Below are 72,089 nucleotides of genomic sequence, written 5' to 3' on the forward strand. Positions count from 1 at the left end.
CTGAAAGTGAACTTTCGCCGCCTAATTTTCCCATCAGATTGTCTTCGTTCGGCGGGTTTTCAATGTATTTCCATTTATGGACTAAGTTTTGACAGCTCAAACTTAGCAGACCACGCAGTTCATTTTGTTTCTCAAGAATGGATTCGACGGCAATCTCTGATTTTTCGTCTGCGTCATCTAACTCGCTCAATAAATTCTTTTGCGTTTTTTCGAAAGCCTTGATTGCTTTTTCCAGTTTTTCGCGATTGGCTTTGGTTGTCTCCAAAACCAGCTCTTTCTGTTTTCTGGCCGGTTTTTCCATATTCTCAAACTTGGTCAGTTGTTCGAAGACGTTCATGCGAATTTCTTTTGCTCTTTCTTCAATTTGAGCCAATTTGTGAGAGTTATGTTCTTCTCTCATGCATTTTAAACACAAAAGAGAATCACAATCGCAGCAATAATCATTCAGCAACATTTTATGTTGGTGGCAGATCAAAACTGGTTGAGAAACGCTGTCCAATATTTTGTGACCTTTTTTGCAATGTGAAAGTATGCAAGTGTCGCAATAACAGTGGTCAGTGCTTGATTGGTTGTCGCTGTTTGTGTCCTGTTCCATCTGACAAGTTTCACACTTGAAAATAGACTCTTCGGGGTAACTTTCCTTGCAGTCACAGCAAGAATACCTTCCAGACTCGCACGACATGCTGATAAATAACAACTTCCTCAATATGAAATTCAGCAAATGCAGGGGCGGTTTGTCCAATTTTTTGTACTTTTAGCTTTTCGATTCTCCGTCTAATGAAGATACTGTTTAATGTAGAAGTCAGACAACGATTTTGTACACAACAACAATAATAATAAAATTAAAGCCGTGAAAATACAAGTGGTCGTAGAATCGAAGCATGCGCAAGATATCTTAGTTCAAAATTTGTTTAGTTTTGTGATTTTAAATAAAAAACGTTTTGGCTGTTGTAAATAATAGTGAATAGAAGAAAACATGCATTAATACCGTTTAATAGTTTTAAACATTTGAACATTAACATCCGAAAAAATTTTATAAACGTATATTAGTAATGTGCTATTGCATTAGCAAATGATCATTTTGTTATCAGTTTATGTACTCTTAGTTCAAATCAGAAGTTGAAAACTAACCGATAAGTACAGATATTTTTTATTTTGTAATGCCACAAGATACACAAGTTGAATTTACTTTTCAGAAAAAATTGATGTATGTAGACTAATGCCTAAACAACTCAGAAGTTGTAGTATCAATAACAAAACTGAATCAATCTTGCATTGAAAAAACAATTGAATTCAAAATCGATTAATTGCCATTCTTAATGAATAAATGTTATCATTGAGGCCAATTTTTTACTGCAAACTGGGACCAATTTAACTATTTAATTTCCTCTCACTTGACTTGGAATTACAGGAAAAATAGAGTAGAATCGTTAAAAAAACTTTTAGAGTGGTTTAAATTATGCTATGAGAAACACACAAAAAGCTATTAAATCAAATTAAATCAAAATTTGTTAAGTTTCTCAACCGGGAATGGTTTTCCTAATAAAAACCAGAAAGAACTGTGCAAGCCGTTAGTCTTTAGATCAAGTTAACATTTAATGCATTTTAAAAATAGCATGTTTTCCATCAGTTTCAGCCCATCCATTCTAAGAAATACCTTCAAAACAGCAATTCTACCAGCTCAAAGTTTGCGCATATGCAGAATAAGAAGAGCTGCATCTAAAGGTTGAAGAGTTGCATGCGATTTTCTTTTTTTCACTGCGCCCGTTCAGATCTAATTCTTAGCTCACACACACACGCACATACACACATACACACAGACACACACAGACACACACACACACACTCTCTCTCTCTCACGCACACACACACGCGCGCGCAAACATACAAACAAAACTCATATCACATAATAATTGCAGAGGTACATGCAAACACATACCCACACAAGCAAGCACATATAAATAGCAACCCATGCAATTTCACACATGCAGCCAGTGAACCGAATTAAACTTGATATGCTTTGATAAGAGCAAAAAAAACATGGGTAATCCTGCCAAGATCTTGACATGTTGTTTACTTAGAATGTTTTGACTCATTGTGCACTTGTTCACTCAGTTTACAAAGTATATTAAGCAGTGCAACAAAAGTTAAGGAAATGGGCCAATGTTCTTATTTTGAGCTCTGTCTAAATTGCAATGAATATTGATGTATAAATAGTTTGATTGCTTCTAAATTATTTTTTATACCAAAGTTCTGATTATTTGACACCGCCCTTTTTATCTATGTTGTTTGATGCATCATTTTGTTCCATGAAAATGAAAACAAGGATTTGTTCAACGAAACATGATTTTGACTACTGTTAACCAATAGCTTTTAAAGAATTACTCGCTGAAATATGGCAGAACTAATTTAGACCAAATAGTTCTCAATAAGCAACGAACAGAAAAACAATGATTGGATTCATTTTTAGTATCCGCTAAAATATTCAACTAAAGTTGCAATTGTCAAAAATGCAATCGAAATTGCAATTTTGTTCTAAAATCTGGTAAAAAATTTTTCAAACATTTGAGGGAAAACAGTCTGAGGAACTTAGAAAAAGCTGTAGAGTGTTTGCAATAAAACTGTTTCTCAAGTACGTGGTACGGTATTGAAATAAACTTCAGTTCCTTTTTAGTCAATCAAAAGTGATCAAAATCTGTTCAGTAGGGATTTGCTTGACGAAACATTCATACATTTGCATTTACATTATAATTCCCCTCAGCTCAAAAAATTCCATCAACCAATTTTCAATGAAAAATTTTAAAGCAAAAAATTCCAGATCTCATTTAAAGGACAGGACATTCTAACTTTCATGTAGCAAAATCAAAATTTCATAAAATATTTTAATAAAAAATCAGAAAAGTTGGCCTGTTACTATTAATCTGCATGGAAAGTTATCAGTTGAGATAGGAAACTTAATTCATTAGGGTGAAATTTTAAAATTGTCCAGCTGTTTTGATCACAATTTTTTTCACTGATCTGGATCACTATCTAAGGAGGTTATTTTGCATAGCTTGCATCAGACTATGAAGTATCGAACAAATTAAATCAAAAAATCGAATGCCAAAACACAAAATATATAGGCTTATCAATTCGTCCATTCGATATCTTAAAAAAACATCTACCAGCAACGCAAAATCCTTTCTATTTATTTACCCAGGGCATTAAATATGTGGCCATCAAATTTCTGTTCAATAATGTAATTTTAACAATCTTTGTGGACACAAAAATTGCATTTGCAGACTAAAAACGTGGTATTAACCCATATACTGTTTTCTTGACGATAGTTTGATTGTCAGCCATGCAAAAATAGAAGATCTCGATACATTTCCGAATGTAACAAAACTTAGACAATGAAAACCTGAACATTATTCTACCATAATGTCTTTCTGCAAAGTCTGAAACAGTATTGCTCAGTTAGAAAAACAAACTCACAAACGGGAGTTTTGTCGGTCCAACAGATAACACCTTCTATTCTACCCAACGCACCACCAAAATTATTTTAAAAGTTACGCTCATTTCTAAGCTTAGTATATCATCTTAGCAAATTTATGCCCAACCTAGCACAATTACGTCACCCAATGAGACCACTACCCAACAAGAACACAATGTTTAAACAGACACGTAAAAATCATATTCATTTTAACGAAATTGAAGATAAAACCGCTACAGCAACTGATAAATAAAGTATTATATCAAGGACAGTATTATGAGCTTTTTAAAAAAAAATTAACGGTTGACAGTTGGAAACAAATTGCATTCAACTCTGGTTTAATTAAGTCTAATCTCGTTCCTCAATGACAACTGAGGAACGATTAGGCATCAATGTATCAAAACGACTCGGTGTTATCAGATCCATTGAGTATTTTAGGTATTAGGTATCAAATATTGAATATTTTGAATTTCTGTCATAAAAGATCACCTTACATTATAATCAAATCTTGAAGAACAACCTTCAAATAAATCTTATAATAGTTGATTAAAACTCAAGAGCTCAACTGTTTTGGTAGATATTTTTCAAGTAAGCCATATAAAATTGTTAAAAGTAACTTTGAAATATGATGATTAACTGGTTGTCGCAGCAATATAAAAAACTTGCACCTCGCCGAACAATATTGATAAACCTGATTCACAATTGCATCACAGTATCGAACTCATTTTTTCCACACATGCAGTCGCTCCGCAAAGCGCAACAAAATACAAATGCACTCGCACAGCAATTACCAGTGTTAACATTGAAAACTACACATGCACCCGAAGTAATGGTTAAATGACTGTGCTTGAAGTCACTGAAAACTTCTGGCATTTATCGAGAACCGCGAAGCGGTTCGAAATATTAAGTCAAAACTTCGAACTGACTTCTGCCGAGTGACTTAACCATGCTTAAAACACGAAACGCGCACGTTTTAAAATGACGAAAGTCAACGAAATTCAACTTCTGGCTAAGTAGCAACTTCGGGCATTTTAACTTCTGGCACTGCATACTTTCGGCATTTTTAAATGTGCACCTGAGTGTTTTGATTAGTAAATACAAAGCGTTTCTATTCTATAGCAACCATTGATCACCAGACATTTGCACCTCAAAGCACAAACAATCTCCAATAACGAGCCAATCACCAGGCGCTAGTGAAAATGGCGGACGTACCAAAATATAGAAAATTTATTGCTGGCCAATCACAATTGAGAAAATGAGAATACTGTTTTCTGATTGGCTGATTGCTCAACAAAAATGTTAACGTAGAATTGATCAGAAATCACGATAAGCTGAAAGAGAAAAATTTTTTTGTTTCGGTGGGAAACTGGTATCACATTTGGTTGTGATAGATTCATAACAAGTCCCACGGGCCGCTATGGCATGGCCAGATGCCGTAAAAATATATTCTAGAATTAGACTATGTCCAATTTAGGCTAATTGAACGCATAACGGTACAGTGTTTTAAATTTCTCAACCAATCGCATTCGTTGAAAATTCTACATTTTGGTACGTCTATTTGTTAAGACGTCACCCAATCACCATATCGAATATGTTAAAAGAGTCGTTCCTCAAAGATATCCAGGGGACTGACCCAGCAGCTGGGACAAGATCTGATGTCGCATTTTGGTCGCATATGTATCGCGGTATACATGTAAGTTCACAAGAAAGTTTCCCTTGATCCGCGATTCACCTGAAATCAGTCATTCCAGCGTTGCAATTAAAACCTTTAAAGTTGTGGTCCCCGTTCCACAAATCGGCAGAGAAATTCCACGTAGCAAACTCTTAACTTCAATCATAGACAGGGAAAACAAATCCTTCATCACGAAACACAAACACGGAAAAAAGGGACCGTGAAAAGAAAGTGAAGCACGACGAAGGCAATATTCGAACAGACCCAGTATAGCTCGCGCAATGCGACGTGCATTCTCAAAGTGATATCTTCCCAGAGTTGATTAGACAAAATGCTCAAATTTGAGAACTGCCAGAAATCGAAGTTTACAACTTTTCTGTTACTCGTCCAGCGAACAGGGACCTGCACTACTAAACCAGTGTTTACCCAGTGAAACGAAACTTGATAGCCATGACAAGAAATATGATAAAACATGGAAAATCTTGCCAAGATCTTGCCATGTTACATGACAAGAAAACATCAAGACATTACTTATCTACAAACTTTTATGATCTTTGCATGGCTATCAAGAAACAAGATCTTGGCAAGATTTCCAAGAAAGACTAACCATGACATGGCAAGATATACCAAGTTGTAAAAATTAAAAAGCACCTTCAAACAAGATTTAGCACGAATTCATAAGATTAAGCACAATTTATCAAGATTTATCAAGAATTATCAAGAATTGTCAGAAAATTCAGCTCCCGTTAGTTTATCCTCACTTCAATCAAAATGGTATCAGGAATAGTCTTTCACTTTTTTTTCTGGTTCTGATGGATTCTCTTTTGATGATTCGGCACCGTCTTGCCTAACCTTCATAGAGGAACTGCTAATACTATGTTTCATTGTTCCTCCAGCCTCGCCGAAAAACCTCCGCATGCAGCATTTGCACGACCCCCCTCCTCTAATAGATTCACCTGGCGAACGCATCATGATGCTTCTGGAAGCTTAAAAAGCGGAACAAGAATTTTATCAATATTTCTGTAACAGTCAAAACTGAAAAAAAATTAATCCATCTCTTATGTTATAAATTTAGTAAGAGTCTATTATTAATTCATTTTCTGTTCACCAAAAGTGACCTATAATTTACATGGGTAAATTTCATTTGCATTATTTTCCTGTGTCTCATAAATGAGTTCTATACTTTGTTCATACATTTTGTTCAACATGAATAATTCTCTTCATTTTACAACCCTTGGTTTAATAAAAGCACAAAAAATATTAAAATAATAATAAAAACAATAATAATACAAATAATAATAATAATAATAATAATAATAAAAATAATATTAATAATAATAATAATAATAATAATAATAATAATAATAATAATAATAATAATAAGATAATAATAATAATAATAATAATAATAATAATAATATTAATAAAAATAATAATAAAATTAATAAAAATAATAATAATAATAATAATAATAATAATAATAATATTAATAATAATAATAATAATAATAACTTTTGAAGCTTAAATATCACAAGTAACCACGCGGAAGTTCGAATGAAATATGAAGCAAACCTTGTGGGCGGGAGTTAAGCTGAGCATGTTATTTTTTATGAAGTAACTTTTACTCAAAGTCAGACTGTCCATTGTAAATTGTGGCATTAACAGAGTACTGGCCATCGCAAGAAAACTGAATTTTTCTGGACTGATTCAGCGCTGATTTTCTCTCTGCCTCCAACCTCTGGAAAAACATTACCAGGATAGAAACAAAGCTTAGTTAGAGGAAAACAAACTAAAATCATTCGAGGGAAATCGCGTAATTCGTGGAGCTGAACGGATCATGAAAAGAAAACAGAGCTCCACAGGAATCCAGGTTTTAACGCACCAAGATGAAGCACTTTTCAACTCTAATCAAACGAAAAATGGTAGAAAATCTGTGCTCCTCTTCGAGTAAAACTTAGCCGCCTTTAATTTCATAGCAAAATCCACCGCAAAATCAGCACAAGAAACTGCTTCGCCACTATAAAACATTAATTTTCCACAATCGTTACCACTTTACATATTAAGTTTAATTTAGAATTGAGTTGGTATTGTTATCAGTCTGATCCAATAGAAAAAATCCATGATTATCATTCGGACGTTGGTGGCAGAGCAAATCAGCGCTGAATCAGTCTAGAGACAGTCTGTTTTTTAGGACGGCCACTGCTCTGTTCATGTCACAATTTACAAAGGCCAGCCTGATTTTTGGGTAAAATTTTCGTCATATGTTCTGCTTAACTCCCGCCAACAAGGTTTGCTTTTTATGCGATTTGAACGTCCGCGTGGTTATTTGTTAACATTTAATTTACGTAGCAAGCCGTAACCCCTAAGCTAAATGGGCTGTGTGGTAATTGTCTAAAAACTAGCTTAAGTATAAATAGTGTGTATCCTACTATAGTAATTACCAGTTATAAGCTACAAAAGTATGACGTTATTCTGCTCAGACTTCATTTTGGGGTTTGAGTAATTTTCAGACTATACAGGATAATTTTAGCCCGTGTGAAGTCTATGACCTCAAGATAATCATAATGAATACTGCACATAAAGATGCTTGAAATATTCTGGAGATACAATGTTTCAGAACTGAATTAAGTTTTTACTATTAAAATGTGCTGATTCAGCGCTGAAAAACTCTGCGACTCAAGTCCGGGTAAATAAAGAAAAAAATTCAGCGGTACAGTAAATTCACTCTCTCAATTACAAAGTTGCTATACAATTTTCAACACCAATTACTACTATCAATCAAATAAATCGATTTTTTTAATAATCTGGAATTTTTCTCAAATTATTAATCTATCCTTTAATTATACAACTTAAAGCAGCATAGTTTGCAAAAAGCTATAGGTTTTGATTAGTAGGAGCATTTTATTAAATATGTTAGTAGAATCAAACTAGACATCAATTTAAAAATTAGTTGTCGATTTTTTTATTTTGTTCGTCTATTTTTATCTCTTCTGTTTGAACTTCTGTTTGAAAGGGCTGCAATGGTTGCATGATTTCTATATTTATGAGTTCAATCAGTTCTTTAAATGAAACTCTAAATTTTATCATTCAACTTCAAGTCTATTTCTCTTTAACTTTATGTTTCTTCCATGACAATTTTTTAAATCAAACTTTTCCTCAAACATCTACCCAAAGTAGTAAAAAGTAAAATTTTTTTATATTTTGAAAGTTTCAGCCAACTTTTCAGTTAAAAATAGACAAACATATTTGATATAATCATTCTATTTGATATATCTCTCAACGTGATAATCAGTTTTTTTCATTCCGTGTCTAGTTCGTGTTCTTTCTTTCAAATTCATTCCATTCATTCCATAAAGCCGGTGTTGTTTACAATGGTTGTAGGTTGTTTACAGTGTTGTTTACAATGGTTGTTGTGGTTCAGGAGGTGGTTTGTAGTCTTGGTTGAGTAACACTCTCTCCATATAACATAAAGTGGGTCTTCCTTCCATGTAAGTTGAGTAGAAATCATCTTGAAACACCTCCACTTTCACTTCTCTCTTTCCACCCTCACACATCAACTGGAATCTATCACACAACACAACACACAACACAACACATAATCAACGTCGGATTTTTTCTGTTTGTGTGAGGAAAACAGAAAAATGTTTGCCCCCCCCCCAAGTCCATGCGTCTGAGGGTTGCAGATAATATGCACCCTTTAAGCTGGAGAGGGGGGTACAAGCAGAAAAGATCCTGAAAGAGAATAGATCAGGAAAGGGAACTGTTCCAAACTGATAAGTTGAACCTCATCAGTTTTATCGCCAGAGACGGCAAACCAAAAAGATGCTGTAGAAAGCATAAGAATAAACTCAATAGAAATTTCATAACCAGATAGCGCTAGTTAAGTCAGATAATTTAGGTCAAGTTAGACAAGTTAATTAGGTGTTTGAAATAAGCGTTCTTTCGTAAAGTGTTATTGTTTTGAAGGCGCCAGAGAGGGTAGGTAGTTGAGTGATATCTCTTAAACAAACAAATTAATGAACAAATGCATATTGAGCTGTCGATATATTTTGATTAATTAGCAAAGTTGTATTTGAGCATCAGGCCAAAGTCGAAATGAGAATTTAAATTTAGATGAAAACTGCAGAGCGATGATTTGAAGTGAACTAGATATTTTGATCAAAATTGGAATTTCAATTTGAACCAAATTAAAGTGTGTTTTGGAATTTGCAAAATTATTGGCAACTCCAAACTTGTTACCCTCGACTTTTTAAGTTATATTCATCATTGGAATCTAAAAATTTTTGGGGATGCTCCCCTGATTGTCCATACATAATAGGGATGCGCGGCAGGTTGCACCTTTTTGATCTGAGTTACTTAAGTAGAGTTTTGTTGATTTAGAGTAAATAAAAAGGCAATTTATCAGTTTTTCGAAATACCACGAAGCTGCGGAACGTAAAATTTGAATTGCTCGTGGAGTATTGGTAGTAACCCTTTGATTTTTGGAGGGTTGGCGTAACTTTACAAGGGTTTTCGATCTTCAGGGCTTTTCATTCCCAAATTCCGACCGGAAGTGCTTCGGGAGGTGCTTCGGGACGACCCGAGTGCCGAAAACCGGAAATTGGCATTTTTGAGCGGCCGAATGACTTTGAAATGGTAATAATATGACAACCTGAGACAGTTAGTGACAAAAAATAACCAACCCGGTCAATTTTGACGAACTCGGTTTTTTCGGGTTTCGGCACCCACGAATCGTCAAAAATTTTCACATTGCAAACGACTCGCAATGGCTGATCCGTTGGTCATGAAACTTGGCACGCAAGTTGGTGGCACCCTATAGTTACTAGAAAACTTTACCCGAAGACGTTTTGACCACTACTTCGCAAGTTATTAAGTTCCAAAATTTGGGGGTAATCCGGGGGGTCGATGAAAAGTGTGCGCGGTCATTGCTCGTGTTCTATTAGGAGTTAGATGATAAAAATTGGTGGGTAGGTGTAACTATGGTAGGACTTTCCACGCCAATGGTTATTTATTTTTTTACCAAAGTGACCCTTCATCCTTGACGAATGACCCCTGATTGACTCCTAGAGGTCAAATTTTGGGCTTTTACGAATATTAGACTTTTCGGCGGTTTTTAACTGGGGAATTGCATGAAATAGTTTCAAAATTGGAAATTACAATTGGTCTTTGGTTTAGGGTTGAGTTTAGTTATTTATTCAACACGCGATTTTTGACAGGGATTGATTGCAGCTAATTAATTTTATAGCGGAAATAGAGGTATAAGAACTTTTCAGAGCAACGTTCAATGTTTACTAGGCAAACACTGATTGACATGTCAAGCACAAATATGCGATAAAGCGGAGTGGGTTTGTTTACATATGAGTCCAAAGGTCGTTTACTTAAGATAATGAGAAAGCTGAACAAGGGTTGGTAGCAGTTGAATGACAGATCATAATTTGATATTGGTTATTTGCATAGCAAACAAAGCCTTCCGACGGAATGTGAGAGATTGCAAGTGTAAGTTGCAATGTTTACTTAAGAGATTAAGGTTTGTTTGCTTAATATAAGAGCGTTTTGGTAGAGTATAAATTGATGTAACACACACACACACACACATACACACAGAGAGAGAGAGAGAGAGAGACAGAGAGAGAGAGAGAGAGAGAGGGTCCAAACGATTTGATGAGACACAGTAGAAGTGGAACACAGAAGAGATTTTGGCACAAGCGAGAGATAGTAGTTGGTTTAGTGGGACTAAATTTTAGTAGCTTAGTGTGAAAAGCAGAGAGGAGACTGAACTGTGGAAGTTTGTAATTGCAAGACCAGTTGGGATACTGTGAGCTGTTTTGATTTAGTTCATTTGGGAAATGAACCACGGAAATTTGTATTATTATTGTAATTAATATTATAAATTATCTTGAATTTGTCTTTTCCATTGATGTGCAAGTAATTCTCTTACTTTTGTTATCCATATAACTAGAATTGATATTAAGAGCCCCATTGTGAATTAAATTATTTCAAGGCAATCTATTTTGCAACAGCATACAAGAGTGGAAGAGGGGAAATTGCAGAGTAACAAAGTAACGCTTGCTTCACCAATTCAAAACCTTTGGTTTATTTTATTTGATCGATCTTCTGGGCGACAGATCCCCCTCACTGTTGGCCTAGTTAGAAATTCAGAAGACGACAGTGGCGCTCCTGGGTGGGTTTCATTTCTTTGTTACTTTTTGCTGTGGATTATTTTCTGATTATTTGAAGAGCGTGCAATATTCGTTGGAGATACTGCTGAGAGCACACCGAAAGTTGACTACATTTGTGATTTGGTTACCAATAGTTTGATTTTGTTTGGTTATCAGTTGGTGAAGCGTTTTCCTTCACCAGGCTACGAAATTTGGGAAGATTGGCGTGAACATTATTTGAGCACTGGCTTGAAGTTGGGATGGACGGAAGAAGAGATGATGAAGTGGTTGCCTACAAAATTGTGCGGATGGGCCTTGAATACAGTAAGTGATTTACCAAGAGGCTATTGGCGGTCGACTCCAGGGAAGCAAGCTTGGACACTGACCGAGACGCTGTATCAGTATGACATACGATTGTATGACAATCCAAATTTTTACGAGCGAAGCTACAATTTGTTTGTTAGAGGAAAAGTGGGAAGTAGGGTGGAATTCAGTGAAACCAGTGATACTGCAGATCAGAGAACGCGACAGCAGTGTTCTCAAAGGCAGGTGGTTGATACAAGAAGTAGCCTTGGCATTTCTTTAATTGATCAATTTCGGCAACCTGGCAGAAGTTTTGAAGGGTATGGCATTGGGTCCAGCTGTGGTTTGTCAAGAAGAGGAGCTTTCGGTAAAGATCTGTCTGGGGAAGTGGAAGATATGAGCATTGCTGAGAGTGGTAGTAGAATAAGAATTCCAGGTGACGGCGATGAAGTGCAAACTGAACCTGAGGTAGAGTTTACGGAGGAAGTTTGTGATCAAACAAATCAGGAAATTTCTAGAGCAGCGGTAAGCGAATATTAAAACAGTAGATTCAGAAATATGTGAATATGTTGAGCGGAGAGTTGGGTCTTATGGACCAGATGAGCATCATGCTATGGAAAAGGAATGTGTGCTGTCACCAGAGTCTGGGGAGCTAAGCGATGAACAATCGGATGATGACAATTTGTTTGAAGACATTTCGGATACAGATTTTTTGGATGTAGAGGAATTTGATGTCAACAGTGCGAGAAGCGAGACAAGTTTTGCCACGAGGTTGAACTCAGTAGCATGTGACTACGTAACTGCAATAGCGAGCGATTTTGGCGGTGGTGTCAAAGCTAGCAGAGACGATATGTTGGGAGCCTGGGCCTTGATGGAGTTAAAGAAAGGAGTTACAAACCTGAAGCTCTGCAATGCAACAAACGAGGCTGATGAGACACAAATGTGTACAACTGAGTGCACCGTGGACACTTTGGAGAATTGGACAAGTTCAGGGGGAACTGATTGGCTGTTGATATCTGAAACACAGAAGGGTCAAAACAAAATTGCAGCAGTTGAGCGAAGTAATTTTGCACAGTTGGGAAAGAAGTTGGAGGAATGGATGCAATCGCAATTGAATGAAAGTCAGCCTAATGGTAGTGTTTTGGTCAAACCAACGGATGGGCATCAAGGGGAAAGAGCTGGAATTGACAGGACAGGGAAATGCGATAAGAAGTCAATGGCTACAGTGTTGCACAGTTGGGTTTATGATGATCAACAGCCTAGGAGGGAGGACTCTGGCGGGTTTTCGATGGCAGTTGAGCAGAAAGTGGATAGAGGGATTGCATCACGATTTCCAGAGATTGCAAAGCTGTTGCTGGAAAACCAATCCTTAAGCCGGAAGGAGAAGTGGAGCCGTTTGGAAGCATTTGAACAGCAGTCATGGCAGGATTACAGGCGAAGTGGTAGCTACAGTGGAAGAAGAGTTGGTCATCCATTCAAGCATCAGAGGAAGAAGGTTTTCGTGTACAGGTGAACGAGTGTATGATGAGAGGGACGTTGACAGCTAAGTTATTAAAGCCTTTTTACCCAATTGTTGTCTACATTGTTTTAATCGATTTTATCAGGACAATTTGATCAAGCACTATAGCCGTAAGGAAATTTTTTTTTCAAAATAAGATGATTTAGGGAAATGTGTTGATTTGGTAGATCTATTTTTAGATTTTATTTTTTAGTGATTTTGGGGTTTACTGGGTAGATGTATGTCAAAGGCAATAGAGTTGGTCAACAATCGATGGATGTTGATGAATCAAGTAGGATATGTTGAAATGTTAAAATGCAGGAGTGTGTTCCAATCTGATTTAATCAGCCGCTATTCAAATTTTGGTGCAGTTAGTTTATGTTAACCCGGAGCTAAATATAAGTGGTTCACTTCACTAGATCGACTATGGTTAAAGTACGTAGAAGTAAGTTAATCGGGTCAAAGCATAAGGCTTTGCAATTATTCGGGAGAATAATAATCTAGGAGGGAAGACTGTAGAAAGCATAAGAATAAACTCAATAGAAATTTCATAACCAGATAGCGCTAGTTAAGTCAGATAATTTAAGTCAAGTTAGACAAGTTAATTAGGTGTTTGAAATAAGCGTTCCTTCATAAAGTGTTATTGTTTTGAAGGCGCCAGAGAGGGTAGTTGAGTGATATCTCTTAAACAAACAAACTAATGAACAAATGCATATTGAGCTGTCGATATATTTTGATTAATTAGCAAAGTTGTATTTGAGCATCAGGCCAAAGTCGAAATGAGGGATTTAAATTTAGATGAAAACTGCAGAGCGATGATTTGAAGTGAACTAGATATTTTGATCAAAATCGGAATTTCAATTTGAACCAAATTAAAGTGTGATTTTGAATTTGCAAAATTATTCGCAACTCCAAACTTGTTACCCTCGACTTTTTAAGTTATATTCATCATTGGAATCTAAAAAATTTTGGGGATGCTCCCCTGATTGTCCATATATAATAGGGATGCGCGGCAGGTTGCACCTTTTTGATCTGAGTTACTTAAGTAGAGTTTTGTTGATTTAGAGTTAATAAAAAAGCAATTTATCAGTTTTTCAAAATACCACCAAGCGGATGTTTCCCCCCCCCATGGAGGTTATATTAACCGGAAGTTTACCAAATTTTTTTGGCATGTACACCCAATAGTCCTCTCAGGCTGGTATACTTTTCGGGCCAATCCGACCACCTAAATCCGAGTTATTAGCACCGGAAGTGGTGTGATTTGATGGTTTTCGATATTTTGAGCGAAAAAAATGACTGTTCGAGTATGATACAAGGTAACTAAGGGTTGCAATGGGTATTAAGTCTAGAGTAATGTAGCAGATGATCATTGGAAGGGTTTAGGAAGTTGTGGGAGAAATTTATTAGCATTTTGAAATAAGAATAGGCAGTTTTCACTAAAAACAGTTAACACTGAAATTGAAATAGTAATTTCTCTAAAAGTTGAAGTCGGATTGACCTGAAATTTGGGGGATAGACTAATTTGGGTACGGGGAATCCAATTTTGAGGTCGGATTTGACCCCACACCAACCTGCACGGAACTAGCGCACGCCCGTGCTGCGGAACGTAAAAATTGAATTGCTCGTGGAGTATTGTTAGTAACCCTATGATTTTTGGAGGTTTAGCGTAACTTTTCAAGGGCTTTCGATTTTCAAGGGCTTTTCATTCCCAAATTCCGACCGGAAGTCGGTTCTTCGGGACGACCCGAGAGCCGAAAACCGGAAATTGGCATTTTTGAGCGGCCGAATGACTTTGAAATGGTAATAATATGACAACCTGAGACAGTTAGTGACAAAAAATAACCAACCCGGTCAATTTTGACGAACTCGGATTTTTCGGGTTTCGGCACCCACGAATCGTTAAAAAATTTCACATTGCAAACGACTCGCAATGGCTGATCCGTTGGTCATGATACTTGGCACGCAAGTTGGTGGCACCCTATAGTTACTAGAAAACTTTACCCGAAGACGTTTTGACCACTACTTCACAAGTTATTAAGTTCCGAAATTTGGGGTCATCCGGGAGGTCGATGAAAAGTGTGCGCGGTCATTGCTCGTGTTCTATTAGGAGTTAGATGATAAAGATGGGAGGGTAGGAGTAACTATGGTAGGACTTTCCACGCCAATGGTTATTTTTTTTACCAAAGTGACCCTTCATCCTTGACGAATGACCCCTGATTGACTCCTAGAGGTCAAATTTTGGGCTTTTACGAATATTAGACTTTTCGGCGGTTTTTAACTGGGGAATTGCATGAAATAGTTTCAAAATTGGAAATTACAATTGGTCTTTGGTTTAGGGTTGAGTTTAGTTATTTAATCAACACGTAATTTTTGACAGGAATTGATTGCAGCTAATTAATATCATAGCGCAAATAGAGGTATAAGAACTTTTCAGGGCAACGTTCAATGTTTACTGAGCAAATACTGATTGACATGTCAAGCACAAATATGCGATAAAGCGGAGTGGGTTTCTTTACATATGAGTCCAAAGGTCGTTTACTTAAGATAAGGAGAAAGTTGAACAATGGTTGGTAGCAGTTGAATGACAGAGCTTAATTTGATATTGGTTATTTGCATAGCAAACAAAGCCTTCCTACGGAAAGTGAGAGATTGCAAGTGTAAGTTGCAATGTTTACTTAAGAGATTAAGGTTTGTTTGCTTAAGATAAGAGCGTTTTGGTAGAGTATAAAATGAAGTAACACACACACACACACACACATACACACACACACACACAGAGAGAGAGAGAGAGAGAGTCCAAACGATTGGCTGAGACACAGTAGAAGTGGAACACCGAAGAGATTTTGGCACAAGCGAGAGATAGTAGTTGGTTTAGTGGGACTAAACTTTAGAAGCTTAGTGTGAAAGGCAGAGAGGAGACTGAACTGTGGAAGTTTGTAATTGCAAGACCAGTTGGGATACTGTGAGCTGTTTTGATTTAGTTCATTTGGGAAATGAACCACGGAAATTTGTATTATTATTGTAATTACTATTATAAATTGTCTTGAATTTGTCTTTTCCTTTGATGTGCAAGTAATTCTCTTACCTTTGTTATCCATATAACTAGAATTGATATTACGAGCCCCATTGTGAATTAACTTTTTTCAAGGCAATCTAATTTGCAACAGCATACAAGAGTGGAAGAGGGGAAATTGCAGAGTAACAAAGTAACGCTTGCTTCACCAATTCAAAACCTTTGGTTTATTTTATTTGATCGATCTCCTGGGCGACAGATCCCCCTCACTGTTGGCCTAGTTAGAAATTCAGAAGACGACAGATGCCACCTGTTAAAAACGTAGTGATTAAGCGGTCAATTTTTAACCAGTGTATATTAGACTAAAAGTAATACTAGCATTCGCTTAATTTACAGATATGTGTGATTTTTGTATCCGTTAATACAGCAGTAGGACGAGAAAAACTGGTCAGTCACTGACACTGAATCCTACGTCATCAATCCAGCAACACTGCTGCCTGTAACGCCAATTGTCCAATAATAGATTGTATTAAAGGTACTATAGTAGACCCAATCTCCAGTATCAATGATCATCTTTGTTCATAGGACAGCTATGCAATCGCATGCAAAAACCGAACACTGTTAAATTAAGCATATTAGACAACTGCTTTCGACGCTGGTTGTGGTTATTATCCACCAACAACTAGATACGTCTAAAAGCAGTTGTTCAAAATACTCTTAAATTTCAAGCGTACGTAATCCTAATATCTGATTTGATTTCCTATCTATTATTGGCTGGTATTATTGAATAGTTGAGTTATTGGCCATCCCCATTGGCCGCATTGTTTTTTAACGGACTAAACAACAAAGTCTGTAAATTATTCATTGTTAATTAACCAAAAAATGGTTAGAGCATTCGAAAAAAACTTGGCTGGATCAACCACCAGAAATTTTTTTTGGCAGAAGCGAAAACCTAAAACTAATTTGATCAATGCTGTCATGGATCATGGCAAAAAATATGGAGGCTTAACACGAAGTAGTTGAAACTTTTCCAATTAAATAAAAATCGCAAAAAGCTGATAAAAGACAACGCTAATAACATGACAAACAAAACAGACTGGTGTCGGACCAATTGCTCTCGAACGACTGACGGCAAAATCGACCTAGAGCTATCCAGAAATACTTTTCTGACGGATGCACAACTAAGCTGTGTTTTTACAACTAAAATTAAAATTCTTTATAGTGGAAAATGATAACAGGAAGAGAAACAAAAACAATTTTTGTACAATTACCTCGATAAAAACCTTTACTATCAAGAAGAAAGTTGAAACGCGCAAACAAAACTGGGTTGGCGAATCCGAGCACAACCTGTTCATTGGTTGCTACACGATTAAAATTCATTACAGCACATACGTCATTTCTTTGATAGTGCTGTCTTGTTAAACCGTACAAAAACCAACAACTTCTAATTCTACTTAAAAACTGTCAAATAGGGCTTGCTAGGAAATCTTGCAGGAGCAAAGTTCGACTCTTCTCATGACTTAAACTATCGATGCCAGTTAATACTATTCGAATATATATAAAAACGGAATAAATATCTCCAGCGATCCGAAGCTTCCTTCCTATTCTACAGTACAAAAGAATACATACAAATTCTCTCATTCCAACTTTATACCCGAACCAGAGTACCTTAGAAATTTTTTTGCCACCGCAGCACCACCCTGAAATCATTTCTGCAAACCTAATGGGAGTGCCTACAAAAAAATTTTTGAAAAATCAAGCAATCGTCTTCCGGCAGCCCTTAGGTTCATTTACGTAATGTGAGCATTCCTTAATACTAAATCTCATGTGACGACACTCATGATGAGTCGGTGCCTCTACTTTTAATTTATATTGCGCTAAGTTGTGGAATGCGGCGACGAAAGACCAAGACATTTTATAATAGCCATTTAGTATAATCATTCCTTTTTCATCATTACCCACTGTACGGCTTTTTTAATAAATGCCCTAGTCGTTGACCATTGAAAATGTTATAAGACCTTTTTAGATTTTTAACAATACTCCATATCTTGTAATTGCTTATAAGATGGAGCATATCTTGTAAAAACTTATTATTTGTATATTAAGATACATTTTGTGGAATCAAAGAGGTAAAATGAACCAATTAGCGTTGGCTCGTAATGCTCAAATTGTGTCCTATTTGTACGGCCATTGTTGTTCCATATCTAACATTGAAAGTGTTTTTTTAAATAAAACTTCAAAGACTAAAAAATTGCTTCCTTGTTTTAATCGGACAGTTGTTTTTCAAAAATTCTGCAATGATAGGTTACTAACTGACCTGTAATACATGAGATAATTCTCAGACTTCATCTCCACTTCCTTGACCTCATCAGCTGTGGGATCCACACATCTCTCATCCAGCTGGTCTTTGTTCCACACTCCAGTCCACAATTTAACAGCGACGTCCTTAGCCTCTCCATCCTATAGGATACATTACATCATACAATTAACGTCATGAAAAAGTAATAATATTATGAAAAAAGTATGAAAATCATGAAAAAAGTCAGAACATCATGAAAAAAGTATGAAAGAGTATCATAGTAAAAAAAGTATTAAAAAAATAAAAGAAAGAGAAAAATTATTAAAAGAATTATAACACATTATATCATACAAAACAGCATGATCATCGTGAAAAAAGTAATACTATTAAGAAAAAAGGGTTCTATTCTGTTTCGCCCCCCCCCCACCAGTTTAGTGAGCATAAATCCTTTATGACCGCCAGGCGCACGTGCTATTTTCTTACATAGTAAAGTGCTTTATAACAACAAACAATTTTTAACTGGGGGTCATAAAAGACACTGGGGGACCGAAACAGAATACAGCCAAAAAGGTATGAAAATCATGGAAAAAGTCCAAACATCATGAAAAAAGTATGAATATTATGAAAAAAAGTAACACCATCATGAAAAAGCATGAGTGAGTAACATAATGAAAAAACGGGAACGAACATGGTTAGCGAAAGAACATAAAAAAGTATTAAAAAAATTATAAAACACTCATTAGAGTAGAAATATGAACGTCCGTCACACGCGATACAACAATCGGTTTAAAGTTTTAATAGCAATCTCATTTATTTAATTAATCACACTCACAATCCTGCGGCAAGAGTCGGCTAATTAGAAAATACTTGATTGTCTGCCTTTGGTCAGATTATATATTTGTTGCGTTCATTTTCCAGAAAAAAACACGACCAATCATGAGGATTTTATTGATATACAAAATGTACATTTTTGCGAAATGGTAATTTCCATTGTTTTAGACATCGGGGTTGAACAGTAACACGTTTTTCGCAAATTTCAATAGTTTCATGGATAAAAATCAGCTTTTTAGCTTAACCAAATTCAGGGCACAATAGAACAAAATAGCTATTCATAGGCAGAGACACTTAAAATGTTAAACTTAGACACTTAGAATCTTAAACCCTATAACGACCGAAATCACTGCGTGTATGTTCTGGGAACCTCTATGGCAACCGAGCCCAATTTTAGGTATGACCGGCAGAAATAAAGTCAACTTCTTTAGACCCAAACTTTGCTGTTTCAAGTGGCAGATTTAGGTATCTTCTTTTTTTTCATTTAACACAAAACGCAAAAACATATAATTAACTCGTCCTATCTCTCTTTGGAAGATAACCCGTACTTGTAATAGCCCAAAATGTGTGACAGTTGCTGATAAAAGGTTCCTATGGCTACAACTCGGCTGTCAAATTCAATATTTTAATCAATCTCTATCACAAACCCAAGTTTAGCATGCATTTGTATGCCAATGAACTTGACACAATAGAGAAAAAAATCTTAATAATTTTTGACACGTGTCGTTCCATTTCGTAGTTAAGGATGGCGTAAATACCAGGTTTTCTAAAAGCCAAAAACTTGAGCTCTAGGAATCACCCATGGTTAATCAAGTGAAATTGGCAAGTCAAAACTGTGAAACATTGTGAAACTCCAAGACCGAAAAAACGTATTCATGACAGTTGACCAGAGAGGAAACCTTTTGTCATCTTATGTTTTGGGTTAATCGTTTTAAAACACTTTTTAAAACACTCAAATATTCGGATTTTTTTGCTGTTTTTGGTACTCAGGTCATTCGGTCACATTCGGAGTTTAAAAAAAACACCATTAAAAAGCCCCTGAAAAGTAACACCTGATTTCCAAATCCCTGGGATTGGAATGGGGTTGTTTTTGATTACATGAACTGACTCAGGAAACCCAAAATAGTCTACAACCAAATATGTCCCATATATGGTGGAAACCATGATAAATTTTGAAAACTTTGCAAGTTCTTTTTACAAAATAAGTTACATTAACAGCCATATTGAACAGCCTTGTATGTATTTTTGTGAAGCAAACCATCATTGATTCACATTAGATTATAGTAAAATTACAAATCCCACTATTTCGGCTCCTGATAACTGCGAGTGTGTTGGGTGTCGGGTCCAGTAACTGTAGCAGTTTCAAAGAACCATAATCAGGGTTACCTAATTTATAAAACCTGATAGAACTTCCGTTAGGATAACAAATTCTAGAGGATAGCAGAACAGCAGAAGTGGCTGCGTTTTCCACAAAACTGTTAGATGCTTTAATTTTGAGAAAAAAAACTCTCCAAACTGTCAAATTTTTTAAAAAATAAATGAACTCTCAGATGGAATTCTAAAATTAAAATGTTAAAATTAAAATTAAAAAGTTCTGATGACTCCTTTGGGCGTGATGCGCATACAATTTTAATAGGTTGAATTATATTTACAACTCAATATCCCTTTGTTCAGTTATTTGTTCCTTTAATATATACCACCAACTCAACTCGGAGGCGCGTTTGAAACAAGAACCTATTTTTTAGAATGCTAAACACAAACAATAGTCCCAAATCAATCTAGCTTCAGATAGATTAACTCAATTTTTCTGTTATCATATGTAAATAATAAATCCATTTAAATTATTACACTGCCGGACTAATATCAAATGTATAGTCGTTGATGTGGCTCGGAATTCAGTGTTTTTTAGATGACTACCAACATTTAAAGTGAAAAAGTCAACCACTTCGGCGCACTTTTCACTGGACTTTTTTAGTAAGCTATCTTCAATAACGTCAAATGAGTTCAGCATCTAAAAATTATTGAATGAGGGAACAATTAAGATTAACACAAACACGAAAAAGAAAAGAACGTAATTGAGCAAATAATTAGAAGTCTATCATAACCTAGAGCGGTCAGGAGTTTCGCCTCTCGGCAACCGGTCAAACTGGGTCAGGTGTTTGCCGCTCGCAGTAGTTTGGGTATGCCAAAATGCGGTTAATGCCGACTTTATAACAAAAAATCTCATAGGCTTATCATTCAAAGTAAAGTGAAGAACAGACAAAATTCGGTCTTTTTGTTATATCATCAAACTCTATCTGGCCGAGCCGTTCCGGCTCGGGTTGATTTTTTGGGGAACTGCACTGTCCTGTCTTTCTGTTTAATGTAGGGACTGTCTTCAGGGGCAAGCCCCTCAGCCAGTCCTGATTTTACCTTATAGTGAAAAAATCATAAGATTGCAAAAATTTCAAAACTTTCAAAAAAGCGTATTCTCTTTGATTTTGGCCAAAAAATAGCAGCCAGTAGTAATTTTTGCCCGGGATGCACGTCTTTGACATCAAAAACCACTTTTTCGAAAGTTTGAATTATTTCGGACTTAAGCGTTTTTTGGTCAAATTTTCTAAAAACTCGGTCAAAAATTGCAAAAAATAATTTCAAATTTTTCAAAAACTTTTAATTTTTTGCTTTTTTCATCACTCGCGTGCTTTACTAACTACTGGGATGACCGACTGCACTTTGCAGAACATCAATAGCTCTATTAGCTTAGCAGTAAACTCTTTTAGAAAAGGGCCCTTGTGCCCCTAACCGTCAAAAAATCGTTGATCGAAAATGACATTTAGAGTGCTCCTATCCCAAAACTACACTTCTGTAACCCCCACTATTTTTTAACTTTTATCATGGAGGTCAAAGGTCAAAAGTCAATCATTTCCGAGAAAATTCAAAAATCACGAAAAAATGGTCAAAAATCACGACTTTTTGAAAAATTTTCACTTCTGTGACTTCCAACTTCTCTCCGCGCTAAGACACTCCTACCTGTGATTGATCGAACTACACAAAAAAGTTGAAACTATTGAAAAAAATTGCGAGCGGGGATGACTTTTCTCAAAAAGTCGTTTTTTGACCCCCCCCCCCCCCCCCCCCCCCCCCACCAACCGGCAATATCTTTTTCTCACAAGCATATTTGTGAGATGTGACCTCATTGACTTATCATTTTCTCACCATTTCAGGACCGCATGCAAAGTCTCATCAAAAGTTACCATCAAGTTTCCGAGATCGTAAAAGTTTTTGCACCCTGGATCCTTCGTTAAAGGAATACTATCTGGCAGGGCCCCTACCCCGCCAATCTGGGGAAAACTTGTTATTTGATTATGTGAACGCGACCACCGAGTCAGTATTTTTGGAAACTGGTTCAGAAACTAGTCCACTAGTTTTCTTTACATAGGTCACTTTTTACAGTACACAAAGTAAGTCTTAATCCAAGCTTTGGCAAGTCTATTGCAGTCTACCGATCTACATGTAATGCCCGCAAAAGTTATTTGAAAAGATAACTTTGGCTAAATAACTTTCTCAGTAAATTTAACGGAAACTGGAATTGAGTCAACTTTTGTGAACTTTCGACAAACTTCGAGATACAAAAAGCGCTCAGAGACATAAAACCGTTGTAATAGTTATACATGTAAAAACAAAAGAAAATAAATAAATCGATAGTAAAGCTAAAATAAATCGATAGAGCCCCCCCCCCCACCCCTCTAATGCACAGACTTTTGCCTTCTGGCACAGACTTTTGCCAAACTGTCAAATTGCTTGAATAAATCCATATAATTTTGTTCGCATAGATTTACCCCCCCCCCCCCCCCCCCCCAAGTTCACAGATTTTAGCCTTCTGGACTCGAATTATTGGGTTCAATTTAATAAATTCCATTATTAAATTTTGCTTTTGATTGACTGTCTTAGCCCTCCTTTCCTTATGTTGTTTGTGAGATGCAAAACATTTACTTAGGTAGATAAAGTAAACAGAATCTCAGACATGGTGGGCGGGCAAAACAAACTCTTAAACCCTTGACAAACACACTTAATAATCTAGGCTAACAACTGGTGAAACGTTTTCCTGTTTCTATATTTGCTTCAAAAGAATTAAAAACTAGTTCAAAATGTCGAACGAGATCCGAGAGCTGATATTTCACGTTCTTTACGCTTTTAAGTTAATAATTGGCACTTTGGTTTTCATTGCCAATATTTTTATTTTTACAATTTTTGCTACCAAAAAGGAGAAATTTCCCTCCGATTTTTTAATTTTACCAAATTTGATGATCGACGCATTGCACGGTTTAGCCATGTGCATACCGTTTTATCTGATAAATTCTAACTTTATGTTGAAAGGACAACTTTGTTTCCAAACATTCATCTTCTTTTCTTTGGTAATGCTGATTTTGATGACATTAAACAGATATGTGGCTGCTATAAGGCCCATGAAATACAAGTTATGGTTTAACAAGGGCAGAATTTTATTCAGTTTTTTGGCGATTACCTTGATTACTGTGGCTTTATTCTCGGCAGTCGCGTATGCTCTATTTGTTGCAAAAGTTGTCGACAAGTCAATCGAGCATTATTGCGAAACTTATTACGAGAAGATTTGTGTTCCGACAGGTTGGAAGCTGAGGTCATGGGAACTTTATTGTAATTATGAATATAAAATACGCCAGAATTGTTATGCCAGGGAAAAATCTACAAAACGAGCCTTTTTAAACGTCAATTACTTTGTTTTTTACCTGTGGCCTCAATTTCAGCTCCTTCTTGTAATCTGCAACACAATTTTCATGTGTTTTGTCTACAAAAGAATCTCTGGCCAATTCGAAATAAGAAGATCAAAAACTCACTTTCGTAAGTTTTTCATGACAGTTATGAAAGTTTTCCGAAATGATGACGTTGCAAAAAGGAAAACAACTAAGCCAAGCAAAGATGCATTAAAGCTGTTTCAAGAAACGACCATCTCAGACAATGGGCAAACAACTTCAGAACATACAGGTACTTTACAAATTAAAATTGAACAAGGCAGCAATCTTATCGCTGACAGATAAAATATTGCAAGCATTATGACACCTTGTCTTGAAACAAACTAATGATTTTGATAGTCTTGAAAATTTTTTCAAGAATCAAAATTATTAATATTATGAAAATTTGGAATAATAAAATCCAAAGGCTTTAACTGAAGATTCTAACTAATTATTTCAGGATGACGAAAACAAAATGGTTACATGTAAATTGAGGGCCAATGACCAGAAAATATTACTCAAGCCCAGCCGTCAAACTTTTTTGATTTCAACAGCAACAAATATTTGTTGAATCGCTTCTTTGTGAACGGACCCCACTTAGAGAAATCAATTGTTTACTGCTACCTTAAATCTTTACAGGCTAGAGCCTGAATGGGTGATAAGGCAGCAAGGCACAACGAGGGCAAACGCGGGGAGCGGATATAAAAATTACTTAATTTGTCATTTGCATCTTAACTTACACCTACATAAATTATCAGTGGCTTTGTGTGTGTGTGTGCGTGTGTGTGTGTGTGTGTGTGTGTGTGTGTGTGTGTGTGTGCTGGTGGGGGGGATCAAAAATACAAGAATTGTAAAACATAAAACGAACAATGTCGGAAAAATTGCTCTCGAACGACAGGCGGGTAGAAAAAATTGCCCACGCCTGGATTCGAACCATAGACCGCCCAATCTATCACCAGATGCAATGCCCACTGCTCTAGCAGGCCCTTAATGTAGATATGCTATAACGATGTTATATTTGCAACAAGCATTACTTCAGAGTGAGAGCAAAAGAGATCAATCAAAAATAAAGAGCGAAAGCGAGAAAAAATCACTTGAGAAGTCCAAGAATGTTCTAGAAGAAAAGCGCAAAATGCTCAAGAGAATAAATTGCCTAAAAGGCAACACGTTTACAATAATTGCTATGAATTTCGTTCAAGAGCAATTAATCACATCATGAACTTATGCCTTACTTATGCCCCCCCCCCAAGTTCACAGATTTTAGCCTTCTGGACTCGAATCATTGGGTTCAATTTAATAAATTCCATTATTTATTTATGCTTTTGATTGACTGTCTTAGCCCTGTTATGTTGTTTATGAGATGCTTAACCTTTACTTGGGCAGATAAAATAAACAGAATCTCAGACATGGTGGGCGGACAAAACAAACCCTTAAACCCTTGACAAACACTTACTTAATAATCTGGGCTAACAACCGCTGAAACGTTTTCCTGTTTCTACATTTGCTTCAAACGAAATAAAAACTAGTTCAAAATGTCGAGCGAGATCCGAGATCTGATATTTCACGTCCTTTACGCTTTTAAGTTAATAATTGGCACTTTGGTTTTCATTGCCAATTTTTTTATTTTTACAATTTTTGCTACCAAAAAGGAGAAATTTCCCTCCGATTTTTTAATTTTACCAAATTTGATGATCGACGCATTGCACGGTTTAGCCATGTGCATACCGTTTTATCTGATAAATTCTAACTTTATGTTGAAAGGACAACTTTGTTTCCAAACATTCATCTTCTTTTCTTTGGTAATGCTGATTTTGATGACATTAAACAGATATGTGGCTGCTATAAGGCCCATGAAATACAAGTTATGGTTTAACAAGGGCAGAATTTTATTCAGTTTTTTGGCGATTACCTTGATTACTGTGGCTTTATTCTCGGCAGTCGCGTATGCTCTATTTGTTGCAAAAGTTGTCGACAAGTCAATCGAGCATTATTGCGAAACTTATTACGAGAAGATTTGTGTTCCGACAGGTTGGAAGCTGAGGTCATGGGAACTTTATTGTAATTATGAATATAAAATACGCCAGAATTGTTATGCCAGGGAAAAATCTACTAAACGAGCCTTTTTATACGTCAATTACTTTGTTTTTTACCTGTGGCCTCAATTTCAGCTCCTTCTTGTAATCTGCAACACAATTTTCATGTGTTTTGTCTACAAAAGAATCTCTGGCCAATTCGAAATAAGAAGATCAAAAACTCACTTTCGTAAGTTTTTCATGACAGTTATGAAAGTTTTCCGAAATGATGACGTTGCAAAAAGGAAAACAACTAAGCCAAGCAAAGATGCATTAAAGCTGTTTCAAGAAACGACCATCTCAGACAATGGGCAAACAACTTCAGAACATACAGGTACTTTACAAATTAAAATTGAACAAGGCAGCAATCTTATCGCTGACAGATAAAATATTGCAAGCATTATGACACCTTGTCTTGAAACAAACTAATGATTTTGATAGTCTTGAAAATTTTTTCAAGAATCAAAATTATTAATATTATGAAAATTTGGAATAATAAAATCCAAAGGCTTTAACTGAAGATTCTAACTAATTATTTCAGGATGACGAAAACAAAATGGTTACATGTAAATTGAGGGCCAATGACCAGAAAATATTACTCAAGCCCAGCCGTCAAACTTTTTTGATTTCAACAGCAACAAATATTTGTTGAATCGCTTCTTTGTGAACGGACCCCACTTAGAGAAATCAATTGTTTACTGCTACCTTAAATCTTTACAGGCTAGAGCCTGAATGGGTGATAAGGCAGCAAGGCACAACGAGGGCAAACGCGGGGAGCGGATATAAAAATTACTTAATTTGTCATTTGCATCTTAACTTACACCTACATAAATTATCAGTGGCTTTGTGTGTGTGTGTGCGTGTGTGTGTGTGTGTGTGTGTGAGTGTGTGTGTGTGTGTGCTGGTGGGGGGGTTCAAAAATACAAGAATTGTAAAACATAAAACGAATAATGTCGGAAAAATTGCTCTCGAACGACAGGCGGGTAGAAAAAATTGCCCACGCCTGGATTCGAACCATAGACCGCCCAATCTATCACCAGATGCAATGCCCACTGCTCTAGCAGGCCCTTAATGTAGATATGCTATAACGATGTTATATTTGCAACAAGCATTACTTCAGAGTGAGAGCAAAAGAGATCAATCAAAAATAAAGAGCGAAAGCGAGAAAAAATCACTTGAGAAGTCCAAGAATGTTCTAGAAGAAAAGCGCAAAATGCTCAAGAGAATAATTTGCCTAAAAGGCAACACGTTTACAATAATTGCTATGAATTTCGTTCAAGAGCAATTAATCACATCATGAACTTATGCCTTACTTAATCATAACCGGATTAACTCCAGAAAGATTCTTTTACAAATTTTGTAACAAATGAATCTTGCCCAAAACATTAAACATTAATCGTTAATAACTGCGGTTAGTAATTAGTTTATTTCAGTAACTGCGCCACTGCCAGTCCCAAGCCTGTAATGATAAAGGAGCGAATATAATGATAAAGGAAAGAACAGCAAATAGCATGCTGGAAAATCTAACAAACGGTTTTTAATTCGACTTAATTAGATTTTCCGACAGTTGGTTAACTAATTCAGCTCAACCAATTGCCGATAAAAAATATCATCTAAGAATTCAAAACATTGCAAGACACTTGCAAGTTGATTCAAATTCTTACAAGATTCTTGCAAAAATGATTCAAATCTTGGAAGAATGTTGCATACAGAATGGAAGTAGTATTTATGCCCTTTCAAGGTTATTTGCAAGATTTTTGCAAGATATGAATTTTAAGATCAATAGGGTGCTCAGCAGTTTCGGCAACACTTTCGGTGCTCACACGGACTAGTGAGGCTTTTACAAAACCGCGGAGCGACTTAATGCCCTCGGGCATTACCAATTTATGATTTATCCCGTTTCTCATGAGACAACGAAAGACGTATGATTGGCTATATTGCGGGACTATGTGTTTTTTTCTCTCACAATTGAATACTGACTTTTGGAGTTTTGGGTCCTTGCTACCTATTAATGAGTCAAAGTGAAAGAATCACAGAAAAGTCTTGTTTACAGAACAAAAAGTCGATTAAAACATTATAAATCATAAGCTGGAACGCTCTGGATACTTTTTTATGACCCTTTTAGTGCTTAACAAGTGACTCACACTTGTTGTAAACAGAATGATCCATTTAAACGATCATTGATCTATTTTTCCGGAAATGAGATTTTCAAACTTGTTTTTGAAGGCAGAAATGATATGGAAGTTTCTGTTTTGAACAGAGAGCTCCCTTCGACGGTCTGAACTGATAAGAGAAAATGATCTTTGAGTTGATAGGAAAGAATTTTATTTTTTTCTTGAACATTTTTCGACGTCTATCTTGCAAGATCTAGCAAGGTTCTTGCACGATAGGCGTCCGGATGGTTAATTTTGCAAGATAAGGGTCATTTGCAATAATCTTGCAAGATAAGCGTCGGAGTTTGACTAGGGCAGAACGAAAAATCACAGTTGATCAAAAACTGTAAGAGAAGCAGGGCAGGAGGCGTAATATAATTGCTGCACAGTTCGTTTGAGACTAATTAACAGACAAGTCTGGGCTACCAATCAAAAAACCACCAGAAAAATGTGAAATAATTGAGATCTTTAATGGAGCAATTATTCACTCTTACATATTGAAACAAAGAGATTTTCAGTGGGAGCTTTTTTTTTGGGGGGGGGGGGTGATAGATCTTTAAACTTAGAAATATGTACCTGCGCATATTCTTGATGTATTTGCGGAAAACGTTGAAACTGCTAACGACATTCTGTTAGTCAAATCAACTTAGAATTTGGTTCAAATTTTGTCCTCATAAACATCTGCATAAAACTAACGCAGTAGACATTTCTCTACCCTGGAATAAAATTCCCCATTCCAATTAAAATTATTTCCATATTTATACGGTCGGAGATAGTGCGTGTGGAAGACAGGAAGCACTACATGCTTACATGTAGTAGACCTCTTTTTTTCATTGCAAAATTAAATCATTAAATGTGGCGTGTAAGACATCGGAAGCTTTAGGCAATCTTTTTTTTATCGACTGATGCATATTACTGTCTCACTTTTGCTGTCAATTTTTTCGCGCTGCTATCGAAAATCAAATAATACACACGCACACAAAATATTCGTTTATTTACAAATTAACGAAATAACTGATTGGTTTTCCTGGCACGTGATATTTTGTTAAACTCAACTTGAACTCTCCAAAATGGCTGAATTTGAATACCTAGTATTTGACATTCTTTATCTATTTAGGCTAATAATTGGAATGTTGGTTTTTGCGTTTAACTTTATTATTTTTTCAATTTTTGCGATGAAAAAGAAAAAATCGCCCTCCGACTGTTTAGTTTTGCCCAACCTAATGATAGAAGGATTGCATGGTTTGGGTTTGTGCGTTCCTTTCTATTTCCTAGACCCCGATTGGTTCATGAAGGTTCAATTTTGTTTGCAAATTTTGATTTTCTTTTCGTTGGTTATGTTGGTTCTTATGGCGTTTAATAGGTATGTCGCTGCAGTTAGGCCTCTAAAGTATAAAATGTGGTTTAAGAAGCGGTTTATTTTCCTCGGGTTTTTGGGAATCACTTTGGTTACTGTTGCTTTGTTCATAGCATCGTCTTATGTTTTGTTCATAGCAAAAGTAGTCGAAAAGTCGGTTGAGCACTTTTGTGAAACATATTACACGGAGAGAAGTTACTACGATTACAAAACAGAATTTGACCCTCGGAATTATGTGTGGGATATTCATTTTGATTTTAAGCCAAAATATGTCAGGAAACTTAAGACTTTCAGGGAAAGTCATGAAAGATGTCACGAAAATATAACATTTCATGATAAAGCACTACTTAGTGTCGATTATTTTGTTCTCTATTTATGGCCCCAATTTCAACTTGTTTTAGTTATCGTCAATACAGTTTTTATATATTTTATCTACACAAAATTATACAATAAATTTAATCCAGGAAGAAAATTTGGATTATGTAAATCTTTGTATAAAACAGTCCGAGATCTTTTCAGGGAAGAAGTTAGCCTTGAATCAAAAATATCCAAAAACAAATTATCAGTGGAAGCAGTTCAGGAAACAAACTTCATACAGACGTGTTTGCTATCGGGTAGGTAGATCAATTTTATTAGAGCGGCCATCAAAAATTGCTGCAAAAATGCTGCAAGTGGATTTTGTGAAAATTGCATTTTTTTAAACTGTTGAAATCAGATCTCGTGCTTCGATTTTTTTTAAAAAAAACTAGTAAATTTAAAATATAACCCAGGGGTTAAATATTACAAGTTTAAAGTGTTATATATAAAATTAGTACAATGTTAAAAATCAAAATTAGTGGTTCCGTTTTTTAAAGGTAAAAATAACTTGAGTGAAAAGATCTTCAAACTCAATTTTAGGTCACTGATTTTGGCCAACTGTGGATCTAAAACGCAAGCCAAAAAGAGTCGGACGGATTGCGCTCGAGCGTCGTGTTGGCTTTGGTTGTATAGCTAGCTAACTTAAGCTTATGAAAGCCAGCATCATCGGTTTATAAGGAGGGGTTGTATGCGCGTGTGTAGAGGGTAGTGTGGTGAGAATTCAGATGAATTTTTGGCGTACAGGGGGTTTCAATGCCTATCAAAAATCAAACTATGCCCTTCAAACCACGATGAACCCTAGTTTCCCAGAAGAACCCAAGATCTTGCAACATTAAAACCCTATCTCGACTCGGGAAGTTCTGCTTCCCCGGCAGCTCCAGCGATGCATACATTTAGGGCTTAAGCAGAAAATGAGCTACGCAGAGACTTAATTCCCTCGGGTTTTACCAGTTTATAACAGCTCTTTTGACGTCAAGTCAGATCACTCAAGCGAGCGAAAGACTATTCTAGAACAAAAACAGACAAGGACAAAAATTCCAAAACAAAACACATGATGGCTATCTAGCTAAGTCTGAATGGATATTCTGAATGGCCTAATCCAATAGGAATGCCAGAATCTTCAAAAAATCATCTTCATTCTAAACCGAAAATTTAAAGTTCGATTCGAAAATTTCAATTTTTTTTTTTGAAGATTCAATGAACATTATGAAAAACTCGAAACATGATTTAAAGCATATTTGCATTTTAAAAAATGCCTTTCTAGTTTTTACTGCACACACTAAAGTACTCTTATGTCACTCTGATTCAGTACTGAATTGTCGATTTACTGCTGGAAAATACGGGTTCAGTACTGAAAGTCTATGACACTCGGGTCCGGGCGACTACTATAATCTTCAAATTTTTCGAACTCAGAACAGCAATTAATAATAACCAAGTTTAAAAACTTGAAAAGCGGCATCTCAAACAAACAATCTTCGCTTTTTTGATGTGGAGATAATAACACGTTTTTAAATAAAACAGCTGAGAGATTTGTAAAATAATTTTTCCTTCCTAACTTATATAACCATTTACAGAAAAAAAAAAACGTTTAGCAACTTTTTGGGATAAAAAAACCGAGCTAAACTGGCTAGGGTAAAACTATCCAAACAAATAGTTTAGAAAAGAATAGATTGCTGTTTTCTAGATGAAAATCATCCCGATACATCCGACGGCTCATCTTCGATACAAATCACTAATGGACCTGTAAATACGATCAGCCCGTTTACTGATAATGACTCAAGCTCAATTCAATCAATGAGTGTAGCCAGTGATTTCTCAAGCGTCTCGTCAATTGGTTCTTCTCAGAACAGTGATCAAAACAAATCAAAAACGAAGAAAAACAGAAAAACAAACGTTGGAAAAAACGAGAATTTACAACAAACACAAGAGCAGCGCCAGCAAACAAAATACCAAAAAACTATAACAGTATCGTTCTTCTATGTGGGCTTGGTGTTCATAATTGTTGCCCTGCCGACCTCGCTTTTCAACGCTGCAGCCTTCTGGTATCTCCTAATTATGGACAAAACCTCGGAGGTATTCGACATCGGCTTTTGGATCTCACAGACACTCTACGGTCTTGTATTTCTGATCAACCCGTGTCTGTATGCTTCCAGCAATTTGTACGTCAGAAAGAAGGTACGAAAAGTGATGAAACGATTAAGTAAATGGGTCTGCTGCTGTTGCGGGGTCCAGAAAACAAACTTGCCGGATCTCGTTATCAATTTGGATACAAACGAAACTAACATAAGCAGCTTAAATACTGAATCGTAAATATCGAAAAATATAACTTGCAGCGCAAAATTTAGCTTGTCACGCTTGCTTAAAACAGTTGATTTTTCAGATCATACAAAAAGCTTGAACAAATAGTCTGTCCCATAAAGTTCAAATATCCGAACGTTCGAAAAATGTCAAAACATTCAATTGAGCAATTATTTGGCCAACTAAACTCAATGCTTTTTCCTGTGGCCACATTTCATTTTTTCCATTTCGCCACATTTCGCTTTTTCCCCATTTTTAATTTAAACTTTGACCTTTTAACTCGCTCACTAATTTGTACAACATTCACTTTAAACTCATATTATAAACACGTTATATATAAAATACGCAGACAGCATACATTTCTTTCAGAATTATAAGAACCAAATTCTACCATACACTAATCACAGTTCAACAGCTTCAAAATCTTGCACGGATCGAGTCGTCAACGCTAAAAATCACTAAAAATTGTAAGAAATGTGGTAAATACGCTGAATGACTGTACGAATTGAGGTTTTTAGCACTGAACGCTGTGAAAATTAAATATTCACAGCTAAAAACCGAACATCTTACGTCAATTCACCGTTAAAAAATACTGTTAATCTTTATGCGGTGCATTTTTGTAAGATTTAAAGTTTTTAGCAGTGAATTTTTTTTTACCGCTACTCGTGAAATTGCTTTTCACGGCTTAAGCGGTGAAAATAACAATTTTCACAGCTTAAAACATCGATGCTTACAAAATTTTAACGCATATGTTTTCCATAACCTGAGGTGAATCTGATTTAACTTCAAAAGAAACATCATAAAATTAAATAACAGGTGGAGAAGTGAAAGTGGTCGGAGGTAAGCAGGAGATATTTCACCGTAAAAAAACAGCGTAAGCTCAACGATGATGTCCATTTGCAGTAAATATTTTTTATTCACAGCAATGCTTATTTTTTTCCTCTACCTGGGTGGCAATTCAAAGATCTCGTTTTGCACTTTAGAAACTACGGTTGAAATTTTTGGTCTTTTTCATTATAGCTTGCATTTTTCGAAAAAATAGCCACCTCATGGTATATTTACCGTAATGGGTTGGAGTGGGGGCAATTAGCCATATAACCACAGCTGATGGGAGGGGGGCAAGATGGCAAAAAATTTTTTTTTCAATATGTGAGCCCACAATTTAACATATAACAATCGAAATATCAAAAATTGTCAATTAGCAGAGTAAACTCCACAACAGCAACAAAATTAGGGAATACTTTCCACTTTCTTATCCGTTGATTTTGTTACATAAGAAAACTTCTCCGGGATTCGAAGTGTTTATGTTTTACTTGCTAAGCTTTGCTAACCAAAACGTCGCTTGCTCCAAGCAGCAGCATAAGCATAGGTTACGTTACTCTGAATACTCAACTTAAAAAAATCTGATATTCGTCAAAAACTACGTAGTGGTTCGGGATACAAATCACATTGCAAAGTGACCTCGGTCGAGTCACGTAATATTGCTTTAAACACACAATTTGTAGGTTTTAAAATGCCCACAGTTTTTAAATTTGACACTGTATATGGAAAAATCCAGCATTGTAAAATGTCGCCATCCAGATCTAAAAAATTGAAAATTGCACTAGTGTTTCAAGTTCTGGTGCACCTGTACCAAACTCCAAGTGTAAATCAGTACTGGGCGATTGTAAATGCAAAATTCCCATCTATTTTATTTTTCTCGCTTTCCTGCTTGAAATTTGCTTCTTTCAAGCGTATATTAACGGTGCAAAAGACAAAACTCCAACAGCCATGGTGGCGCACGAAGAAGAACGAAAGTCTAGGTAGAGGTAGATGGTCGGTTCGATACCCGTACTGAACTTTATTTTCGCACTTGTCCCAAGTCTGACCATTGTAAAATCACACTGAACGCAAGTCTGACAAGTAAAAAAAAAAGTGACATGAATCAGTCTAGAATACAGTAATGATGAGGAATTGCATTTATAAAAGCCCAGTACCGATTTGGAGATACGGGTACGCTTCAGCTTTGAACGCATTTTCAAAACAAGATCAGCAACTTTCTTAAGTCGAAACTGTTTTTGACTCAAGAAAATCTGGCGTTGTACAATCTGGCGCTCAGGATGTCTTGTTTTAAAAGTAGCACAAGAGTGTTTCAAGTTTTAGACAAAAACAGAGAAACTGATAAATTTTTCTATCTGCTCAGTGCTAAATTTTGCTAATTGGATTATCTGGATACATAGCTGATAGAGGCTTCGCTCAACCTACCAAGCCATTTAAAACTTTGCTTCAATTTCTACTGCTCGCTTCAACTGTTACCTGTTAGCAGCATTAATTATCTATTTTATATGGCTTTAGATTGCTGTTAACATTTCTGCTCTGGTGCTTTCAAATAATATTTATTAGTAGTTAGTGTTAGCAGCTATTAATAATATAGTTGAAAGTTTTAGTAGTTAGCAATAATATAGTAGTTTATCTTTTTCAAGTTTCGACTTTTCACGTTTCGACTTTTCACGTTTCAAGCATTGATTGTCGGTTAAAGAGAAAACAAAGCTTTCCAAAATGCGTATATTCGTAATAATGTCACAACTCATAATGCTTAAAACAAAGCTTCAGAAACGACGCTCATTGACAAAAACAACACATACTCAAGCAAAACGCAAATATTTGCGATAAATACTGTCTGAGACTGACAATGCTTCCTCAATTTTTCTTTCGGGTAGGAACCGATTCAATCCGTTTGTTCAACAAAAAAAATTGAACTTTCCAAAACCTACAAACAGAATAGGTTTGTGCTTCACCGGTATATATAAAAGCCGGCTCTTTTAATTGCGATTTTCTACAAAAAAAGTTATCAAAATCTCCGTAAAAATTTTCTATTAATTTTGAAGAATTCTAATAATATTCTTATTAGAGGACTGTGAACTACTTGGATTTATCACACTAATTAGTCCATTATTAGAGTGTCAAAAACGAGTCAATAATGTTGTATAAAAAAGCACAAAATTGAGATTGAAAATCAAGACGTGAATAAATGAGAACTTAATAGACAAAGTCGTACAAGGAGTTGGCATTTGCTAGCTTAAACTTAAGCAGGTTATCTCACAGGGAGAGAGTGCTGTTTTATAGGAAAAATGGTGTGGGTATATCTGAGTGCATACAAGAAAAAAATCAAAAAAGTTGCAGTGCTGTTACACGATTCAGCTCAGCGGTTTTTGAAGAGAAACACTCAACATGTAAGGAACTAGCTAGAATGATCGACGCAAATAGCTCAACACAATATTTTTTGAACTGAAGAATAAAACCTCTCCAAAACCAAACGTTGCCTTGTTAAACTGAAGTACATAAATTCGTGAAAAAGTACAGAAAAATAATCGACCTAAAGTCGCAATTTTATCAACACGGCACAGCTTTGAATGACTTGAAGTTATAGTTAGAGAAATACTTGTGCATGTACGGATTGAATAGTGGACAGAGATTAGGCGAATCCGAGTTCAAACGTAGCTCAAAACTAATCAATCAGGCATCAAAAGTAGTTCTCTAATTGTTTTATACCACCTACCCAACAGGCGAAACCAAATGACTTATCACAGTAATATTTTTGGAAACCTCAAAAAAATGCAAAGATGAAGAAAACTGCTCTGCTTTGAAGAGTTTTTCAACCCACGAAGTTCAGCAAAGAAGTAACTTCAGAAAATGTATCTTTATTAAAGAAAAAAATTAAAAAGGGATCAACTTCTAACCAATTAAAAAGAGTGACAACACGAATACTTCCATCTTAACAAACTTGTTTAGATTTTCAAAATTTACAAGCATAAGAATCTCATTATGTTTCAAGAACCTCTAGCTCTCGATAAACAGAATTTGGATGCTTGATAAGAAAAGCATCTAATCTGACTCGCACACTAAAGTCCAGCTAGGACGAAAATACAATTGGTCTATTAGTTTTGTTCTTTAACTCTCTGCTACGTCTAAAAATACTACGTGGATGAAAAGTTTCTTGCTGGCTAAATTTAATGGGGCATCACAATACCACCAATGTTAATTTCCTTTGTAAATCAAATTTTTTACGAACTTTGATTTAAAAATTTGAATTTTTAACAAAATGTAAGGAAATGTTCAATCGTCATTGAGGTACTGTAAATTAAAATACAACAATCACCTTTCAAAATGTGCTACAAAATCATGCCTCATTGCTATTATCTTAATCTCACACTAAATTATGTTTACCCAGCTTCAACATTTATGTAGTAGGAAAAAAATGAGTAAGAAAATATTTGAGTAGAAAAATGTTTGAAAAAATACAGTTCAACTCTTACAAAACATGTATATTAACATAAGAACTGAAGTAATATTTATACATCCTCGTAGTTTTTACCTTAATCTCCCCGTAAGTTATATGTACCCCGCTTCAACATTTATGCCTACACATAGAACATAAATCATGCGCATGAAATAGGATGCATAAGAAACCCCCCACTAAGCTTTGGGGTGGGGGATAAAAGATTCGAAAAGAGTAGCATACCTTAATGGTGAACATAGGGTCGTAGCCTCCCGCGTCTGTAATACCAAAAGCTGACAACTTGTCCTTGAATTCCAGGAATTTCTTCGTTTCAGCGTTGGCCAGGATGTGTTCATAACCGTCGCTCGTCCTAAAGACTTTCGATTTAATAAAACAATATTTTTATAGAAATTTATCAAACCAGGGTTTTCTTGCTTTTGAAATACTGGGCTGAATTGAGCTATGATTCAGAATATTTAGTGGATTAAAATCTTTCAAAGGCCATTTACTACCAGATGAAAAAGAAAATTGAGTACAAAAGAGATCATCTCTTTTCAAATCGATTCCAAGTATTACACATCATGGCTAAAAACGAGCAACACAAAAAAATAAAAAACAATTCTTCTAGTAGAGCTACATAGAACAACCAGAGAGACACTGACTGACCTTAAATTCATACAAAACGGAAACAACTGCTGTACATAGAAGGACCAAATTGGCCCTGTTAGGTGGGATCGAGGGCTTAAAAAAAAGATTACGGCCAGTCGACATTTTATGCAACAAAGAGGCTCTGTAATGTGTGAACGCACGATGTTCCCATTCTTCTAAATTGGTCCCAACCGAACTTTGATCACTTTTTGCAACTAAAGGACTGACGGTGAACTTCTAAAAAATGAAAAGATTCGAGAAAATGAACACCCAATTTTTTTCAAAACGATTCAAAGGCAATCTATAATATTTTGAAAAAGATGAGAGCAATTAAAAAGAGCATTCTATATCCTTTTGGGCAATATATAATTTTTTGAAAACGATGAGAGCAATTCAAAAGAATAGTGGCAATCTATAACCAAAACTGATACAAAATTATGCAAAAAACTTCTAAAATTCAACACAGAGGTGGCGTCAAAGTAATTTAACCGTTAAAATTAACAAAAAAAACCTTTAGATTGTTAGATCCAAATAAATTTGGCCAATCAGCCACAATCAGCAACTTATAATCCAGTATACTAACAAAATTCAGCATTTTGAAACGTTCACATTTTTCATGCAATGCCTCTCCTTAGAGATATCCTTGTTAAAATGAATCCAAAAAATGCAAATATTAATCTTTATCAAGAAAAAGACAAAGGAAAAGGATTTAAATTCAATGGGAAACGTTTCCGAACAATTTCGCAGAAAGTAATCAACGATTTCAATTATAAATATTAGTCCGAAATATTATAATTGTAAATCCAAACAAGAATCTGAAAGCTGCATTAAATAAACGGCAACAAAAGAAATTGAAAAATATCCGAGGAAAAAAACCAAAACCCACTGAAATGATAGCTGAAAAAAACCAAAAACCACTGAAAAAAACCAAAAACCACTCATAAAGGCAGAGTAAATACAGCTATGAGCTACGGTAACAACTCAGCATAGAAAATTACTAGAGACAAAAAATGCCAAATGTCAGATAGAGGGGCTACCGACACAATGTAAAAAAGTATCAAAAGTAGTGGGCATCTTCCTACTTTTGGAACTTTGTAGAAAAAAATGAAGTAGAAAAACGAGTGCCTTGTATTATTTTGGATCGCAGGTTGAGTAAAATAACATAGCCATTCTTGCCAAAATTAACGAGTGGAAACAGAACTCAAAGGCCCCAAAAATGTCAAATCAGTGCTAAAAACGGAAATATGGAACAAAATTACATTTGGTTTCAAACATCCAGCACCAATAAACAACTAAATTCTCAATAAGAGGAAACAAAAATTCTTGAGGTAATAAAAAATCCGTTTAAAGAAAACAATGAAATTAATGAAAAAAATTAACCGTAAATATTGAAAAATATGAGTCAACTTTTCACTCGAAACGCATTAATTGGCTCTTGAAAAACATTATTATCAATTCCAATGGTTTCACATTGATGCAGAGTCGATCAAAAATTAATTATACAAGAAGCCAAATTGGAGGCAAAAAATGAGCCAAATAGACCGGAAAAAAACGGCTGAAAACGCGTATCCATATGCGTCATTTTCTCGAAAACACTTTTCAAAGTCGAAAAACTGTTCACTAAACGCAGCGCATGATCAAACAATTTTTTTCGCTCAAAAAAAATTTATTCTCACGGCAAAATTACTCACTTAGCGTAAACAAAGGGTAGTTTCGGCAAAAAAAAATCTCAAGAAAACCAATACTTCTTTTCAGGTAGTAAAAAAAACAGGAATACCACAACATAGCTACATAGCTATCTTCAGCTTATAGTTTTGCAGCTATAAAAACAGATCATCATTACTCCTCTTGGAGTCGTAAAAAAAACATTAGTGACTAAGCTAATGTAAAATTCCAATTATCGAAAACAAAATTCAAAATTCAAGTCAGGAACAGACTTGTTTCACCAAAAAATAATACAGGAAGCAGCTCAAAGAGTTGTGTGACATATATTGTTAAATCAGAAAACATCAAAAAGAAACCCATAAATCAATAGTTATTTGAACCAAGATTGTTTTTAAAAATGTCAGACAATCTTAACTATGGTCATGTGTAGGTGAGGGCTGGTAGGGGGCACGTAGGGCCTGGAATAAAGTTAGGGAGTAGGTAATTGGGGCGTAGATAGTTAAGGGGGGTAAGCAAGCAGGGCGGTTATGTAATTGGGGGGTTTGGTGGTAGATAGGGCGGTGGGGGTTAGTTAGTGGGGTGTATGTATTGGCAGTTAGGTAGGTAGTTTGGGGTATCTTTAGTTTAAACAGTGAGGATAGACTAAAATTATGGAAAGAAAACTCGTCAAATTAACCTCTGACCTTGAACTGCAGCAGTTTCTAATTCCTATCTATCAGATAATACGAAGCTGTTAAAGTCTAAATTTTGAAAACAGAAGTCAATAGTTAATGAAACAATAGTGTTTTGGAAGTCAGACATAATGTTTACTACGCGGAGGGTTTCAAAAGAAAGAAGTTGAAGTTTAAGTCATTAACATACTTGCTTCAGCTAAAATTAATCTGTAGGATACTAATAATCAACTTCGAGACAAAAATTTTTTATAACACAAATGCTCCTGTTTGAGTCGTAAAAACATGTAGAATAACAACTCCTCTTCGAGTTGTAAAAGGACCGCCGCAGGAATAATACAATTACTACAAAACTTGTTTATGAGCACGAAAAGAACAGAACATAAACTAACGTTGGAAAACGTTGGACTAACGTTGGAAAAATTGCTCTCGAACTACAAAAGGGGTGGCAATATAATAAACTGTGCGTAGATTACAAATTTTTTAAGGGCACAAAAAAATCGTTGCCCGCAACAGGGGTTTGAACCTTCGTCTTCGAAATTACCACTCTGGCATCTCAGCAACAGCGGTACCTCAACTGCGCTTTTATCTTTCAACAAATTTGATTTGAATCGAAAGCAATTGAAATCACTCAAAAATGGAGAAAAAAGTCACTTGAGAAGTCAAAGAATGTTCGAGAAGAAAAGCACAAAATCGGTCAAGATAAAGTTTTTCATAAAAATGAACAACAAGTTTACAATAACTGCTTCAAACTTCGTTCGAGAGCAATTGAACTTAATGGTTTGGGTTTCAATGAAGAAGGGTTTGATTTTCTGTCAGATTCGTAAAACGCAAACTTAATTGCTTTAATTGCTTGAGCGAACATTTAGCCAACGATTGACTTTGAATTCCAAAATCGTTCCCTTGAAAATTTGACAACCGGAAAGAAATTTGATTCAATTTACTAGAAAGCTGTAACGTGTAATGCTAGCTAAATGTGATCTCTACAGGATTTTATGAATCTGGCCATTCGATTATGTCAAAATGAAGAGTATCGGGTATTCCCCGTCATAACCCCGTGTTGTGGGCTGTAATGGGAAAGACCTGACGATCTCACACAACGCGTTCAAGGATTGTAAACTGGGATTATATATTTTTTATCTTCAAGAGTAGATATACTTACACACAGTAGTAAGAGTATATTCTGAGAGCAGGGTCCTTGGTACTCTTGTAGTATCTGCTGAATGTGATGCCAGAACTGTCACACTCACTCGTTCCCAGAGGCATGTCTCCAAATATCTGGCAACAACAGAAATTCCCCGGCACGTTATGCAACCCCCTTATTCTCGGAACCATCCCACCGTAAAACAACTCCCCCTTTTAAGGTATAATCTGACCATCTACATTTGATAATCTGCACCTCTTAGAAATTTGAGAGAAAACAACCTAATGTAAATTGTTCATAGTATAAGCTTCCAACTGACTGCTAGCAAAATCTCAGTTTACATTTTTTGTCCAGTGGAAACATTTGTGTTACCCAATTCAAACATGTAAATTATGATAAACGCAGATAAACTCTTGAAAACTTCTTTTGTTTTAGTTAGAAGAAAAACAAATTTAGCGGCCATAATGCGTAAAAGTTATAGTGTACCAAAAAACTACTATACAAGAGTGGCAGACTGTGCTAATATATGAAAACTTCGAGGCAACAATCACATGAAAAAAATGACAAAAAATCTCCATTTTTAATGCAGCTCTAGTCAATCATATCAAAAATCATAATAACAAAACGCAAAAAAAAATGACTTTTTCGAGACAAGGGGCCTCGTACAGACAGTTAATTTTTTTTCATGCTTGACAGAACTCTTTAAGAAATTTGTGACGTCATGGTTTTCTTAGCAACCTTGAGCAAGACCATGAATATTTATGGTCTTGGATATGGTTGCCAAGAAATTGAAAAAATAAAAAAGTAACCTAATTTGTTTTTTGGAAGGCTTAATGTAGTCAGAAGGTGTTAATTTACCTGTTCCCCGTAATTTTTTTGTGTTTTCTGACTTTAACTTTTATGGTCTTACATCGCACCATAAATGTGTATGGTCTTGGATATGGTTCCCAAAACACCATGAACTTGAATTTTTTTCAAGTGTCTTGAAGAGTTTTTTTCCACTCAGAGTGCAATGTATGGGTGTTTAAAGAGCTTTTCGACCAATGTTGATATTTTTGCATGGCCAGCTTTATGGTCGCCAAGTTACCATAAACTCCATCTATGGCTTGAATATGGTTGCCAAGAAAGGGTCATCGTGGTCAACACGGGTAAGCTTTCCTTGTCTAGACCTGAAATTTATCAGAAGCCCTAATAATTCCAGGTGGGGGTAAATATTGAACTAAATTACACGGTCCAGGACCCTTGTTAAAGTCAAGGCTAACTCTTTCCATTAGTCCAGCCAAATTCTTTTCATAGACAAAAATGAGCATAACTAAAAACTTCCGCCAACATCTGGTGCAATCTCGCGACTTTCTCCAATCTTACCCATGGTTAACCAATTTCTCGATATGTCTTTAATTTATTAGGAAATAGAAAACAAGAAGTTTCTACGATTGCGAGCGTAATCGAGGACATTTTTTATTGTCTAGCCAAATTCCAGGACTCCCTTTATTTTTATTGGAGAAAACATTAAAACTGGCAATAAGAAATAATCAGCAAACATTCGAAGTTTGGATCAAGATAAACCAAGATTATTTAATAATGGAGACCACGCAGATTGCAATAAATTTTTTATTCCATTTATAGTTCAGCCAAACTTCAGGACACAGGACACGTTTTATTGTCTGGCCAAATTCCAGGACGCGTTTTATTGTCTAGCCAGTCTCCAGAACGGCTGTTTAAGCTCCAGCTGAAGTCGAGATCAAGCAATTTCTAAACAAACTCTTTTCATAACAAAAATCTATCCAGGACAGTCTTTTCATGCCCGATATCGGTCACGGACCGTCTTTTAAAAATTCCAGGTCTAGACTAAGGTTGACCCAAGCTCGATGAAAAGCTGTACTTAATCAACTTATATTCTGCTAGAGAGCGTACAACGCTCCCCCCCCCCCCCCGTGGGGGGTGGGGGACGTAAAAATTATATACCCACTACGCTGAGGTGGGGGAGCAGAATAAATCTAAATTTCTTTTAAATGAAACTAACGTCAATATTAAAAATCCTGCTTTCTTCTTCCTGGTTCAAATTGAAGTATGACCCCCATTCGTTGTCAGGAGTCATGGCCAGACCAGTTCTGTCGAATGGCTTGCTCTTGTCATAGGGGTTCTTCACATTCTCCTCCTCTGGTGTCACTGTACTACCACTTACATCTGTCACCTTGAGAAGTGGGGGAATTGTTTCCTTTTCAAGACAGATTATGACTAAGTGTAATAACGTTTTAAAAGCAAAACTCTTTCTTCACAATAGAAAATGGGCGCATTTATAATTTTTTAGGGAAAACAGAGGTAAGTGTTTTTGAAACACAGATGCTAATGTTTTATAAACCAAGAACCCAGTCAATTTCATTTTGTTTGTGCAAATGTTTGCCGGAATTTTTTTTCGATTCTTTCAGCTTCCTTACCTCTTTTGCGCATTTTTAGACCTTACAGACATTATGCAATGCTCGTAGTCTAATTTTCGTCACAATGGGACTGTTGAAGGTACCATTTTCCAACTGGTACTGGGAAATGCGAAAAAAAATCTTTGAACTCGAAAACCTCTTACATTAAAACTCTAGACAAAAAGCAATATAAAATCGTTCAGCAGTTTGGTCAGTACTGTAAAATAATGTAACCAGCTGTCCATAAATATAAACAGCACTTATCCGCAAATTATCCAATTGGAAAATTGAGGCAGCTCCAAAATTTTTTTTCTCCTTTTACTATGAGGCTATTTGATTGCTTCTAACTGAAAAGTAGACTCTACATTAGCACTCCCAACTGCGTACTTCAACTAAAACTACAACACACGGAAACCTCAAATTACACCGTTACACTAGTCAAAACGTAATTTTTGCAAATTTTCCGGATTAACGTCGAATGTGCAAATATTTGCAAAATTTCACTGCCGACGGTGAAATTTGAAATTTTTGCAAGCCCAAGTTATTTAATCAAATTGCAAGTTTTTTGCAAACTTGACCAGAGGTTTTTACTAGGGTAGGGCAGACCTGAAATTGACCTAGCGGAACCTGGTTACGTTCAGTTTCACTAGCCCTGCTTTTCAATATAAACCAATTCCATCAAGTTATTGTAAGTTCCTTTTGTTAAACTGTCAAAATGGAGTTCGGTAACAAGCGTGGTCAAACTTTACCGAAGCGATTCAGGTCAGCCTTTCTGGCCAAGTTAAACAATTGTGATATATAAATCTGATGTAAAAATCACCAGACCTAAAGTAAATTTTAATAGCCGAAATTAAATGTAGACAATATCATTTTACTCAAAAAATCCTACAAGAAACCTCTTCTACAGAATTTCCCTTTTTCTCTGTGAGTTTTGCCCCCGATTACCAATAATTGCTTACAAAACAAGTTTGAAAAAAAGATTCACTAGTAAGACTAATAAACTATTTCTACTAGTTATTTTTTCTGACCTCAAAGTACGTTCACCCTAATTGTTACATTTTCTCTGATTCAAGCTTGAGCGCAATTATTATAATTTGTCATTGTAACCAATTTTCAACCAAAACTGCGAAAAGATCCACATTTTTGGGCGAGCCATAAATTTGACTAAGAAGCCAGTCATTTCACTCCTGTTAAACATGAGCATTGGCCAGAGGTTGCAAACTTGACCAGAGGTTTTTACTATGGTAGGGCAGACCTGAAAATGACCTAGCGGAACCTGGGTACGTTCAGTTTCACTAGCCCTGCTTTTCAATATAAACCAATTCCATCAAGTTATTTTAAGTTCCTTTTGTTGAACTGTTTGGAATTTGCAGGGTTGGAACACTTACGCAAAAGTACATAACTATCATCTTTGTTGTTTCTACACGCAAGAATACCTAGATCGAGGTCTCTGGGGTTACTCAGTGCAGATATGGGGCCAAATAATCAAAATTGACATTCAAGCGTAGGTTAAAGTGAAAAATTGTTTCTTTTCAAGTTAAAGCTAAAGTCAAGATATGGGGCCAAATAATCAAAATTGACATTCAAGCGTAGGTTAAAGTGAAAAATTGTTTCTTTTCAGGTTAAAGTGAAAAAATCTTTTCAGCGCAAGTTAAGCTTATCTTCTTATAATATTTCGCAAAAAAAAAACTTCCCTAAGTTTTGGGTCCTAAAACAAATTTTGGGATCAAGACATCGAAGTTTTGGTTTCTTTCAGCAGATAACCGTTATTTGCGAGAATCGCACGCGATCTTAGCAGACAACCCTCCGAGTGCGTCTTGGGTTATTCAAAACATACTCTGATAAAATAAACAAAAGGAAACAATGTATTGAGACCTCTTCTGTATCCTCCTGGGCAGACACTCTCAATGTCGACTGAGCAGATAGCAGAAGAACCAGAATAAACGACGAGAGAAGCAAAGATGAGAGATAATGAGTCAGAGATGACAATAATGATGCCATTTTGAACAGCAAAATTTAAAGCTCAATTCAAATCTTTTGATTTCACATAACAGTGCTGTTTTAGCAAAAGAAAAAAGAACTTTTTAAGATGATCGTTCGGGAATTTTTTGAACACCGAATTTAGAAGTTATATATCATCTATTTAACTTGAGTCAGTATTGAAAATGATTAAAATTATATTGCAATTATTTAACGTTGCTATACTACAGAAATTTTGCATATTCTATGATTTTTTAGTTCAAAGAAACTTGAGCAAACCGAGTTTTAAAGTCCAAAGAAACTTTTAAGGACAATACTATGGGCTTTTATTCTGAGAAAAATCTAAATATTTAATTTTCATTAAGAAAAAGCTCACACAACACATTTCGCGCCGTTAAAAAACGTTCCGACAATTTCAAGTTCGAAATTGTTAAATAATGCACAGCGACAAACGCAAAGAAAAGTTTTCAAGTAAAAAAACACATTTCGACAATTTCAGGTTTACAATTATACACAAATATAACGCAAAAACAGCACTGTGTTTATAACTGATAGACAAAAGTTGCAAGTAAGTTTGGCGTCGGACAGATAAGACCTTGTAAACAGAAGAGAGATGAAGAGAGGGAGATAGAAGAAAGAAAGAGAGTTTAAGTAGAAAACAAACAGAGAAAGAATTTGAACACACTTATGCTATCTGAAAGACACCAACACATGCATTCAGTCAGATTATACAGCCCTCACACGAACATGCAACCCATAAGTATTTATGCAAATTTTTCATTTTAGAAAGAAGTCATCAACTAAATACGAACTATTTATTAAAACAGCGACGGTTTGCATTCAAATTCGAGACGATTACCAATTTGTCTGACAAGGGGTTCACTTGACAAAGAAGAAGCGAGAATTTAAGCTAATAGCTCGGTCGCACACCAGTTGTAATGGATGTACCAACTGATGAAATTTTTGCTAATAAGAATTGACAGATTTGTCGAACAATCAGAATCAAGCTGGCTGTTAAACATTGGCTGAAAAAAGGAACACTGAATTTCAAACATGATTTATCCGAATTGCATACAAATGAAGGCGTCTTAATCATTAAGTTTGTGTTAAAATCTGGAACTTTTCAAGGGAAGTTTTTATATTAGATATAAAACTACAATGCTTCAATGAGTGTCTACTTACAGTACTGCAATAGGCCCTTTCAAAATTTAGGATTAAAAAATTTTCCTGAGCTATTTCTAGCTTCTTTCCTGAAATTTTTCTGCATTCGAGCAATTTTTTAAGGTTTAATGATAATTGGTTCCAATCAGATATCGTTTTTTCTCACTAAGAGTTTTGAACTTTTGTGCAGTTTATTTTTGAGTAACAGATTACACGATATTGAAGTCAGAAAATAATGCTCTTACATTTTTTTCCAACTCTCCAGTTAACAAAAGTACAAGAGTTTTTCAGACCGATGTGATGTTTTTGTTTTATTTTTGAGAACAATGATGTTCCTTAGTTTGAAGAAACACTTAATGGGTTCAATTTTATCGTCAATTTCGTAGTCTGACAATGAGCAGATATTTTAATAAACCACCATAGGTTACGTACCTTTTTTACTGAACAAATTCCAATGTACAACATTGCGTCACTGTCATATCTGCTCTTTCAGTTAAAAAACTTGGTTTTTGATGAATTTAATGTTCGGTCATGTGCCTCAAAAATCAATTATTTGTTGATGTCATTTTAAAAATTTTCAAAAAAGATAAATTCTCAAGCTTTCCCAGGCCGAGGTTTCAACCTTAATCCACCCTTAATTAGTGGTGACTAGGGTGTAATGCTTATTCCACTCCTATTTATCGCGGAAAAGAGTGTAAGTGTGTAATTTTTAAAAATTACACTGTATTTACACTCTTTTCTCCACTCTAGAAATAAGTTTAAAGGGTGGACTGATACAAAAAATACACTCTTACACAATTACCATCATAACCAAAATGAAATGTCAAATGCAAGTAACAGTTGGCGAGATGGTTAATGCAAAAAATGAAAGTAATATGTTCGACAGAGGGTATTTGGAGGTGCAATCCTCAATAACTCCTTCTAATTTTTTTTAAAATTACACTGTAATTACACTTTTTTACTCTTCCACCTTTAATTAAGCGGAGAAATAGGGGTGAAATTTTTAATTTTTACACTCTTTCCCCGCTATTTTTAGGGAAAAGCCTGGGCCCAGATTATTGTTGCTTAACTGTCTTCTTTACATAGAGCCATTATAACATCCCTATTAATATATTCAAGCATATCTTAAACAATTTGCAATATATCTCAAGGCACACCGAATACTTATAGCAGCAAAATTTATGCCAACTCAACTAGAGCAAAAATCCAAGCAATAAGTATTTGAGCAAATTTTTCTGTGCGGTTCAATTTCAATAAAAAAATACTCAAAATATTTCAATAAAAAAATACAATAAAAAGTATTCAAACGCCCGAGACCATTTAATCTACACAAAAATGTCTGTTTCGTAACTAAGCTTGTTAACCAATAATTGAAAAAAAACTTATTTGATTTTATCCTACATGTTGTATCAAGCACAAAAATTAATTGAAACAAGTAACACTAATTTTTATCAGTACCTTGATTCAAAAAGAAAAGCGTCCATAAAAATAGTTTGCCTTTGGGCAAAGAATATCAATTCCTTTTCATTCACGCTTAGATAAGGAAAACTTACGCACGCCCTTTTGTCTGTTCTTTATCATGGCTAGATTTGGCCTGCCACTGAAAGGCAAATTGACGAAATTCAAAATGTCTTGAAAGTATACACCACCAAGGCATATCGGTTTTGTGACCCGCAAGTGACAATGATTGGGATGGCTTTTTTTCATTAACACTTGAAACGGATTTATCAGTTCCTATCTCTTGATTTTGCTTCACTAAAAAACTGTAAAGAGTAGCTGATGCAAGTTCTGGAGCAAAACCTGACGCACTTCCTTTGGAAGTTACCTTTTCAATGCCATTTCCACTATCTACCAGCAGCTGTGTGATCAGTCTCTGAAAAACGAGATTGAAAGAAAGAAACAGAAATAATTTATTTCTCCAAAGAAATATTATACATAGATAAGTTAACAGATTATCTCGGAGAGGACAGGAGGCCGTGGCAATATTGCCCTCTAGCTAAGCTGAAAACAACTTTTGACGAAAAGTGATCGATTTTTATTGAACTATGCTAAAATTTTCTGTGCCACAAATTTTTGATCTGTTCATTGTAGTAAAAACTCGCATGATATCTCTAAGCATTATATAACCTGTACATCCATGCTTAAAAAAACTTTAAAAAATTTGATTTACGAACACAATTCACTAAGAACAAGTTATCCAGGAGAACCGATTCTCTCAGTTTATAATAAAAAACTGATTTCCTTCGGTTTCAGATTTCAAAAGTTTTTGTCAATGATTCCACTTTTACAAAGACTAATAAAAATTTGACGCAACGGAAGGAAACTCAACTTCTCTGGAAGGCTTTTTTGAAGGACGGTTCTTTGAGTAGTTTAATCTGGGTATTTCTAGTGCGTCTTACGTTATTGTGATATTCGAAAAAACTATTTTAGCTACTATCACTATGCATGCCCTTCAGTGATTTTACCACATATTTGAGCAATTCGTATAAATGTTAGCTCATAAACAGTTAGTATTTTTTTCCTCACGAAAAAATCAACCACGTTAGTCTTTTTATCCCGGAATGGAAAGAGCCTCAGTATTTTTCCTGTGGAGAGGTCTCAAAGTCATATTTTCCTCTGAATGTGAAGAGGTCTCAATGTCCTGAAGCTACAGCATCCGTATACAAGTACACAATACTGTAATAGGGCGGTTATGTTTGCTTTATAGTAGTTGAACTGAGCTCTCGGAATTTAATACCGCAGTTTAGATATTATACCGGCTTGTCTGGCAAGTCGAAACCTAATACTCTCTACGTGTTTTCTGAACCATAACATCGAGTCCAAATATACTCCGAGACAGTTACAGCACATACTGTTGTTCACAATAGAATGATTAAAACTGAACGAGGAAATAGAATTAAAAGCACCTATTTTGAAGTTTAGATGAATAGTTTCATCTACGTTTACAACTAGCTTATTCGCGGCTAACCAGAGGCTGAGTGCATTGAGCTCATTCTGAATCAGATTTTCATCAAGTCTTGTTGGAGTAACAGTTGTATCGTCAGCGAACAGAATAACATTTAGTTTGGGACAGGCACGCGGTAAGCCGTTAGCATATATGATGAATAGCAATGGATGAATAGCATGGATTGATCAATAAAATTGTTTGTATAACAAATCGCCAAGTAAAATGTAGCAAACAGATTTTACAGCAGAAGACTTAGGAAATCTAGGAGCAAAATTGACAAAATTCTTCCCTTTTTGTTCATATATTCCGTCCTGCAATCAATTCAATTGCCTATAAGCACATGTTACATAGAATAACTCTTATAACCTAATAATAAAATAATCTTTTTTAGGAAACAAAACAAAGTTTATCTTTTCGAGTTTTTGTTTCTACTGCCAATACTTTTATTCAAGATCACGATTAAATGAATTGAAGAGCAATTCATCAACAGAGCTTTTGTCCGTTGTTCATTCACGGACAACTTGGAGGAGAAACCATCACTAAAATAATGTTCGAATCTCAGAACATAATTCTCAGAACATAATTCAAAAAAATCCCCTCCATAGAAAAAGTTAAAAATGTTATTGGCAAAAAATGTGTTCAGGACAGATAGCTGAATCTGATTTCCGAAGAAGAGCAGAAAGGCTATCACAAGACATATAAAAAACACTAATAAACAAAACAATAAGATACCCTAACAATGTTGTGCCACATTCTATGAATTCTCAACTGTGAAAAAAAGTTTTTGATTGCTGATGCGAGAGACGTCACCGCAAACCGAAAATATATAAATATATAGGGGTAAAGCCATGCCGCCATTTTCAAGGATAAGTGGACAAAAACGCCGTTTTGATGTTACAAAATATAGATTAAAAATCCAAATCCAGTAGAAATTTTTGGGCGTTAGAAGACTTCTAGCTGGGGAACGGCCAGCTACCAAAACTCTACCTAAAATCCGAAACATTTGTTCAGTGGTTTGTCCACCTGTTTGTAGTGTTCTATTCTGTCCCCAAAAAAGTTGATCGTTCGACTGTTTGAAAACTTCCTTCTGGATATTAGAATTAAAAATCAATAGAAGTAATACCAGCAACCAAAAAAGTTATATCCAGAAATATATATTTGAATATATTCAACCATCCTAAAGAAATTTTTCAATCAAGACTAAATAAAGTCCACACTACCTAATTCAATCAACCTATTCACAAGTATCCGAAATTCGTTCAATTGACTTCTTACCTAAATAACGCTCAGAAATTCTGCCTCCCAAGAGCTTTTACTGACCGGAAATTTTATCCTCTCTACCAACTATATCGGATAGCTCAGCGGTTTCACTAACTGCAAATACGAAACTGTGTTCTTCTACTGAGAACTCAATAGAAAACTACAATTTTTTCTCACTTGAGAACCAACTACTCCGCTCTCTCTCTCTCTCTCTCTCTCTCTCTCTCTCTCTCTCTCTTCAGCTCCTGCTTGCTTTCGCGATCGTTTGCGTTCTTCTCCCGAATGATGAGTTTTGTTGTGTTTGAATGTACTCAACCGTATCAGTTTTTATTAGCATTAACTAACGTGTCTTTTCATGTAGAACATTTTGACCTAACGTATACGTGCAACGGTGGACGCACCAGGTCAGTAACAAGCTACAACATATCTACGTAAATTTTTGCTGAAGATGATCTGAGCTCCGTGGTTCACTTCGTTCGCTAATTTCAAAATTCAATAGAACTTATGTTTCATGCTCAGCAACTACTTTTTTCCAGTCATGAAAACTTGTCCAACTTACCTTGCCGGTACCTTTTCTTACCCTGAGGAGGTAGAAATCTTGATTTTATTTCTTAATTTTTTCCTTCGTAATGATTTTCTTTAAAAGATATGGAAGTCTTCCTATTCCTTCTGGTAAGATATTTGTCAGCTTTAATACCTTGAAATTGAAAAATAACCAGTTTGCACCCTTTGAATTTTGGATAGTTGTGAATCGGTTGATTAAATTAGTTTTAATTAGTCTGGACATTATTTAGTTTTGATAGAAGAATTACTTTAGGATGGTTGAATTTATTCAATATGTTTCTGGCTATAAATTTTTCGGTTGGTGGTAATACTTTTATTGATTTTTAACTCAATTATACAGGAGGTTTTCAAACAGTCGAACGAGAATGTTCAACTTTGAAGATTGTCCACCCTTGTAAGTTTGAACAGCTTCAAGTTTTCAAATAAACATTGATGTCATGCGATTGGTGATAAAAGTTAAGGCCAAAAAGCCAGTTTCAATAGTTTGCCAAAACGTATTCAATTAAAAAAATGCGGCAGACTTGAGATCAATTTTTCTGTCCTGCTACCTGGTGGTTGGAAAGCGAAAATTCTCCATACAAATAACGCATTTGTATGCAAAAATTTTGCTTGAAGTTTTACTTTTCAACTGACCTCTTCGGACTTAAGTTTCTAAGATGGATTCCTAGACTTGATCGGTTTAAAGTTCACAGCACAGTTTAGATTCTAGAATTGGGAATGCGCTTCACAAAAACGCAGCTTTTGTTTACGTGGTCTTGTATTATCATCGGGAAATCGTAAGACAACTCATTTAAACGTGTTTGAGAACCCACGTGACAGTCCCAAAATGTTTCGGAAGAGGCACACCGGAAAGGACAGAAGATAACAACAACTGGTTCAAACTTAGTAAGAGAGTTACTAATTATTTTCTTGGATCTTTTCCGTTTGTGCCCCCCCCCCCAGTACGTCACAGAACGTTATGCGTCCCCAGTTACAGAGCACGTGCCATTACATAGTAATTCATAATGTAAAAATATGGCGCGTGCGTCTGGGAGGTGCAAATAATATGCGCCCACTAAGCTGGGGTGCACAAACGGAAAAGATACATTTTCTTTTATGAGCAATTTCTCTCCAATATAGTTTTAGAGGTCAAAAGTGAGATAGAAACTTCCCTCACTCTTTGCATGAGGTCGGAACAATATTAAATAGCAAAATTGACCATTACACCCTGATTTTGTGTATTCTCAGCAGCTTCAGAGAATTTTACTGTTAAGGACTAGTAGAGCTCTTAGAGAGAGCAATCTGTATGACGTTCCTTTCGCGTATTTCAATTGGACTGGTTGGTAACTGAAAAACCATTTCATTTTTCATCATTTTTATTTTTTCTTCCAAAAACGGACTTCGAGAGATGAGCAGCAACTAAGGCTCTTTTATCAACCGAAAAAGAATAGTTGGAAAACAATCTGAATTCATTTAAAAAAATTACTGTAAAATATAGAATCTTGTAGCATTGAATCGATATGAATTTTTGGATAAAATCTAGAGTATATACAAAATCGGAAAAATAGAAAACATTAGTTTGTGCTACCTCCAAAAATAACACTTCATACGTCTTACACAGCCGATTGTTTTATACAATTAAAAGCAGTTTCGTTTGCAAGTTTAACAGATTGAGCTAAATCTCTTCCATTGCAAATCCCAAAAACAAATCCAGCTGCAAATGCATCCCCAGCACCATTCGTATCCAACATTGTCTCACCATCGCCTTTTAAAATATTGGCATCAAATCTCTTTACCGCAAATTCTTCGATTTGCTCTTTCAAACAGGTCAAGGTCGATTTATCGCCTCGGGTCATGACGACAACAATTTGTTTACCGTTAACTGCGGAACCCACAACCCGTTTCTGGACGTATAAAATAGCTTTGTAAGGGTCGACAATACCTGTAAAAGCTGCAAATTCTTCATAATTACCTATTACATAATCAGAAAATTTCAACGCATCCCATACTCGCTCTTTCATAGTTTTTGATTCAAGAATTTTGTAAGACGATAAATTAAATACCATCAAAATGTTCCATTTCGATATTTTCTCCGCGAGAAATAAAAATACCCAATAATTTGGATGTAAAAGGACAAAGGCCACCATGTAAAGGCCCTTGGCAGCCTCCAGTGACGTAACAAACTCAGAATTACGTAATAGCGTCTCGGGTGTTACGTCATCAGCTCCTCCGAGAGATACAAGGCAGCGATTACCTTCGCAGAGCAGTACGCAACATTTACCAGTAACTCCTGTCGGGCATCTTTTATTTTGTAAGTCATTTCAAGGACTTCAATGCTACATGCCTCCCTAGTTGACCACCATCAAACACAACCATAAAAATCTTTACGTCATTTTATGCAAATTTATCAAAATACTAAAAAAAGAACACTTGAATTCCAAAGACAGATATAAATACCATGCCGATGGGAGTGTAGGGTAAATGCACAAATCATTGCTTTTGTTTAGGACAAAAATTAATTTATTGTATTAAAATTAACTGAATTTAAAGTCTCTCCATGACAGGTTTCCATAACATAGGTTATGAGAAGTTTGAAATTTCATAAAGAAATGGGTCCTAATTTTTTTCACGGTTTTAAATTCAGAATTATTACTAATTGGATTAGATATGATGAAGTCATTCCAGGACTCTATAGCTCTGGCGAAAAAAAAACAGTTCTTAAGGTAATGCGATTTATATTTGAGATGGAGAAAATTTGTTTTTGGTAGTGCAGTGTAGGAAATTCTCCTAATTTTAGGAAAACTGTATGAGCTCTATTTGATAAAACTTTTTGCAAGAAACTAGCTTATTTCATCCTAAATAATTAATCAAGAGTAAGTATTTCATATTGTAACTTTACTTCATGATATGAGTCATATTTTCTGTTGAAGCAGGAGTTTATTGCCCAGTTTAGCTATTTCTCAAGTGAAAATAGAAGAGAACGCTTAATGCCACTCAAAAAGACTGTACTATAGTGCAAACGACTAACAACTAGTGCATTCATATTCTTGCATACGCCCCGAAAGAGCTCTTGATTGCATAACTTGCTCTTATTCAATAAGCCATTCTTCGCAAAACATTTTTTAGTTATTCTTGGGATTTCGAATTTTTGTCCAGAACTTAGTATATCACTTAACTTTATTTCACTGCTAGTATTTCACTGAACATTGTTAACTTTTCACCACTAAAATTTATAGAACAGGTGTTGCTTCAACAATTTTTTAGACCTTTCGCAGATTACATGGAAGTCTGGTTTTGATCTGTTCAATTTTAGACTATTTCTGTCAAAGTAGAAGGTCAAATTTTCCAAAGAATCCTCAAATATTCTAAATCATTGACGAAAAAATTGAACACTAAGGGTCCGAGCACAGTTCCTTGCGCGGCACCCCGGTAAAGATCAATTCAGTCAGATTCACCAAAACTTTCTGTAGTCGTAGTTGAGTAAATGCTGGTATGAATTGGGGTGCGCTCCTTTAAAAACCCAATGAGTATAGCTTCTGGTAACGTACATCAAGTTTGATTGATTCGAAAGCTTTAGATAGATCCAGCAAAGCAGTTGAGACAAACTCATTGATAGCAATTTTGCAGCGTACAGTCTCTGTAAAAAAAAAGAGCGTCTAGTGTTTAAAAAGAGCTCTTGAAATGAAAGTGCCTGGGTGATAGACTTCTGATTTTGTTCAAAGGTGAATTCATTTGGCTTTAAACACGCATCTAAAAAACTTAGAAGAGCGCGCTTGTAACAGATATTGGTTTGTAAATTTCTGGATTGTCTGGTTCTTCTTTTTTTAGAATGAGAGAACGAAATGCTTTTCAAAATTCTAATGGAAAAGTATTTCGGTCAATCCATTGATTAAACAGCATAGTGAGATGTGGTACTAAGAATTTTGCGCCATCTTTTAGTGCCCAGGCTGGAATTGTTGAAAGGCGAAGCTTTTAATTCGGATTGAGCGATCAAACAACACTATACACTTACTGCACAGAAACAAATCTAAAGGACAACTTTCTCTTTTTCTAGAAGACCTTTTCATAATTCTTCAAAAGCGATTTTTCTATTTCTTTTGAGAAGAGTAGTCACCAAATTTCGAATACTGGTAGTTGAAGAGATTTGCTATTACCCTAACATTTTTAACATAAACAACAGGAGTTCTTAAATTTCTCGCTAGCCCCATTTCTTTCATTTTGTTTCTGTTTCCGTTAATGATTTTCAATTTTTTTGTTTTGTTTTTCTTATCAACTCCGCATTAACAATTTCTGATAGGAAAAATAACTTAGGATTCTCTCTCCGCATATAAAAAAATTTTGGTGGGGCGCAACCAATAATGGCTTGGTATGTTTCCAACAATTTCTTAAAACATAAAAACTGGATAATCGGAATTGTAGAACGTTTGCCTGAATAATTGTAAAAGACAGTAAGAAAAAATTGTTTGAGAATATTTTGCCTTATCAATTTTAATTTTTGACCGGTTTACGTTTTTCTTCTTTTGTTTCAGCCAGTATAAGAAGTGTAGCAAAATGATCTGCTCTAAGGCCTAATTCTAAGATATGATATTGCGCGCGCTCTAGGCTTGAACGATCAGCAATTATATAACCAATAAGAGTGTAACCAAATTTTGAAGTTGATGTTAGCTTGTTGCAAGACTCTAAGTGGTATGGCTTCAAAATTGTATCTAACGACTCTCTTTTTTTCATTAAGATAGTCAATATAAAAGGGCTACTGAACTCTTTCTGTGTATTATACACTAGTCGAACAATGAGGATGTTTTTCGAAGAGGTCTTGCATTTAACCCAGATGTTTCCCGATTCAACTCTTTTAGAAACGTAACGTCTCCGCCTTTTTAATTTGCTTGTCATTTTTTACTTCGCGATCTGCAGTGAAACAGTTAAATGATCCGGAATCAATTTCGCACAGATGGTGGTTATCTTTCATTGTCAATCAGGTCTCACTAAGCCCGTAGATAGTACTTGGCCCAGTGTCCAATATTATTTGCTTTAATGCGTTGCGTTTCTTAACTATACTGCGACACTTAAGGAAAAATTAAATGTTCTTTGGAACTGAATTAATTAGACTTTTGATTTCTTCCATGTATGTCTCCGGGCTTGGGTTGTTCTCAATATCCTTGGAGTTTTATGTGATTTCTTATTGTCCATGCTGATAATATTACTTTTTGGGAATATTCAAAATAGGACCAAATAAAAAACCTATCATGAAAAGGAAATCAGCAGTTTTCCGCTTCGATGAACTGCTGCTAAGAATTTTTTATTTGGTTGTGATAGTGGTAGTTCTAACGCGGCGATTTGTATGGCCAGAACTACCATCAAAAAGAAGTTGTAGTTTAATAGAGAACATGAGTTCGCCTGATTCAAAAGTATTAAAAATCAATGATATGGGAGGTAACTGTATATCAACCATTCTCATCTTTGAGGCTATTTATCCAACTCATTTACTGTTACCCTAATGTTATAATTTAAACTGCAGTAAACTAATGAACATTCAAAAATGAAGCAAAGCTGCCAAAGAGACTTGCTTGTCGTTCATAGATAGCTAAAATTTTGCTGTGCAAATGTTTAACAAAAAAGATGCCAGAGGTGTTGCAGAGCCAAATTGCGTCCAATTGTTTTTCTTCTGCTCTCTCCTTCAGCCAATCACAGTGATCATTCTTTCCAACCAATCCCACTATCTGACACGCAATTGCTTCGTCTCTGTCATCAGCACCTAAAATAATTATTAATGAATTAAGCACCGTTTAGAATCTCGACACTGCCAATATTTTAAAAGAGAAGTGTTCAAAAGTTTAAGGCAGCAAACCCCTCAAAGAGCAGAACCCCAGATGGTCTTCGCACCGATGCTCTAGTTTACTCTGGCTTGGAATTTATTCCTCTACAGATCAGTAAACTAAATATCTGAGGCTTCAAAAAAGAAGTCCTACAGCTACAGCATGAGGGGATGGCATTCTATCATATTATGATTTGTTTAGGCACCAGGAGATTATAAACATAACCGGCAGATTGCCGGAAAATTGCCGCGAGAGACGCTTGGGGCCTTCCATGAATTGAAACAACTAAAGAGATTAGATAGACAGATCGACCACCAGTCCTTTAATAGACCACTAGACTTTTCGGGTTAGCTTTGGACTGTAATTTTTATGAGACAAATAAGCTCTATAAGGAGAAAGCCCTAATAGGGCTTTTCAAAATTAGGATTTTTTCCGTTTGCGCCCCCTCAGCTTAGTGGGCGCATATTATTTGCACCCCTCAGATGCACGTTCAATATTTTTTACATAATTACTTACTATGTAATGGCACGTGCTCTGTAACTTGGGGGCGCATAATGTACTGGGGGCACAAACGGAGAAGATCCCAAAATTAATATTCGAAATCAAAAACTCAGGACTCTAATAATCAAGAATTAGGGCATATATCTTTGGCAGTACTTAGATGCACACTATTGACCTTTAACAAGTAAATGTTCATAAAATTTAAAGTTCCATAAGTGAGTTCAGAAGTCATTTTGTTGAGTGAGGCAAGTCATTGAAAAAGTCAATTCCAAGAATTCAGGGTAAGACGAAACAAAAATCTGTTAGACGAAGTAAAAAAATGGGTAAAAAAATACTGTCGTCTCAAAACTGTGCTGTTTCGGCTAATTAGTTCCGGGATGTAAGCACGGAATCTAAAAGATTGATGCATATAACGGCGAGCGACCAATAGTATATTGAATAAAAGCAAAGCCTAAACAAATGGAGTCGTTTTAGGCAGACCAATCTTGGCATTCAAGGCTCAAGATGAAACATAAAAAAAAGAGAAAAAAATTGATTAGAATTGATCCGGTGTTTGATCATATCGCTTCTTGATTATTGGAACTCCTTACTTTATGGTTTGCCAAATGGTCTTTTGTCAAAGCTTCGGTTTAGCTTTGACAAAAGAACAATTGGCAAGCCATAACATAAGGGGTTCCAATAATCAAGACGCGATATGACCAAACACAAGATCAACCTAACATTTTTTTCGTTTTGACATGACTCAGAAACGAGTAAATATTATAACGGGCATTATATGCGCTCGGACAAACGGAATTGAAATATCGCTTATGTTAAGTGTACGACAGGTTACTTTAACTTGGACTGTAATCGCTATCATCAGGCATACATATTTAAAAGGCCACGATTTACTATTTTAAACTTTTTTACAATCACATTTTCAGTCAGCTTTAATCTAACATTGGTAAACAACTCCTGAATATCCTTTATTTCATACTTCAATTGCCTATGCGCTGGGTTAAAAACAAAGAAACGAACATTATCGTCTGTATAAAAAAGGGAGTTCAAAATTATTTCTCCCAATCCACGAGAATAGAAAACATCAGACCAACCCTTGCATCATACAGCCGAAATTACCACCCCATTCGAATTACCGCTGTCAATGAAAACTTCTTGAGAGCAGTTAGAGAGAGAGAGAGAGAGAACTTTTAATAAACTATAGTAAAGCGGCTTTCAGACCAATTCTGTCCTATAAAACTTCCAAATAAAATATTATAAAGAATTATATCAAAAGTAGAAGAGAGCTGTAAACCAGAACTTATTATATCACTCTATTCGTCGAATTAACAGAGACGGCAGTAGAAAACATTAAGCGTGGCTGATTTTAAGGAATGTGACCAACGATGGTCACTTATTAATAATATTACTAGACTAAGATGCAAACTAAATTACTCAAAATTGATACAGTTAATAAATTTTCAGACGGTAGTTTGATTAAACTTCTGGATCAGGTTTAGAAGTTTCTACGAATCGCTTCACAATGCCCTCTTTCAGTTCCTTTAGAGAAAAACCTGTTTGGACTGGTAAATTAATCACCTTTGTGCAAAAAGTTCAGCATATTTGATAAAGCGGCTTCAGAGAGCTTAGTTGGCAGCAAATGATTGACGAGGCACAGCTTAAATCTGAGAAAATATTCTGAGAACATCAATAGCTGTGATTGTTTCAAGTACTTCTCTCGCAGCTTTGCTCAAATTGACAATACATAGGCCATTTGTTGAAGGTAAGGATTACAAAAGCAATTCAATATTATGAACACAACATCGTTAAAAATATCTGCAAGTCACTCAGGTTCTCCATGCATTAATAACTTAAACCAATAACTTAAAGATTAACTTAGACTAATAACTTAACCTTTAAGTTATTGCTGCAACATGGTTTTCAAGAAATACTATTTTTTACTGCAAATAAATCTAAGCTTACGGTTACAGGTTCAAAAAAAACAATTTTTTGTTTTCAAAAGTAGGATTTTTGCGATTACACCTTTTGCATTTTCCTCCCATTTTTTAATTTTTGCGAAAAACGGCAATTTATTATCCGATACTGACTTGAGGGCTGATGTAAATTCACATAGTCAACTTTTCAAAAAACTACCTTTTTCAGCAAGATCCGGTGTATTGCCACTAACAAGATTGTTTGCAAAAGCCATCGACTCAAATTTTTCCCACTTCATTTTATTTTCGTCTTATGTAGAATTTTTCATGTGTCCTGATTTCTATAGGCTTAACATTTTCAATTGGAAAAAAGTATCATAAGAAGCTAACCTGCCTCTTACTTTTCTAGACCTGAAAAATTTTTTACAGGAATAACCGCTCTAACAGCACTGTTCAAGGAAGAAATCATCTTTTCCATTATCCTTGATCTACGCTTCGACAAGAATTGCTTAGCTAAATTCCTCCACTTCATTCAGTTTTTTTTATTTTGAGATTTTTATTATGTATTGAACTAGCATTATACAGACAAATATTCAGAGAAGAACTATCAGATGCACACCCCGATAGCCACGTTTCTAAGGAAGCAAGCCACTTTTCAGCATTATTTCTTAGATAAGAGAATATTCAAAGGGAAAAAAGCAGGAAATTCCTCTTCATCAAATTTGAAAAAGCAGTGAAGTAATTGATAATCACATACATCGTACCCGAGTTGCTTTATCGACCAATACTTACATGACGATTTATGGGTGGCTTCATAAAAACAAGTAAAACGCTTGGTGTCTATGTAATAAATATAAGCAACTGTGCTTCAAATAATGTTGTTTTAAAACTGTTCTTGTATATTCAGAGTAACAAGCGAGTTTAAGGTCTTTTGATCGACCAGCATATCTGTTCTTTCAAGAGTTCCACAAAATTTATATCGGCACGATTACGACATTAAAAGTGTTTGTTAAATAAAATAAACATAACGACTAACGTCGGGCAAAATGCACTCAACAACCGGCGAGCGGTTGTCTTCGTCAGTACCTAGCCACTGTTCAGTGAGGCTAGCATTAACTTGATTGAAGGGGCGTGAGGTTTGGGTAATAGACGAATTATTGTCTCTGGATTTCTGTCATGTAACCCATCTGCAAGACTTAAAAGGTTCGCTAGCCAGTAATGATCGTTAAACTCAGAAAAGGACAAATATTCAAAAATTTAAAAACTAATAGCTATTTTAACAAAAATCTTGCAAAAAATATTGATATTAATATCTTCAGAACCAATTCATTGTATCCAGAGATTATCCACTATCCCTATTTCAAGCCCTAAACAGTTTCACTGGCTCAAAAAGATCAATAAACTTGGAACATGATAAATTATCGAAAATTTTTAAAAACAAATTTTATCAAAAAAATTGCAAAAACTCGAGTCATTCAAATATTGATAACCATTCCATTAACTCTAAAAAATATGAAACAGCCGGATATCAAACCTCGGAGGAGCCATGTTGAGAGAAAAAATTTGAAAAATTATTCAAAAAAACTTGAAAAAATTGCAGTTTTTTTTAAAAAATTGTTTGAACTCGTGATACTAAAATCGTGAAAAACATTACATTACATCTAGAACAAATGCGGTAACTTACTATCAAATCCTAGAGGAGGTTTCGTGGCTCTTGAGTTTGGAAAAAACCTAAAAAAATGAAACAATTTCAAAAAATTTGAAAATTGCAATTTTTTTAATTATTCTAAATTCCTAATGTTGAAATCTTGAAAAACATTCCATTACAGTTAGAAACTATAAAGAAACCTATTATCAAACCATAGATGAGGTTTCTTGGCTCTAGAGGCTGGAAAAACCTAAAAAATTGCAACTTTCATAAAAAAAAATTGATAAAATTTGGGATATTAAAAAGTTGAAAACTATTCTATAGCCAACAAAATTTTTTCAGAAACTTAACATTAAAGCCATAGGGAGGTTCTCTGGCCCCTGGGATTTTTAAAAACAAATTTTATCAAAAAAATTGCAAAAACTCGAGTCATTTAAATATTGATAACCATTCCATTAACTCTAAAAAATATGAAACAGCCGGATATCAAACCTCGGAGGAGCCATGTTGAGCGAAAAAATTTGAAAAATTATTCAAAAAAACTTGAAAAAATTGCAGTTTTTTTTAAAAAATTGTTTGAACTCGTGATACTAAAATCGTGAAAAACATTACATTACATCTAGAACAAATGCGGTAACTTAGTATCAAATCCGAGAGGAGGTTTCGTGGCTCTTGAGTTTGGAAAACACCTAAAAAAATGAAACAATTTCAAAAAATTTGAAAATTGCAATTTTTTTAATTATTCTAAATTCCTAATGTTGAAATCTTGAAAAACATTCCATTACAGTTAGAAACTATAAAGAAACCTATTATCAAACCCTAGATGAGGTTTCTTGGCTCTAGAGGCTGGATAAACCTAAAAAATTGCAACTTTCATAAAAAAAATTGATAAAATTTGGGATAAAAAGTTGAAAACTATTCCATAGCCAACAAAAATTTTTCAGAAACTTAACATTAAAGCCATAGGGAGGTTCTCTGGCCCCTGGGTAGGGAAAAACTTGAATAAGGACAAAAACTGACAAAAAATTGAGAAATATTGCAAGTTTTGTAAAAAAAAAATGCTAAAATTCGCAATGTTAAAATGTTGAAACAATTCTATTACCACCAGAAAATATGCAGTGACATATTATCAAACCCTAGAGTAGGTTTCTCAACACCTAGGGCTGATAAAACTCAAAAAATGACGAAAATGACTCAAAAAATGACGAAATTACAAAGCTTGAAAAAATTGTTAAAATTAGTATAAATTGATCTTTTATTTGACCTTTTCTCTTAATTAACTTTCTTTTAAAATTTAAAATTGCCTGTTTTTAGGGAGTGGTTGTTCGTCAGCAGCTAGCCACAAAGGGGGGTTACACCGGGGTGCTCATCGTCGGTCAACAGTGGGGGGTCTTCAACCTCTAAGAACCCCTCTTCACACCATAAGTATAAGTCTCCAAAACAGTTTGAGCTGAAGAGCTAGAAAGCTCTAAGAGCACTTAATGCCCGCTGGGCCCTACCGGTTTATCCCGTTTTTGAGGGCGGAATGCGTCAGACGAAAAGTCTCAACCGAAAAATTGCACAAAAAGACCTACAGGGCTAATATAATTGCTACAAACTCCGTTTGAGATCAATTAAAAATATACTTAATCTTAACAACATCAATTTTGGCAGCTTATCTTATTCACCCTATCAATGGAGGAATAAAACTTATAGGTCAGCAAAATATATATTGAAGAAGTTTCTTCACACTTACTCAGATTACACATTCGCCAAACTAAATACAATTCCAATTTTTCTGATTCTACAAATTTAGTGACCAACTTCTGATATGTTCTTCCCATAAAAATTTTGCGGATCTATTCCAATTTTGCTTTTTGATGGCTTTTGCCGTCAATTCTATTCTTCATTACTTAGTACTTGTGAATCTTGCTGCTTTTTTGAGAAAAATGTAGATTACAAAAAAGTCGCTTCGAAAAAAATGACCATAAGTCAAATTGAAGCATGCCATAGTAATAGTAGTAGTAGCAGTAGTAGTACATAACGAAGGCCAACGTGAGAAACGAAACCAATAAAAAAGATCAGATTTTTTCATACCTTAAGGCGATGGGCAAAAAGCTACAAATATTATTACCCTGATAGAGACTGTGGTAATGAAGTGCAGTGTTGAAGGCGGATCCGCCAGGTTTACGAATGATTTGGTGCCCATAATCCCGTTCAAATCGTTCAACGACTGCGTACAGCCTAGGCTCTCTGTTACAGTGGTATGTTGCATTCGCTTCTAGTTGATTTTCTCTTAGGAAATCAGAGGATACATGAACTATTTGATCCAGCAAAGCTGCTCCAATTAACAAAACTTTACCACATTCCAGAACTTCACCTCGTTGATCTTGCTCCATTGTAGCGCTGCAGTGATAGATCCGCTTAATCGGATCAAGATTTTCAGCTGTGAGATATCTTGACAAGTGGGCCGAAATTTAGATAAAACGAAACAGGCATAATTAAACAACTTTAAGGACCTGCGCAACTATAAACAATCCAGCTTTCAAGCGACTCAGGTACAAATGTTACTATAGTTAGCTACATGACCAACTGAAAGAAAATAATCTTTGAAGTCAGCTAACAAGGCCAGTCATAATTAGGGTAATTTCGGCTTTAGTTTCATTGTTCTGCAGTTCAAATATCCAAACAGTTACGCAATTACTACTAATCTCAACAAATAAGCCAATAATCGCCTGATCCTGCTGAGGCGTATACCATGGTTCGGAAATTGATGATACAAAATACAAAGGAGGGTGAGATCTTAAAAATATGCTTTCCCTATTCCATTCTCTTGTCCTACAAATTGACAGTGCACTGTTAATTACCTAGACCACAATTCGGTAACTGCTACATCGTGAGCGCTTGTTGTGTCAGACCACCTTTATCAGATGTCAAGTTTCCATCTGAAGATAAGGGGCCAAACATTTCTTGCACTCGGTTTACGCTATTATAATGGAAAAAATACATTTCAAAATCTGCATATACACAATAATTGAATTTCTCCGATGCATAAAAGTTTTACTAAAGATCCTACAAAACATTTTCATTTATAATTATTGTATCCATCTAGCGAAAAACGCGGAGAGCCGTACGCCGACACTATAAGCTACATCCGGGCCCTCCCAGCACTACGTCTTCATAAAGCATTTCGCATAGTTTAAATCTATCAATATAATGATATATACAACCATCAGATGAGGAAGTATACCAAAGACAGACAGCATTAGAAAACAAACAAATAATGAACAAAGTAGATGAGTCAAACTAACAGCCTCCCTTCTTCAACCACAGCTCACATCGAGGCATCTACAATTTCGCGCCGCCTAAGTGTCCTTGACCCACGAATGCAGAGGATAGAACTCCGCTTAAGAGCAAAGCTTGTTTTTGTCCTTAGATACGATATGATATCAGCATAGCTGTCCTCTTCGCGCAGAGAGCTTTGATGCCAGTTGTTTCCGCGCTTTTGAAAAAGATGGGCCAGCTCCACCAGTGCATGGGAAGACAAGCGGACAAAACGTTGCTTTCTCAACCTCAGTTATTCTTTGTTTATATTTGTTCTTTTTAATAGATTCATGGTACTTGTAGGCTTCGCTACTGCTTTAAAGGCAACTTTTTGCCAGGGGGTCGAAAAATTTCACATCAAAATAGGTTTTGTTCAACCTCGATTCCCAAAGCCCATTGGCCTTGATATCTAATCTTGCATCATCATTTGTCGTTGATTTAATCCCCTTGCAACGGCTGAAGATGAGGTTCGATCTCGACATCATGACAGACATCACATAACAAGTTCGCAAAGGAATCGCGGAGTTCATTATGTCTCATGTGCGTGTATCCTCCTTTCGGACAGAGGAGGGCATGTGACACAGTGAAGTTTTCCTTGCATGCGCATAGTGATGAAATCTTCACTGGGTCCCAGGCATAGCCAAGGTTAAAGCCATCATGAAACTCGCTTTTCCTTAGGTCGAAAAGATAACGCTTCAATGGCAAAGCGTTCAACCAGCTTGATGCTCCCTTTTCACTATGTAATAACCGTGCTTTGTGTACGGTTACATTTTCGGTTGGGGGTTTTCTTGAGCACTTTAAACTTCGGGATTACCGATAGCATTCTCTAAGTCTGAGACTTTAATTTAAATATGAAGAAGTAATTATTCAAACGGTTTAAGGCAGAGTTAGGGTTATTGATTGGAAATAAAAGAAGTTTCAAAAGTTGAGAAGATGTAGAGCTATTTAGAGAAGGGCAGCTCAATTATATGAGGTTTAGTTTCGCATATGGAATTTGGTTTCGGTCCTACTGATTATAGTGAACCATAATGTATGACATGCTCATAAATTACATATTAAGCGCATAATTTGTAATTTATGAGCATGTCATACATTATGATACATTATGGTTCACCTTACACAATCGAGCTGCCTCTCTTTAATTGCTTTACATCTCTCATCTTCACAAATCTTCTAATATTTACATCTCGTACAGCAACCAGGAGAAAAACTGACTGATTTTTTGGGAGATTTAAAGCAGTTGGCTTTGAAAGCTTACCCAACGGAGTCGCAAGACATTAGAGACCATCTCGTTCTGAGAGGATTTCTAGAAGGAATCAACCATAGTCAGGTGAGGTTAGATCTCAGAAAGCAAATTGGCGATAAGGATATGAACATTGAAACAGTTTTGGAAAGAGCATTGCATCTGGAAGCTGTAACAAGAATAGAGGAGGAAGAGCAAACACCAAAAGTTGCGGTAATTAGACGAGATGAAACAAAAGATTTAGTGGAGGCCGTCACCAAGCTTTTGAACCAATTGTCAGTAGATGACAAACAGCGAGAAAACCGTCGAAACCAATCTAGGGAGCGAAGTGGTTCCCGGGGACGGTGGGGTGACGACAGACGTGACAGAGGACAGCAACAAGATCGTGGGTTTAACGATCGGCGGCGATTTCCAACGCCAGGACCTAGTCACCGAGACAGATCTGTTGGAAGAGAGGAACCGTCTAGGAGGAACGACAGGCAGGGTTTCAAGTGCAGAGCCTGTGGACAAGAAGGACACCTTTCGAGGAATTGTCGAAATTGTTTCCTATGTGGAATTTCCCAACACTTGAAAAGAAACTGCCCTTTTAAAAAGAAAACCACCGAGAACTGCAATGTCATTAGAGTTTGTTCGACAAACACAATTTAATGTCTAAACGCAGAAATCATACTTCATGGGAACAGATGCGTTGGATTAATAGACAGTGGAAGTAGTATATCGCTTTTGAGCTGGTCCACATACGAAAAACTGGGAAAACCGGGAATTGTACAAACATACACAAAACGAGTGTTAACAGCCAATAACTCAGCTGTCAAAATATTAGGCAGAGTAACGCTTTTGGTACAGATGCAACCAAGACTACCGGAGGTCGAACAAGAGTTTGTGATAACGGCAGACGGAGGTATAAAATGTCTGCTGGGAATTGATTTCCAGAAAACCAATAAATGCGTATTGAACTTACACGAAGAGAAACTATATAGCAGTCACTTTAAAGTTTCAATACCACTCACCACAGAGAAAACGCAAGGTGTTCAAGTTTTTGCAATTGCGGGACAAAACACTTATATACAGAGTAAAAACGAAAATCTAATCAAAATTAGATTAGCTGATGAAAACGGAGAAGAAATTCCGGGAGTGGAAGGATTAGTGGAAGCAATTGGAGATTTTGAACTAAAGACTGGTTTGCTTTTAGCCGCCTGTATGATATCAATGGAAGATGGTTGGAGTTTGATAAAAGTGTTAAATCTAACGGACGCACCAGTAACCGTGTATAAAAACACTAAAGTGGGAACTTACTTTGAAAACAAACAGAACTTAGTTGTGAATGGAACTTTCACAAATCAAAATAAGCCAAAAACATTAGAAACTTTTCAAATGGGAAAACACGCAAACTTGGAAGGTTCTAAACTAAATGACCAGCAGAAAGAAAAAGTACAGGAATTGTTCACGAGACATCAACAAGTCTTCTCACGAAACTCAAATGACTTAGGATATTGTGACAAAATTAAACACCAGATTAAACTCAACAAAGATGCACAGCCGTTCAGAAGAAGTTATTGCAGTATGAGTTTTGACAAAAGAAAAGCAATGAAAAAAATTGTCGAAGATCTAGAGGATGCAAAATTAATTGAACCAACCCATTCGTATTGGGCAGCACCATCAATATTGGTGAAGAAGAAAGATGGTAGCTACAGACTAGTTGTAGATTACAGAGGTTTGAATAAACAAATCGAGAAAACCAGTTGGCCGCTACCAAGAATAAATGACGTTATTGATTCTCTAGATGGAAATTGTTACTTTTCCAATATCGATTTGACATCGGGATATTTTCAAATGGCACTCGATGAAGAGTCACAGAACGTGACAGCCTTTGTAACTCCAATGGGACTCTACAAATGGAAGAGACTACCCATGGGTTTGGCGTCAGCGCCAGGAGCTTTTCAAAATTTAATGGAATTGATCATGTCGGGACTCTCCTACGAGGTGGCTCTAGTATACCTGGATGACATAATCATCTTCGGTAGATCCTTTGAGGAGCATCTCAACCGCCTAGATCTCGTACTTGGGCGACTTAAAGACGCTGGATTGAAAATAAAAGGCTCAAAATGCAGGTTTTTTCAGGAAAAAATTCATTTCCTGGGACACATTGTATCAAATAAAGGCGTAGAAGTGGATCCGGAGAAAGTAGCGGCAGTCAGTAAAATGAAAAGCCCACGAACAATAAAAGCATTGAGAGCTATATTAGGACTAGTAGGCTTTTACAGAAGATTCATACAAGATTTCGGAAAAATAGCAGAGCCGCTTTATAAGCTATTAAACAAAAAAGAACGTTTTACTTGGAGCAAGGAATGCGAATCAGCAGTTGAACAACTAAAACAAGCTTTACAGAAAGCACCGATTTTGGGTTATCCGAATGACACGGATCCCTATACGTTAAACACCGACGCCTCTTTGTTTGGAATTGGCGCAATTATTTCCCAAAGACAACAATGGGGTGAAAGAGTTATTGCATACGCAAGCAAAACGCTCAGCAAAAGTCAACGAAACTATTCTGCGACAAAACGAGAACTTTTTGCATTAGTTTATTTTACTCAACACTTCAGAAATTATCTTCTTGGACAAAAATTTTTAATTGTTACTGACCCTAGGGCCCTCACGTGGTTATATAGTTTTAAGGAACCAGACGGATTATTGGCCCGGTGGATAGAAAAGCTCGGACAGTTTGACTTTGAAATCAAACACGAAGCGGGAAAAAAGATCCCTCACGCGGACTGTCTGTCGAGAGTTCCACAGACTGAAAACCAAGTCGAAGACTGCAATCAAGTGAACCAAATAAATACGGAAGAAAAAAATATCTGGTCCATTGGACTAGGGAAATCTGTTTAACAACTAGTTGAACATCAGAAAAATGCAGCCGACCTCATTATACTGAGAAACTGGAATGAGAACGGGAAACGCCCTCAAAGAAAACACATGGCAGGAGCCTCTAGGGCACTGTGGAAACGTTGGACTGATTTCAGAAACTTACGGATTGAAAATGATCTAATCAAGAGACAGAAACATATTGACGAAATTAATAACTTAACACAAATAGTCATTCAGAGATCACTTTTAAAAGAAATTCTACCTTTCCTTCATGAACATTGCGGACACTTTGGTATGGCCAAGACATTTGATCGGGTTCGAGAACGATTCTACTGGCCCGGGATGAAAAAAGATGTCCATGAGTGGGTAAGTTCTTGCGAAGAATGCTGTCAAAAGAAATCTCCACACCAGAAACACATACACAGTCTGACAACGTGGAAACCAAGTCATCCGTTCTGGCAAGTTGCCTTAGACATTATGGGACCTTTACCAGAGTCCAGCGGAAACAAATACATTCTGTTAATTGGAGATCAATTTACAAAATGGTATGAAGCAATTCCCATGAGCAACCAAGAAGCTTCAACGGTCGCCTTTGTAAATGTATGGGTTTCAAGGTTTGGTTGTCCGGCAAATCTTCATAGCGACAAGGGCAGTAATTTTATGTCGAATCTTTTCAAGAACATGTGTAAAGAGCTGGGAATTAACAGGACTTCAACAACAGCTTATCACCCTCAAGGAAACGCAATGATAGAGCGCACCAATCGCACAATCGAAGAGAGTCTTGCAAAATACGTGGGTGAACATCACAACACCTGGAGCGACTACCTTCCGCTAGTAATGATGGCGTACAGATCATCAATTCACTCTGTTACGAAGTACAGCTCCCTTTACCTCCTTTTTGGACGATCATGCGCGCTGCCGATTGATAGCATGTATCAAACAATACAAACCAAAATCTACCCAACTTTGAGTGATTATGTTGGTTGCTTGAAAGATGAACTACAAACGTGCCATGAGCTGGTACGGGAAAGCATGGATGTGGAGCAACAAAGACAAAAAACCTACTATGACCGTAGCACATTTGGACCACAATATGAAGTAGGTGATTTAGTAATGGTGTTCAACCCCACAATAAAAACTGGCCAGACAAAGAAATTTAAATCCTTTTACAGCGGACCGCAGGTAATACGTGAAATAATAAATGATCTGAACTTTGTTATTGAGGATGTGAAAACAAAAAAACAACAAAAGGTCAACTACGATCGACTCAAACGTTTTAACAGTAGAAGTGCTACCACCGATAAAAAAGAACCTAAGAAGGGAAAGATTGAACCGAAAATAACACAAAACAACCTTACGGAGGACAATGATTTTGTGGAAATTGAAGTGGTGACCCCAAAACAGAATGACACAGAAAGAAGAGAAGTTCAACCTGAAGGAAATATTAGTCAAATTAATCCTAATACTGAAACTCACAATGAGACAGTCAAAGACGAATCGTTTCAAACACCTATGGGTGGGAGTACAAGAGAATCAATAAATACTAACACCAATAATAAGAGCAGAAGCACAAAGATACCTGCGCCCAAAGTAGCCACACAGCAGAAGCGGGATAGTCTGGTGTCAACATCCGAAAGGAGTGAAGGCGAAGAATTTCCAAATAGGAGCACGGCTTCTACTTCGCAAAATGTCACCGAACGACGATATCAGACAAGAAGTGCGTCGGGAATAACAAGACCACGGAAACTGAAAAACTATTTTTTATTCAAGGATAACGATTCAGATGAAAAATTTGATAATGATGTATTTTTTTAAAAGGTGATACGACAAAATGCAGAGTGCGTGGAACCCACATTGGATCGTGCAGCTGAACTGGAAACTTCTTCAGTTGGTTAGCATATTAGGTTTTTCACAATCCTTGGAGATTGTGGGGTATGATTTTGGGAACATTCTACAGACGCAGAAATTTGCAATGACGGAACCGACAAAATGTGAAACGTCACATATAAATGAGGAGCAGGTAAACAAAGGAGGACTGATCTACGCCAAAAGCAGCATGAGTAAACTAAAATACTGCATGTACAGGGCTGCATATACGGTAACTGTGCTGAAAAAAAGTATTTGGTATGACGACGCAACTTACTTAAACGAAAAATCACAAATAATTCCAACGTTTTACCCAATGAGTCAGTCTGTCAAAATCTATGGCAGGGACACAAAACGCGGTTACCGGGTCTCGGTGATTTTGAATTCAATGCTCCCAAAGAAGTCCTCAACGAGATGAATATTGACCGAACCGACGCTGAATTTGTTCAGAAGATATCAAAAACTTTCATGAAAGGCGGAAATGAGAAAGGAGTGAATTATGTCTACCCCGTGGATTGGATCAATCCAAAAGGTGAAACACAGAAAGGTAACATCATGATAAATGCAGAAATTTTCATGGGGACTTTGTTCATTGAAACTAGGGAAGCAAATGAAGGAACATGGTTATATTTTAAAGACCCTTTGAAACAGGAGCAGACCTTGTTATATCAAGGAGACACATTTGAAATAGATTCAGTACAATATCTGTTCGACCAAGACAAAAAACCAAACATCTTAACGATCGTTAAATTTTCAGACTCGATAACAGCAAAACTAGTCCGCGCTGGAAACAAAAATTACTTGACGAGCAAATTAGACAGGAAAAGAAATTTAGTTGTCCAGTTGAAAAACAAGACAAAACATATAGACAGTTTTCTGCTTTTTGAAACAAACCACAGAAATTTGTTTTATACAACGGAAAAGTTGAAGGCCACGGAACAAAATTTTTCAACAACAGATATATCTGAGACAGATCTCAGGGACATAAAACTCGATCAACTTTTTGTGTGGGATTTTCGAGGCATGTTTGAAAACCTGAAAGAAATAGAGTTATTAAATTGTCACATAGAAAAACTGCACAGAGCTATGATTCTAACGACATCAATTAACGGAAATTCACACCAAATTTTCTTAAGTCAACAAAAAGCTCTGGGTACACACGCAGAAAGAGCGGGAGGAATACTATATGTCCATAGGTGCGCTAAAGTAATCGTACATGTTGTCGAAAATCAGTTTTGTACGGAGGAAGTACCAGTTAGGATGTTTTCTGACAACACTTCAGAAGTAATTAGATACATGGACCCCATTTCTAGAGTATTCTATAGAAATTTCACACTGATTAATTGCAACCCCATGTACCCGAACGCTCTTGAATTGCAGAATGGGTCATGGATAACATATGGGCGAAGGATACAATTAATTGAAAAACCCAATGTTATGCCTAATTATAGAGTTAACGTCAATTGGTCAACTTCGGCGCCAATGGAAGGGTTTTTCAATGACAAGGACCTGGAACTTAGCAAAAGGGCCCAAAGGTTAAGGCATTCGAGAAAGACGATAACAGGAAGAGAAGTTTTCCTGGGACAAGGAGATTTATATGAGCATGAGACTCTAGAGTATTTCAACAAGGATTTAAATTACAATAATTAGTGGCATGAATTGCTGATTTTTGAATATTTGGGTAATGAAGTGAAACAAATCTGGCCTGTGGCCAGGGAAATAACCATCAGTTTAATGACTATTTTTATTGGATCTAAAATCATATTTTGTTTGGTACGCGTGTTTCTTTCAATCGATATGCTACGCAGTGGCACCAATCCTGTAATTGCACTGCAACCCATTAACCCAATGGGGGAACTAGGTTATTTTCATTATTTAAAACAACGTAAAAAGGAACAAGAATTGACAAGAAAAAGGACAGTTGAACGGTGTGATGGTGAAACAAACATCGTTGTTATAAAAGCAAAAAAGGCAAAATCTGTACCAGATATGGCAGAAATTGAAATCGATAC

At 35.9% G+C, this 72,089-nt stretch overlaps 4 protein-coding genes across 5 annotated transcripts in view; 1 reads left to right on the plus strand and 3 right to left on the minus strand.

The window, feature by feature from the left end:
- LOC142338710 (uncharacterized) overlaps window positions 1-963 on the minus strand; it is a 2,308-nt gene extending 1,345 nt beyond the window's left edge. The window contains exon 1 of the mRNA XM_075388587.1: window positions 1-963. This exon is cut by the window's left edge and continues 1,345 nt beyond it. Within this exon, the coding sequence (XP_075244702.1) occupies window positions 1-682 (682 nt within the window). The 5' untranslated portion in view covers window positions 683-963.
- A 7,373-nt stretch (window positions 964-8,336) lies between these two features.
- Window positions 8,337-45,689, minus strand: LOC142338712 (uncharacterized). The gene is made up of 7 exons (XM_075388589.1): window positions 45,555-45,689; window positions 44,913-45,071; window positions 42,644-42,814; window positions 40,639-40,754; window positions 36,736-36,862; window positions 18,434-18,576; window positions 8,337-8,708 (listed from the first exon to the last, which is right to left on the minus strand). The coding sequence occupies exons 2-7, from the start codon at window positions 45,036-45,038 to the stop codon at window positions 8,543-8,545; spliced, it is 849 nt and encodes a 282-aa protein (XP_075244704.1). The 5' UTR covers window positions 45,039-45,071; window positions 45,555-45,689; the 3' UTR covers window positions 8,337-8,542.
- Window positions 25,664-34,702, plus strand: LOC142338711 (uncharacterized). Its single transcript, XM_075388588.1, has 3 exons — window positions 25,664-26,403; window positions 31,621-32,242; window positions 34,454-34,702. The coding sequence occupies exons 1-3, from the start codon at window positions 25,686-25,688 to the stop codon at window positions 34,455-34,457; spliced, it is 1,344 nt and encodes a 447-aa protein (XP_075244703.1). The 5' UTR covers window positions 25,664-25,685; the 3' UTR covers window positions 34,458-34,702.
- A 6,687-nt stretch (window positions 45,690-52,376) lies between the features above and the next one.
- On the minus strand, window positions 52,377-63,399 carry LOC142338713 (uncharacterized). Of its 2 annotated transcripts, none has more exons than XM_075388591.1 (3): window positions 62,914-63,399; window positions 56,549-56,680; window positions 52,377-53,182 (listed from the first exon to the last, which is right to left on the minus strand). In XM_075388591.1, exons 1-3 carry the CDS (start codon window positions 63,176-63,178, stop codon window positions 52,542-52,544), a joined length of 1,038 nt encoding a protein of 345 aa, XP_075244706.1. In that variant the 5' UTR covers window positions 63,179-63,399; the 3' UTR covers window positions 52,377-52,541. The 2 variants fall into 2 exon arrangements, with proteins under 2 accessions (XP_075244706.1, XP_075244705.1); XM_075388590.1 differs by having other exon boundaries at window positions 52,377-53,218.
- Between the last annotated feature and the right edge of the window lie 8,690 nt (window positions 63,400-72,089).

The sequence above is a fragment of the Convolutriloba macropyga genome, chromosome 4, assembly GCF_964194025.1.
Source record: "Convolutriloba macropyga chromosome 4, txConMacr16.3, whole genome shotgun sequence".
NCBI classification, from domain to species: domain Eukaryota; kingdom Metazoa; phylum Xenacoelomorpha; order Acoela; family Convolutidae; genus Convolutriloba; species Convolutriloba macropyga.

What these genes read in the sequence shown, in the direction of transcription:
- LOC142338711 (XM_075388588.1), top strand. Translation starts at nt 25,686, where the DNA reads ATGATCGACGCATTGCACGGTTTAGCCATGTGCATACCGTTTTATCTG. An exon ending in AACAACTTCAGAACATACAG is followed by an intron (nt 26,404 to 31,620) that starts GTACTTTACAAA and finishes GCTGTTTTCTAG; the next exon opens with ATGAAAATCATCCCGATACA.
- LOC142338712 (XM_075388589.1), bottom strand. Translation starts at nt 45,038, where the DNA reads ATGGCATCATTATTGTCATCTCTGACTCATTATCTCTCATCTTTGCTT. An exon ending in CCCAGGAGGATACAGAAGAG is followed by an intron (nt 42,815 to 44,912) that starts GTCTCAATACAT and finishes CCACTTCTCAAG; the next exon opens with GTGACAGATGTAAGTGGTAG. An exon ending in ATATACTCTTACTACTGTGT is followed by an intron (nt 36,863 to 40,638) that starts GTAAGTATATCT and finishes GAAAGTCTTTAG; the next exon opens with GACGAGCGACGGTTATGAAC.
- LOC142338713 (XM_075388590.1), bottom strand. Translation starts at nt 63,178, where the DNA reads ATGGAGCAAGATCAACGAGGTGAAGTTCTGGAATGTGGTAAAGTTTTG. An exon ending in TTACCACAGTCTCTATCAGG is followed by an intron (nt 56,681 to 62,913) that starts GTAATAATATTT and finishes TAATTATTTTAG; the next exon opens with GTGCTGATGACAGAGACGAA. An exon ending in TTGGCTCTGCAACACCTCTG is followed by an intron (nt 53,219 to 56,548) that starts GCATCTTTTTTG and finishes GATGCCCGACAG; the next exon opens with GAGTTACTGGTAAATGTTGC.